The following is a 59,650-nucleotide window of genomic DNA, read 5'->3' on the forward strand; positions in this document are numbered from 1 at the left end:
AAAACAAAAAACCAACAACTTCTCAGGAAACATGACATCATTTGTATTTCTTCCTGAAGGAAGGAAATTTGTAGATATCTGTGATCATAAGACAGTTTTGGTTCTTTGTTTTTGCTTTAATAGTAAGAAATAGCCGATTCTTTTTCATAGCTGGGGTTTTACTCGGAGATGATTCAAATTTTAAGTTTGGTTTTTGAGACAGGGTCTCACTATGCAAGCCCAGCGCTCCAAGCTGGGCTCAAACTCTCTACGTAGCCCAGGTTAGCCTGGGGCTTATTGTAATTCTCCTGCCTCAGCTCCCTGAGTGCTAAGCTACCACACCCGGCTTCAAATGATCATGTGTTTTCCTGAAGGGCTGGAGGCTGCTCCAATTAGTTCAATCCTCCTGCTTTCCCTTCGCATGATTACGTAAGGGTTAAAGAAATCTTACAAGCTATGTACAGCAGTTTACACCTCGGGGTTTTCACTTGATAGATGAATGGGGGGGGGGGGGGGGGGCAGAAATGAAGTCATGACATCTATCCGTCACAGAAGCCTGCGTAGGCACAGGGAAGGTCACTGGAGGGGCGAGGTCTTGAGCGGGATCATGATCCTGGACTCCATTTCCTGAATGAGTGGGACTGAAAAAGAAGATGGACGTTACTGCCCTGGCCTTTCCAGACACAGCGGGCTTGCGAAGACGCACTAACAAGGCGCCTGCGCAGATCACAAATGCTTGCTGTTAGAAAGTGCCCGTAAAGGGACTAGTCGCCGCAGCAGAAATAGGCGACGCCACCAACTAGGATGTTAACTGAAGCGGAAAGAAGAGAGAGTCGACCAGGAGAGCTGCTGCTTGGTGGGAAAGCAGAAAAGTCTTGGTTGTGAAGAGCAGCACTTTCTCAAAAGGTTCTTTAAACTAAGACAAACAGGCAAGAACCCAAATGACGCGGGGTCGAAGTGTGTGCATAGACAGGAAAAGGGGGTGGCTCGGTGGGTCAAGACGCCTGTCACCTGTCACCAAGTCTGAAACCAGCATGGTGGAAGGAGGGACCAGACTGGCACGAACTGCCCACTGACATTCGCATGCGTACTCCGTGGTGGGTCCCTTCCCCCAGCCTAACAGCAGCACACATGAAAATGAATATAAAAAAAGGGTTTTGAGGTTTTTGTTTGTTTTCATTTTTAAATTTGTACAAACTACTTCTGTGGACTGAAACGCATGCCCGAAACTGATGAGAAATTTAAGAGGTGATCACAAGTGGGCATGGTGGCTCCCACCTGTAATCCAGTGGGTGGGAAGGCTCAGGCGCCTGCGCTATATGAGAGAGACCTTGTATCAAAACAACAGAGGACTAAAACACAAAGGACACAAAATTACATACAGTCACAGGACTCTGTTTACTCTGTGACTGGCCTCCACTCTCTATTTAACCAAGGAAGACAGACACTGAACTGTGACCCTCCTACCTGCACTGTCCCAGTGCTGAGATAGATGGTGCCTGCTTTTTTTTTCTTTTTAACTAAAAGACAAGCTATTTCTACTTTGTAGTCTGCTCTTTTCTAAGTAAGTATGCAGCTTAAATACCCACCACACTTAGCTTTATGCCAATCTCTGTGAGTTTGAGGCCAGCATGGTCTACATAGTGAGTTCCAGGATAGCCAGGGCTACACAGTGAGGCCCTGTCTAGGAAAACCAAACAAAAATTAGCTTTATTATTACTTTTTTTAGTGCTACGGATGAAGGCCAGGGTTAAGCCATATCCTCAGCCCTAATATCATTGTCATTATTATTATTGCTGATATTTGTTACTGGGAAGCCCAGTTTATCTTGGAGCATTCTTTTAGGCATAGTCTTTTAAACATGTATGCCATCATACCCACTTACAAAAATATTCTTTTAAATTCATGCATTAAGCTATTTTGGGGAATTGATGGTTTTAATGAAGAAAATTTTAGAAAAAATTTAATAATTTTTTAACAGAACAAAGAAACTTTTTTAAAAAAGTAATATTAAAAAAATTAAGGAGGTGCACACTTTTTTTTTTTTTTTAAGTGCACACCTTTGATCCAGCACTTAGGAAGCAGAAACAGGTAGGTCTCTCTGAGTTCGAGGCCAAGCTGGTCTAAATAGTTGAGTTCCAGGACAGCCAGGAAATAAAGTAATTAAATTAAAAAAATAAGCTATCCACATGTCTGAAAATTTTACCAGGCAATACTCCTATCTGTCTTCTTCTTTAAAAATAACTTTATTTATTAATGATATGCAATGAGTGTTTTGTCTGTTTTGTGCCCATGGAGGCCAGAAAAAGGCATTGGATTCCCTAGACCTGGAGTTACAGTGGTTGTGAGGCTCTGTGGGGTGCTCTGGAAGAGCAGCCAAGGCTCTTATCTGTTGGGCCAGGTTTCCAGCCCCTTTTTCTGCCTTTTTGCCAGCCTACACTGGCCCTCTGCTTGCCATCCTCCTGCCTCAGCTTCCCAAAGTGCTTGAGCCACCACACTGGGTTAAAGAATCAAGAATCTTTTTTACTTTTTGGGCTTTTGTTCTTTTTTTTTTTTTTTTTTTTTTTCCTGAGACAAGGTTTCTTTGTGTAATAGTCCTGGCTGTCCTGGACTCACTTTGTAGACCAGGCTGGCCTCGAACTCACATTGATCTGCCTGTCTTTGTCTCCTGAGTGCTGGGATTAAAGCATGCCCCACCACGCCCGGCTCAGAATCAAGATTATTAATTTAAAACAGTACTTAAACCGGGCGTGGTGGCGCATGTCTTTAATCCCAGCACTTGGGAGGCAGAGGCAGGCGGATCTCTGTGAGTTCGAGGCCAGCCTGGTCTACAAAGGGGATCCAGGACAGCCAAGGCTATACATAGAAACCCTGTCTCAAAAACAAAACAAAAGAAAAAAGTTAGTACTTAGGAAAAAAACATTGGTCCGTTTCATGTCTTGTTAACCTTATCATCACATCCTATACTGTCACACCTGCAATTTTAAAATGCACACTCAAAGCCGGAAGCTGGAAAGAGTCGGTAAAGCTTACCCGTATAGTACACCAGCTCCTCCCAGCCGTGCTTGTGCCAGGCTGCATTCCGTATGTCTTCCCTGGTCTGAAGGTCTTTATAAGCTTAAACATAAGCACGAGAAGATGTGAGTCACGCACGAAGCCCACATCCCAGGAGCACAGGCATTCAGCGTTCAGCTAGCCATTTCGTTTTCTCTGACACTATTTTGGCCACTCAGTGACTGACGTGGAAAATCGCAAGCAGAGACTGAGAAAACCAGGGTTAGGCCTCTGGGAGGGGGGACGCCATCTGCTCTCAGGGTTTATACTCCAGGGAGCAGGAGATGTCTTTACAAAGTGAGGAAGTTTCTTCAATAACACACTGCGTTCATGACTAGGAACTCTCAGCTAAGCACTGGCCTTTGCCCCCCAAGGGCTGGGATTACAGGCACATACAACACGATCCTGGTAAACCACCGTTTTTTGTTTTTTTGTTTTTGTTTTTGTTTTTTTACCAAATACTGCATTTGTTTGGTTTTTAAATTTAAATTTTTGCCTTATGTGTATGGATGTTTCGTCTGTATTTATGCATGCACGCATGTAGGTATGTATGTATGTGCATGGTGAGATGATGCCACGGGGGCCAGAAGACAGCCAAGGTCCTCTGGAACTGGAGTCACAGGTGGCCGAGGAACCACGTGAGTGCTGGTAGGTGAACAGGTCCTACACAAGCACAGGCAGCATTCTTAACCAGTGAGTCATCTCACCAGCTCTAGAGCACACACTACTTTCTGTTATTGGTTTTTGATGTTTGTCTGTAACTCTGTGCCTTTGAGAACTCTGATCTCTGTGGAGCTAAATCTGTGCTCAACAGGCAGTGCACCACTCAGGACAAGGCTGCCCGTGGGGGCTGTGAAGATGAAGGATCACTGGCATAATCTAGCATTAGGACAGGGTTTTGGTTTCTTAAATGCTAGGTAAACTCAGCTGAGCAGAAGAGTGCTGGCTGCCGCAGGGGGTTCTGGGAGCAATGAAGAATAAAGGAGAAGGTTTTTTTTTTTTTTTTTTTTTTTTTTTTGCCCTTTTTGGCCTTTTTTTTGCCTCAGTGTATCCACTGAGGCTTAACTTCACCACGGCTATGCTACTATGTAACCAGTGTGCACTCTTTGTGAGGATTTTTCTTCTTTTTTCCTGATGAAGACTGAATGTAGGGCCTTGCACATGCTAGGCAATTGTCCTACCACCGGGCCATACTCTTGCTTATTCTTCATTTATTTATGTGTAGGTATATATATGTGACTTATGCCCTGTGAGTGCAGGTGCCTGTAGAGCCCAGAAGAGTTCTGGCCTTACTGACCTCGGGTTCTCTGGAAGAATAGAGTACTTAATTGCTGTGCCGTCTCTCCAGACCCTGGTAGTTTAGTTGTTTTCTTGTTTTAATTTTCGTTTATATACATGTTTGCAATGAGATATAATTATTTCCACTCTCCCCGTGATGCTCCCTACCTCTTCAGTCGCCTGTTTTGTTGCTTGCTTGCTTGCTTGTTTGTTTTGACCCTGTCTTGCTCTGACACCTGCCATGTAGTCCATGCTGGCAGGGGACTCTCAATCGTCCCCCTATCTCAGCGTCCTGAGTGCAGGGACTATAGCCCTGTGCCACCTTACCTAACTTTAGTTGGTGACTTGTTACCCATCCACTGACCTGATGCTATTGGCCTTGTTGTTTTAGACAGCCCAGCATTTACCACCCACCCGTGACATTTGCATTTGCTGTAGTGTTTGAGGCTACCCCACTGTTGATTACAACTTAATTACTAACGAATTCTTCAGTCCCAGCAGCAAGTCACAAAAGGAGGAGAAGTACACATACCCCAAAGATGATGCACCATATAGAGCTGCCCAATCTGAGAGAAGAAGCCCCCGACTGCCTCGTGGTTGTCCTGTCTGAAGCGAATGGCACGGGCCCTGGGAGAGAAAAGCAGTGTTCCCATGGTTAAGGAAGAGTCGGTGGGCGCCCGGGTGTGCTCACGCACGCTGGAAATCCCAGCACTTAGAAGGCAAAGGCAGGAGGTTCTGCAGTAAGTTAGAGGCCAGCCTGGGCTATACAGTGAGTCCAGGCTAGAGTGGGCTATGCAGTGAGACCCTTTATAGCAAAGCAAAGAATCAGACTACTTTTTCTACTCAGAGCCAACTGTTAGAAATGAAGACTGATTTCTTTTAATGCATATCAAATTATTAAATACAATCAAGTTTTTATTTTATTTTGGGGGGAAGTTAGGACCTCATTCTGTATCCCAGGCAAGCCTAGAACTTATATATAACCCAATGATCTCAAACTTATGTTGATTTTCTTGCCTTAGTTTCCCAGTATTTGAAAGGCTAATTATTTTTGTGAGAAGTAGAACATATTTAATGATGACTTTTCATTTTTTATTTTTTTAAAAAAGATTTATTTATTTATTTATTATGTATATAGTGCTCTGGCTGCATGTACACTTGCATGCCAGAAGAGGGTGCATTATAGATGGTTGTAAGCCACCATGTGGTTGCTGGGAATTGAATTCAGGACCTTTGGAAGAGCAGGCAGTGCTCTTAACCTCTGAGCCATCTCTCCAGCCCTATTTTTTAATTTTTTAAAAGATTTATTTATTATTTACTTATACAGTATTCTGCCCACATGTGCGTCTGCAGGCCAGAAGAGGGCATCAGATCTCATTATAGATGGTTGTGAGGCACCACGTGGTTGTTGGGAATTGAAGTCAGGACCTCTGGAAGAGCAGACAGGGCTCTTATCTGCTGAGCCATCTGTCCAGGGCCAAGTCACTTTTAAAAAATGGGTGACACCTGCTGTTATGGGCTACACTCCAGGGTGGGCCTTCTCTGGGACTAGTCAGCCAGCACAAATTGGAATCCATGGGTTTATTAGGCGAGAGACAAGAGAAAGACCATGAAGGTGGGTGAAGAGGGGCAGTGACAGGGGAAGTTGGGGAAGGTGAATGAATGTGGTCAAAATGCATTATAAAGCCGGGTGTGGTGGCGCACGCCTTTAATCCCAGCACTCGGGAGGCAGAGGCAGGGGGAATCACTGTGAGTTCGAGGCCAGCCTGGTCTACAAAGTGAGTCCAGGATGGCCAAGGTTACACAGAGAAACCCTATCTCGAAAAACCAAACAAAAAAAGTTGTATAAAACTTTCAAAGAGAAGGCTGGAGAGATGGCTCAGAGGTTAAGAGCACTGTCTGCTCTTCCAGAGGTCCTGAGTTCAATTCTCAGCACCCACATGGTGACTCACAACCATCTATAATGTGATCTAATGCCCTCTTCTGGAGTGCAGGACTACATGCACTGTACAGGCAGAGCACAGTATACAAAATAAATAAATAAATACATAAATACCCTCCAAAACAACTAACCAAACACAAAACCCCTCTTCCTTTTCAAGATTTAACACTACCAAAAAAAAAAAAAAAAAAAAAAAAAAAAAAAAAAAAAAAAGGTGCATCAGTTTTGTTTTGTTTTTTTGGAGACAGGGTCTCTCTGTGTAGCCTTAGCTGTCCTGGACTCACTTTGTAGACCAGGCTGGCTTTGAACTCACAGAGATCTGCCTGCCTCTGCCTCCTGAGTGCTAGGGTTAAAGGCGTGCGCCAGTTTTGTTGTTGTTTTGTTTTGTTTTTTAACTTAAACATCATCTTCCACTGGTACCAGGTACTCTGTTTTCACATTCAGTGAGATCATTTGAAATCTTGACAATGCTTAAAAATGTATTTCCTACAAATCAACTTTCTATCATTCCTGATAAATACGAAGACAGGGGCTTCAAATGATGTAGGGATCCCACCCCACCAGGAGAGCAAAGCTGGAGTCTATCAAGGGTGTCTTCACCATGAACCACCCAGAAAACCCATATTAATACTTCCCATGGCTGTGGCCTGGTCTCAGACACACAAAGGGCTTAGCATCCTCATTTATTTAAATGACCGAAATGAAAAATACTAGCTTCTACAATGAGAGGATACTTTTTTTTTTTTCAAGACAAGGTTTCTCTTTGTAGCCTTGGTTGTCCTGGACTCACTTTGTAGACCAGGCTGGCCTTGAACTCACAAAGATCCACCTGCTTCTGCCTCCCCAAGTTCTGGGATTACAGGTATGTGCCACTGCACCCGGCTGAGATAGAGTCTTACTATGTTAGCCCAGGCTGGCCTTGAAAGCACGATCTTGCCTCAGTTTGCCAAATGCTAGGACTACAAGATTATACCAGCATGGCCAGGAAGAAATGAAAGTCTCCAGCTGGCCTGAGGGGTGCGTTCTCTTACTGGTAGAAAACTATAGACTGAATTCTAACACCTTAACAGGGCTCAGAAACAGAGGTATAACCTGTCGTATTAGTGACGAAGCTAGCCAGATGAAGTCCACTGCGCGCGCGCGCGCACACACACACACACACACACACACACACACACACACACACACACACACACACACACACACACACACACACACCCCTGCTCTCATGCATGTGCACTGAGCATTGCAAACATGGCTGCACTGAAGCTTCCAGGTGCCTGCTGTGCAGTCTCCATAGATTATCCATAAATTATACAGTTATCATCAGGAAAATTACAAATGCAATCAATTATCTCAAATTAAGGAAATCAACTGAACTGTGCACTGTAAATGCTCAGGAGGAGGAGGAAGGGAGTCTTTCATTGACAGTAATAAAATATCTGGATTATTCATTTCATTCTGAGGTTTTCCAATTTGGTTATGGAAGGCAAAGAAAATATACTTGCCGTAGCCTGGTAATAATGACAAGTGTGTGCTGCGGAGGAGACCACCATCTTAATAGTTACCTACGTGCCAAATAAAAATCAAATGCTGAACTGGCTACACAGGGTTTAACAGAACTGAGTAACCTCAATGTAGCCCCTGGATTCCCTGTGAAAAAAGAGTAATTAGTAGCATCCTAGTTGTGTGGACATCTAAACTTAGGTTACAGGCTAAAACAGTGGTTCTCAACCTATGGGCTGCAACCCCCTTGTTGGGGTGGAACAACCCTTTCACAGGGTCACCTAAGACCATCAGAAAACACAGATAGTTACATTATGATTCAGAACAGTAGCAAAATCACAGTTATGAAATAGAGATGAAAATAATTTCATGGCTGGGGGTCACCACAACACGAGGAACGGCATTAAAGGGACAGAGCGTTAGGAAGGTTAAGATGCACTGGGTTAAAGTGAACAGCTCAAAAACATGAGCAGAACCCCTTGGTAAAGTGGTACCTGCCCATCACAGTATATAACCAACTATGTGCTTCTTTTTTGCTTGTTTCGGGCAGGGTCCCAGCACCCCAGGCTGGTCTCAGACTTGCTATGTGGCTGAGGATAGCCTTGATCTCCTGACCTTCCTGCCTCTACCTCCTGAGTGCTGGGAGCGCAGTATGCACTGCCGCACCTAGCTTGACTGAGCTTTTGTGGTGAGCCTAAGAACCTGTGCCTAGTTCACACTCAGAGACTTTCCCTAAGCCTTTTTCTTTTCTTTTTTTTTTTTTTTGGTTTTTCGAGACCTGGTTTCTCTGTGTAGCCTTGGCCATCCTGGACTCACTTTGTAGACCAGGCTGGCCTCGAACTCACAGCGATCCGCCTGCCTCTGCCTCCCGAGTGCTGGGATTAAAGGCATGCGCCACCACACCCGGACTCCTAAGCCTTTTTCTAATGGCTTCATGCTTTACCTCTTACATTTAGAGGAAATGTGTATTTTTATTTTACATGTATGAGTGCTTACCTGCATGTATGCCCAGGCACTGTGTGTGTGTGCAGTGCCCTCAGAGGGGAGTAGAGGGCATCAGACCCCCGGAACTGGAGCTACAGATGGTCGTGAGCTGCCATGGGTGCTAAGAGGCATAGGTACCCTACAAGAGCAGCAATGCTCTTACCTACTGAGCCATCTCTCCAAACTCTTAAGTTTCTTCATTTTTTTTTTCATAATGTTTTCTTCATATACCATCCCCCTCACCCAGCACCTTTTGATGAAATAACCATCTTCTCTCACCAAAGGAAGATTTACTTTGGCGCATTTGTCAAAAAGAACCTATGAAAGCAATCAAGTGCTAATTTCTAGTCCTTCTCTCCTGTGACACTGTCCTATATACTTGTCCATGTGCCAAGACTACACTTTAAAAAATTATTTTAATTTTATGTGCATTGGTGTTTGCCTGTATGTATGTCTGTGTGACGGTGTCAGATCGTAAAGTTATACATAGTTGTAAGCTGCTATGTGGGGGGCTGGGGATAGAACCTGGGTCCTGTGGAAGAACAGTCAATACTCTTGACCACTGAGCTGTTTGTTGGTTGGTTGGTTGGTTGGTTGGCTGTTTTTTTTTCAAGACAGGGTCTCTCTGTCTTGCCTTGGCTGTCCTGGACTCATTTTGTAGACCAGGCTGGCCTTGAACTCACATCCACCCGCCTGCCTCTGCCTCCCAAGTGCTGGGATTAAAGGCGTGCGCCACCATACCCGGCCTTTGTTTTGTTTTGTTTTAAAAGACAATATCTCCCACTGTATCACAGGCTCGCATCTAACCTGTGGAAATCTTCCTGCTAGCATTGCAGGCATAAGCCACAACAGAAGGCTTAAGATACCAGCTTTCAGAGAGAACCATCAATTTTCCTACTTGGTTCATTTAAGCTTGTGTTGGTACTTTGCTACTCAAATTACAAAAAGGAAAACAACTGCATCATCAACCCCAACTGCTCTGTTGATGGAAAACCCAGATTCCTGAAGAGTGAGCCCTGAGGAGTGCATAGAACAGTCTCACAGAGTGCTGTGCCTGTGTCTGCAGGGCCTTCTTTTGGGGAGCTATATGCTAAAGTGGCTACGGACTGGATCAAGAGTCTGGACTGGAGGCTGAAACCTAAACAGAACTGGCCATGGCTTAGTCAGTTATTTATTTATTTGCTTATTTATTTATTTATTTTTGGTTTTTTGAAACAGGGTTTCTCTGTGTAGCCTTGGCTGTCCTAGACTTACTTTGTAGACCAGGTTGGCCTCGAACTCACAGTGATCCGCCTGCCTCTGCCTCCCGAGTGCTGGGATTAAAGGCGTGCGCCACCACACCTGGCCCAGTCATTTATTTTTGCGTATGTGTTGTTTTTTTTTCTTTTTGTTTTTTATTGGGACAGGGTCTTGTTATGTCTTGTGACTGTCCCACTTTAGCCTCTTAAATGGTTGGATTGTATGTGATGTTAATATGTTTGTGTTAATAATTATGGAAGCTTAGGATCAGGTATACAATGGGGATCCATTATATTGTTCTCTCTAGTTTTGTACATGCTTGAAATTTTTCATAAAAACATAAAGCAGTAATCTGAATAAATTACTTAAATAAAAATTAGAGAAGAAACAAAGTGGACAGAATTCACTGGAATTATAACAACATAGTTTGTTAAATCATCATGTATTCTTTTAAAATTTATTCTATAAGTAAAAGAACATTTTTGGCTATAAAAGAAAAAAAAGAAAGAAAGAAACATAAAACAAAGCCATATAAACCAGGAGCCAGCAAGACCCTCAGGGGTGAGAGGCCATGCTGCCAGCCCTGATGACCTGAGTGTCACCCTTGGGACCCGTATGGCAGAAGGAGAGAGGCAACCCTGGAAGCTGTCCTCTGAGCTCCACAGCATGCCCTACCAACAGGAGATTAAAGAGGACAAATGAGGTAGGGGCTGGAGAGACAGCTCTGTAGTTAAGAGGCCTGGCTGCTCTCCTAGAGGACCCAGGTTTGGTTCCCAGCACCCACATGGTGGGTAGCAAACATCTGTACCTCCACTTCCAGAGGATCCAACACAATCTTTGGGACTTTGTGGCTACTGCATGCATGTAGTGCAAAGACATACATGCAGACAGGATACTTAGACATACAAAACAAAAATAAATCCTAAAGGAGGAAGGAGAGAGTGTATCTGCAATCTGGTTACTTTGAAGGTGGAGCAGGAGGAACATTTGAGCCCAGGCCGCTTTTTAAAAAAGATTTATTTATTTATTTAATCTATAAGTGCTCTATCTGCATGTCAGATAGATGCCCTGCATATCAGAAGAGGGCATCAGATTACATTATAGATGGTTGTGAGCCACCATGTGGTTGCTGGGAATTGAACTCAGGACCTCTTGGAAGAGCTGACAGTGCTCTTAACCCCTGAGCCATCTCTCCAGCCCCGAGCCCAGGCTCTCTAGTCTAGCCTAGCAGCATAGTGAGAAACTGTATGAAAGGGCAGCATCAAGGCAAGGCATTTACGGTTTTTAATTAATTAATTTATTTATTATGTATACAGTGCTCTGTCTGCATGTACACCTGCACAGCAGAAGAGGGCATCAGATCACATTATGGATGGTTGTGAGCCACCATGTGCTTGCTGGGAATTGAACTCAGGACCTCTGGACCAGTGCTCTTAACCTCTGAGCTAATCTCCAGCCCCGAAGTTTGGTTGGTTGGTTTGTTTAAGCTAAGGATTTACAGTATGAGCCAGGTGTCGGGGCACACACCTGAAGGTCCAGGGAGCTGCGAGGTAGAAGCACAAGGATCAGGGTTCAAGGCCGGCCTTGGCCACATGGTGAGCTGGGATAGGACATGATTTCAAAAAAGCAAAACAAACGAATTCACGGCGGCGTGGCTAAAAAGAATCTGATAATGAGACTTACAGACTCAGCATAATCATATACTTACCAGTAATTGCCCCATTCAATCATTGTTCCCGGCTGAAAGAGAATTTAGATTTTGGTCAGTAGTGTGAAAAAACAGAGTAGGAGCAAAGCCGTGAGTATCTGCTGTGCTCCTATGCCATCACTTAGTATTCTTTGGTGCCACATGAGAAGATAACCCACATACAGTGTAGGAGCAAGCCATCCACAAATGAGAAAACCGCTGCCAGTCCATCCTTTGATGTGCTGACGGACCTCTTTCCATTTTCCCAGCACAAAGGTGATGGTTAGATGACATTTAATGCTGGGAAGGATGAAGGACGCACACAGAGTGAATCTGGCTAACGGGTACCATTACCCATGTTTCCTAGTGTAAGTAATTGTAAGTAATTAGAGGGTATCAGTAAGAACAGGGCTATATCCAGGATGTTCTTTTTAGTATACAAAAGGGACATATCTAGAAAGTTGTAAAGAACTCACTCTCATTTAAAAAACATTATTTTTCAAGACAGGGTTTCTCAAAACCCGTGGCTGTCCTGGACTAACTCTGTAGACTAGGCTGGCCTCGAACTCCCAGTGATCTGCCTGCCTCTGCCTCCCTGAGTGCTGGGATTACAGGTGTGTGCCACCGTGCTTGGCTTCATTTTTAATTTTTTTTTTTTTTTTTTTTTTTTTTTTGGTTTTTTGAGACAGGGTTTCTCTGTGTAGCCTTGGCCGTCCTGGACTCACTTTGTAGACCAGGCTGCCCTTGAACTCACAGCGATCCGCCTGCCTCTGCCTCCCGAGTGCTGGGATTAAAGGCATGTGCCACCATGCCCGGCCCATTTTTAATTTTTTTATTCAGTTCTTTTTGCTGTTGTCTTTTGAGACATGATTTCTCTATGTAGCCATGGCTTTCCTGAAATTTGCAGTAGGAGAGATAAGCATTTTTGTGTGTGTGTTGATTCCAAGAGTGGGACAAGGAACAGACTTGTGAGAGAGCAGGATGTTTTTCCACTTAGAAGTCGAACCACTTCGTGGGGAAGCTTGGATGTTGCCAGCTGAAAACATCCTAGCAGAGACTCTAAGAGGAGATAAATACATATATGGCCAAAACAAGAGGCTTTAGAGAGGACTTGGGATTGTTTTGGCTGTTCAGCAAAACTTCGAGAGATGCAAGGCTTTGGCTCTGGGCTTTGGGCTCTGGCTGAGGCTCTGAGCCTCAGCTGCTGTTCCAGGTTCCAGCAGCAACCTTGGTTGAATTGCAGGTTTGTTGAAGGCCTGCTTACTATGCTGGGAGAATCATTCCTCGGAACTGATACCCTTAAGGTTTCATTATTGTGTTCTTTAATCCCCTTTTCCTATTATTTGGCTTAGTTGGGCTGTAAGTGAGGTACGCTCTGTTAGTGGGTTCATAATAAAGTATAATTGTTAAGAAAACTGAGCCTACAACTTGCTATATAGACCAGGGTGGCTTTGAACAGAGATTTGCCTGCCTTTGCATCCCAATCGCCAGCACGCCTGGCTCACTTTCCTTCTCACTCATACAGTGCTGTACAGCTTGTGTTTGTTAGGCCCTCATGGCTCAACATGTGTGATTGCTATTTTGTGCCTGGTTCTGCACTCGAGGTCGTTCCTCGAAAAAACAAGATGCTTTTGGGGGCTGGGGATGGAATGTAGCCGGGTTAACAAAATGCTTGCCTGGCATGTACCAAGCTCTGGGTCTGAGCCAGCACTGTATACACTGGGTGTGGCAGCGCACACCTGTGATCCCAGGGTTCAGGAGGAGGAAGCAGGAGGACCAAGAGTTTAGGGCTATCCCCGGCTACGTACAGTTTGAAGGCAGCCTCAAAAAAGACATTCGGAAAAACATCAAGCAATAAGCATTATACATAATGCCATAAATACAAAAGAACTTAGCAGAAGAGAAGGGATGAAAAAGAGGGGGAAAAAGTAAAACAAGAAAGAATAGATGGGGGCAGAGGGGGCGGGCACACAAGTCAAATCAAAATATAAGCTGATATGGTGGTGGATGTCGGTAACCCCAGCACTCAGGCGACGCAGCAGAAGGTGCTCAAGTTCGAGGCCAGCTTGGGGTGTGGGAGAACCCCGTTTCCAATCACTGCCACCACCTCTGAAAAATAAACGCTAAAATGCACGAGATAAGACACTAAATACACAAAACAAGACCTTGCTTCTGTTTCACTGCCTGCGTCAGGACGCAATATAAGGAGAGCGGGCCTGCGTTTGCTACTTACTCGGAGTTGGTAGGACCTGAGTTCGTATATATTGGGTCCTGATCTTGGCACTGGCTCGTTCCAAAAACTGAACTCCAACAGCAGCTGGTTCTTCCGTGAGAGAAGCATGTCACTTCTGGCCTTACGGAAATTTATAAATTCCTTTGGGTGAAAAAAAATGCTCAATGAAATCTTTGGATACTTACATAGACTTTAGTAACAACGACACCCACAAGATACGGTTATAAATAAGATCATCTTCAGTGCCCCATGTCCCCCAAATCCCAGACAGGGTTTCTCTATGTAGCATTTGCTGTCCTGGGACTCACTCTGTACACCAGGCTGGCCTCTGACTCAGATATCCACCTGCCCCTGCCTCCTGAGTGCTGGCACTAAAGGTGTGTGCTGCTATGCCCAGCATCCATCTTAGCTTTTATCTCTTGCATTGAAACAATGAATACAGCATGCCCCCTCACTTCCTAGGATACCTAGGTTTCTTGTTTGTTTTTAAAGATTTATTCATTTTAGTTAATGTGTATGAATGTGTGTGTGTGTGTGTGTGTGTATACACACATGCATGTGCCTGGCACCCATGGAGGTCAGAAGAGGGCACAAGATCCCCCGGAAGTGGAGTCACAGATGGTTGTGAGCTGCCATGTGGGTGTGAGAATCAAACCTTGGTCTTCAACAAGAGCAACACGTCTTTTAAACCATGAGCCAGCACCACATAACCCCGCTGTAGGGGTGAATGCCTATGACCCCAGGATTTGGGAAGGCGGGGGAATCAGGACCTCAAAGCCATTCCCGGGTATATAAGGAGTTTGAGGCTAGCCTGGGCTATATGAGACCTTGTCTCATACAAACAAACAAACAAAAATTCAAAAAGAAAGAAACAAACAATAAGTACACGGCAGAGTTTCTAACTGTAATCCTGGGCTGTGTTTACCGTGCAGCCTAGCCAGTGTTAAAATGCTGTCTTGTGAATTTCAGTGTGCTATTGTGCGCACACCTTTAATCCCAGCACTCGAAAGGCAGAGGCAGGAAGATGTTTGTGAGTTCAAGGCCAGCCTGGTCTACAGAGTGAGGCCAAGACAGCCAGGGCTACACAGAGAAACCATGTCTCAAAAAACCATACACATACAAAAAAAGAGTTTATATGATGCAATTTCCACTATGAAGACTGAGTGGTTTACTAACAAAAGCTGATGTCATCATGTCATCATGAAGTTCTGTTGGAATACACCCTGTATCATTAGACTGCACAAGCATATATACATATATTTTTTTCTATCAAATTCATTACCTGGTTTTCTCTGAGTTTATTCATAACCTCCGTGAGGGCTGGATAGCCTCCTTCATACCTCCAGAGGTGGACTGGAATGCATTTGAAGAGACAGTTAGCATCAAGGCACTCTTACCTTGACAATATCGATGCATGGCATGTGAACACAGTGCAGCATGGCGGTGCATCATGTATGTACCACTCAAACACAGGCAGCATGGTAGCGTGTCTTGTATACACCATTTGAACATAGTGCAGTATTGTATTGAGCCTCGCATCCACCATGTGAACATGGTACAACATTGTAGTTACATTACAAGGTTTCCATAACAGATTCAAACATTTTTAAAGTAATTTTACCACTTAACCCCTGAAACCAGAATGAGACTTGAAAAGGATTGTAAAAGCAAGCACTAAATGACGAAATAATTTAAATGACCTCAAAGCAGCCCCAGGAAAAGGTATTTATCCCAAAAACTTCTGCTCCCTACCAGCTTGATCCTGCTCGCCATACCACGTGTTCCACGTCCCCACCAAGGTACAAGGGTAGTGCTTGTCTTCATGAATCTTTGGTAGCACTTCTTGACTTAAAGAGAAGAGACAGCAATGCTGGTTAAACAGGGCAGAGAGTTCCCCAAGGACAGCACGGGAGCATCAGCTGGAATGTAACCACTTACTGTGCGTTCTAGCCACAGCTTCCACAGCATGCATATTTTGTTTTATATTTACTAATTTTACGCATATGTGTCTTATCTACATGTATGGCTGTGTACCATGTGTGTGCATGGTACTCACAGAAGCCAGAAGAGAGCATCAGATCCTGTGGAACTAGAAATATGGATGTTGTAAGCCACACGTGGGTGCTAGCACTCGAACCCAAGTCTTGTGCCAGAGCGACAGTCCTCTAAACCTCTGGGCCATCTCTCCAGCCCTGCACAGCATATTTGTGAGATGGTGTCTGGAAATGAAGTGTTGGTCGCACACCGCTATATATCAGCACCCAACTTATCAACGGCTCAGGTTTTAACCTCAGGTTATCTATGAGGGTTCAAGCAACTCCTGCTCACTGATAAAGGGATTTACAAAGGACCAAAGGTCCCCGAGTCCAGGAGCTAGGGCTCTATTATCTGCTATTGCAGGAGACAGAAGGAAAAAGCTACTTAGGGCTGTGATGTTTACAAGAGTTCTCTTGGTCCCCCAAAAGAACGAGAGACAGGAATTACATACAAGACCATGGAAGAAATCAGAAAGTGAGGAGAAGCAATCAAGACAGCTGAGCAATAGGCAGCTCAGAGGAGGGAGGCAGTGGGAGTAGGCCAAAGCGGAGTGGAGAATAATCCAGACACAGTGGTGTGGAGCAAGCCAGTCTTCAGTCCCTAAGGTTACCAGTGAGGTACAACAGTGAGGAAAAATCAAAATGAGATACACACTTGAGGTATCAATAGGTCCCACAAACTCATCCAGCTAGAGGGGTCTCTGGGGTATCAGGGTGAATGCACCAAGTTAGGATCACCACAACCAGGACTGGTGCCTGAGCCTCGGCAAGTCATGGCCATGTGTGCCTCTTAGCAGGTGGCATGCCTGAGCGTAACTCCACAGAAATGTTCCTACGGTGTAGAGACACTCTCATGTAGCTGATAATGACCTTAAAGTTGGGACTGCTTCTTCAACAGAACACAGAACAAATGAACAAATGATGCCTGTGTTTTCAAGATTCTCTGAAGTTATGAAGATTAAAAATATCAAGCCAGGTGTGGTGGCGCACGCCTTTAATCCCAGCACTGGGAGGCAGAGGCAGGCGGATCTCTGTGAGTTCAAGGCCAGCCTGGCCTACATAGAAACCTGTCTTGGAAAAAAAAAAAAAAACAACTCAAAACCAAACCAAACCAAACAATCAAAACAAAACCAAAAACCAAACCAAACTAAAGGAACAACCACCACTTCCCCCCCCCAAAAAACAACAACAACAACAACAAACCCAACCAACCAACCAATCAAAAAATCCAAAAGAAAAAAAGAAATGCTTCTTGTTCAATTTAGCTGCTGACTACACATTATGATTACTATAGGCTGGTGACAAGTACTGCATGTTGTTTGTTTAGCTTTTCTTTTGTTTTCACATAGGATTTTGCTGTATAGCCCTAGCCAGCCTGGAACTTGCTATGTAAACCACACAGGCTTCTAACACAGTGATCTTCCTGCCTCTGCCTGCCAGTGTCGGGATTATAGTCGCGTGCTGCCACATCCACTTAATTCTGTCTTTTTTTAAATTTTTTTATTTTTTTTCTGTCTTTTTTTTTTTTTGAGACAAAGTTTTATTACTACACATTCCTGGCTGGCCTTGAACTCGCAATTCTGCCTCAGGTTCTGGAATTCTGGAATCATAGGTGTGCACCACCAAGGATAGCCCGTGTGCGTTTCTTGAGAAGTGGTATTTAATTTTGTGTGTATACTGATTTTGTGTTTAAACTTAAGATCTGCTATTTAATGTGCCTGATCTATAACCTAGGGCTGCTCAGAAATAATGCAAATCTGGGGTGGGGAAGGATGGATTCAGGGTGAGGTTCTTTTTGTGCCCGGATGTGAGCAGGAAGTAAACAAACGTGCAGTGGCACTGCTAGGAGGAGTGACATCAGTATGGATGACCAAGGTGGGGTCCAGAAATGTCCTGGGGACTGGGAGGGGTACGATGGTGGGCTATGGAGGGGACTGGTGACTGGGGGGCGATGGTGGGCTCTGGAGGGGACTGGGGACTGGGGGGCGATGGCAGGCTCTGGAGGGGACTGGGGACTGGGGGGCGATGGTGGGCTCTGGAGGGGACTGGGGACTGGGGGGCGATGGTGGGCTCTGGAGGGGACTGGGGACTGGGGGGTGATGGTGGGCTCTGGAGGGGACTGGGGACTGGGGTGGGGTGAGGTGGGCTATGGAGGGTACAGGTCTGGCAGCGGGCCCTAGGCCTCTCATCTACACAGACTCACAGATAGAATCAGTTGGTTCTTAGTGTGGGGCCCTAAACTTGCTCTGACAAGCCTTATCTAAGTGGAGGCTGTGAGGCAGGTGGTGGTCACACACTGAGAGCTGGGTGCGTGGGCGGAGGCTCCTAATGGGGCCTCTAAAGGCAGTTAAGTTATGTCAACAGGCACTGCTGAAAGTTTTAAAGAAAAAAAGAACAAAATGAAAAAAATTCAAAATGAGGGGAAAAAAACCAGAACTCAAGCAGATGGTTCTGACATATTTTGGGGTAACAGGTTGCTAGGGAGATGAGGGACATGTCGCTCCAGCCCAGGAGGGCAGCCAGAGAGAAAGTTAACTTAGGGATGGGGTAGACTGAGAAAGAGATGGGGGAGAAAAGTACAGGGAAGCCTAAAATAAGGCAGGTGAAGAACGCCAACCCGCAGTGCCTGATCTCCAAGAAGGGTTAAATATAACATGGCAGGGACAGAAGGGGAGCGGATGTTTTGGGGTGTTGAGTCTAAAGTGAGTGCAAGCTGCCCAAACACATATAAGACATACAGCCAGGAGTCCTTGATAGGAAACAAACAGGATAAGAAAGCTGGCCAGGAAAGCGTAAGCACAGAGAAAATGGCTTCTTGTGAGGGAAAAAAATAAGAGATAAACCATCTTTGGTTTTGGCCATGTTTGTTTATTTACGTTAAAGATTTATTACTGTTTTGAGACAGGGTTTTGCTGGCTGTCCTGTAACTTTCTCTGTAGACAAAGCTAGCCTCAAACTTAAGTGATCTGCCTGCCTCTGTCTCCCAAGTGCTGGGGTTAAAGCCACGTGCCGCCACATGTAGTGTGGTGTGTGTGCGTGCAGTGCTCGTGGGGGTCAGAGAGGGTGCTGCACTGGTGGAGGTTTGCCTGAGAATGTCCCCCACAGGCTCAGATATTTGAATGCTCGGTGCCCAGTTGGTGGAACTGTTTGGGAAGGATGAGGAGGCGGGGCCTTGTTGGAGGAAGTGTATCATGGGGGTGGACTTTGAAGCTTCAAAAGCCCATGCCATTCCCAGTTAGCTCCTGCTTGTAGAGCAGGATGTGAGCTAGTGGCTACTGCTCTACCAGCTACCTGCCTGCCTGCCCGCCTGCTATCCTCCCAACCATGACGGCCACAGATTCACCCTCTGAAACGGTAAGCCCCCCAATAAAATGCTGCTTCTATAAGTTACGCTGGTCAGGGCATCAAAGCACAGCAATAGAAAAGTAACTAAAACAGTTGTTATCCCTCATGTGGGTGCTGGGAACTGAACCTGGGACCTCTGCAAGAGCAACACGCACTCTTAACCCCTGAGCCACCCCTCTTGCTCCTTTATTTTTAATTTATTGGAAAAAATAATAGCCAGACAGGTGTTACTATGTAGCCTTGGTTGGCCTAGAACTCACTACGTAGACCTAGCTGGCCTTTTCTTCACAGAGCCCTGCCTACCTCTGCCTTCGGAGTGCTGGCATTAAAGGTGTGCACCACCATATCTAGCTGGATTTTTTTTTTTTTTTTGAAGGTTTAGAAAGAGTTTACCATTGCAGCCCAAGCTGCCCTCCAGCCTGGAACTCACTGTGTAGTCAGGGATGATTCTGCACGCCTACACTGTCTCTGTCTTCACCTTCCATGAGGTGGCGTCACAAGCCTTCTCACCAAGCCCACCCCAGTTCCTCACACAGGACTTCAATGTGGTAGTTTTTAGGGAAAGCCAATGGAGGTCATGCTTCTGAAACTTCTAAATGCTAACACCCCAAGCCGGCCACAGAGGGGAGGTCTTTATGTGCAGGCAGCCAGGCAGGCTAAGGTCACAGGTGGATCAAACGGTCTTCCAGGGTCCTGGTGAGTATGCTCTACGAATACTTAAAACCAAAGTGCCGCCGGCTCTGGTGGCTCAGGCCGGAAGGATTTGCTGAAGGAGGCAGAGGCAGGTGGATTTGGAGTTCGAGGCCAGCCTGGGATACACATTAAAAAAAAAACAAAAAACCAAAGTGCCATTGGCAGTACTGTCCTGTCCTCCCCCACCCCATCCCTGTCCTTTCAACATTCAGCTTTCAGGGAGATCAAGGATTTCTCCTCTGCTATTAAGTGTTAGCTGAGCCAACACGTATGAGAACCATTACATACATCAGGCCCCCCTCCCAAAGGAGATGATAGTTTGAGATACACACCAAATTTTGTTGTATGCATCCAGGCATTCCGGCTTAACGTTGTGAACTGAAACGGAAGAAAATGCAGTGATAAACTTATAGACAGACAGACGGATGGGAGCCAACTGAGAGGACAGCGGGCCGCTACTCACACTGTAACTTGTACAGACTGCTTGTCTCCTTCTTGGCTAGGAGGTTAGAGTGGGCGTCTTTTCTTGGATCAACCTTTCTGACAAATAAGGACTTTAGCCAGCTGTCTTCCCGAGCTCTGTGACCTGAGGATGTTACTCTCCTATGGAAGAATAAAAACAGTGTTCTGAGCCGGGCAGTGGCACACGCCTTTAATTCTAGCACTTGGGAATTCGAAGCCAGCCTGGTCTACAAAGTGAGTTCAGGACAGTCAGGGCTGTTACATAGAGAAACCCTGTCTCAAAAAAAAACCAACCAACCAAACAAACAAAAACAAAAACCAGTGTTCTGAATCTCTTCTTCAGTGTAGAGACCTCTGTGTTCTTAAATTCTGTCATACTTCTGGAAGCCTGTTGATTTACATAAATCCCTATGTGCCCCCCCCCCCGTGGGGGCGGGGTGGGGGAGGTAACATGACAAGGCACAAACATAAATACATGAAATCCACTATCAGAGCAATATAAAAAAAAAAAAATGAAACTCACTTTGTACACAACTTTAAAAAAACCCAACTGGTTAGAAAACGGTTCTGGGGCCTTTGGTTCAGCAGGTAGGGGGCCAGCCATAGGCCTGGTGAGCACCTCGAACCAGGTGGCAGCAGAGAGCTGACTGGTGGCTGTCCCCTAACCTCCATTCATACACAAAAAGAAATAAAGTTGGTTTGAAGCTGGGGACAGTGTAGCACGCCTGTAATTACACACTCAGGAGACAGAGGCAGGGAGATCAGGAGTGTAAATTGAGCCCTGGTGTTTATTAAGTTGAAGGTCGATCTGGGCTGCAAAAGACCAAGAGACCCAAAAGAAAAAAGAAAAACCCAAAAAGAAGCCGGGCAGTGGTGGCCCACACCTTTATCCCAGCCCTTTGGAGGCAGAGGCTGGCGTGGTCTACAGAGTGAGTTCCAGGACAGCCAAAGCTACACAGAGAAACCCTGTCTTGAGAAACCAACCAACCAACCAAACAAACAAACAACAAAAAAAACCAAAATAAATTTAAAACATAATTTGAAAGATGGGCAATTCTCTGGCACCAATGACATACTAACATGCTGAATTTCTGAGATACATTCAGAGAGAAATGTAGTGTACCATATATACAAAATCTGAGAATGTGGGTTGGGTGGGCAATCTTTTTCCCATTTGATAAATGTGTGTATGTGTGTGTGTGTGTGTGTGTGTGTGTGTGTGTGTGTGTGTGTGTTCACATGTCCACATTCACATGCAGAAGTCAAAAGACAACCTTGGGTGCCATTCCTGAGGTTCTGTCCATCCCCACACCTTTTTTTTGTTGTTGTTCTTTTCGGTACTGGGACTGGATTTAGGGCCTCAAAAATATTAGGCAACTGGTCTTGACCCACGGCCTGCTTAAAATTTCCTTTCTTTCTTTCTTTCTTTCTTTCTTTCTTTCTTTCTTTCTTTCTTTCTTCTTTCTTTCCCCCCTTGAGATAGGGTCTCACTGTGTAGCCCTGGCTGCCCTTGAACTCAGAGAGATCCTCCTGCCTCTGCCTCTCAGGTACTGGGTTTAAAGGTGTGAGCCGCCACTCCCAGGTATGCAGCTGGCCTTTTTATGTGAATTTTAGTGATTTAATTCAAGTCTCCAGGACTGGGTAGCAAGTGCTTTTACCCACCGAGTCATTTTGCTGGCCCCCATTCTTGTACTTTAAAATTTATTTATTTATTTATTTACTTATTTATTATGCACATAGTGTACACCTGCAGGCCAGAAGAGGGCTCCAGATCTCATTCTAGATGGTTGTGAGCCATCATATGGCTGATGAGAATTGAACTCAGGACCTCTGGAAGAGCAGATAGTGCTCTTAACCTCTGAGCCATCTCTCCAGCCACTCTTGTACATTTTTAAGTGCAAAAATGTACATGCTCCCAGGAAGCATACTCCAAGTGCTTAGAATAGCACCTGAAGTGTGGTAAAGGCGTAACAAACGGCCACTCCACGGTTCAGAGCATGAACTGCTCCTGCAGAGGATCTGAGTTCAGCTCCCGGCAGCTACATGAGGCAGCTCTCACCCACCTGGAACTCAGCTCTGGCCTCTGTTGGACACTGCACTCACATATACATACCCACACAAGGCACCGAACTAAAAATAGTAAACAAAAAATATTGACACTCTCAGCCCTCCGTAGGCCAAGGCTTGGAGATGGAAAGTTCGAGGCCAGCATGGTCTACAAAGTGAGTTCTAGAACAGCCAGGGCTATGCAAAGAATTCCTATCTCAAACAAACAAAATCATAAAAGAAAAAAGAAAAAAACCCGATGACAACAACAACAACAAAATAGAACACCCCCTGAAAAAAAACACCCCCCCCTCAAACCAGACTGGCCTTTCTAGGTGCTTCCCGAAGCCTTATCCCCACTAGACCTCCCAGCTCCAGTCTTGGTTTGAGTACTTTCTCCAGGCTCTAGAGATGGAGGGAGGTGCCCTCGTTTTGACCCCTGGCCACTTGGTCAGGGTCCACTTGCAGGGACACTGTCTAGTAGTTATATGTCACACTTTGCCTTTAAGGCTTGTGCTTCCTGCCCTGTAGCACGAAACTAGGAGTACCCAGCGCTTGGCTGCCCAGGCCTCTCAGCCCCACGATCAGCAGGGGCCTGCATGCCCTTGAAAACGGCAGGTCACAGATCTCTCTACCCAGCTTCTTTTGTCCACAGAGCTTGTTTTTGTTTGTTTGTTTGCTTTTGAGCGGGAGAGAGGACAGGCATCATGGTATACATCTAGTAAGTAGTCCAGCACTTGGGAGGCTGAGGCAGGAGGATTACCAATTTTGAAGCACCTCCTAGTCCATATAGCAAGTTTCAGGCCAGCCTGATCAATGCAGTAAGAACCTATCTTTAAAAAAAAAAAAAAAAAGGTTTACAGACAGGGTCTTACTGTGCACCTCAGGTTGGTGACAAGCTCTCAATCCTCCTGCCTCAGTATGCTAAGTGCTAAGATTACAGGTGTCCACCACCGCATACTGCTTCTTCAACATACCACCCTTTGGATATTTTTTTTTTTTTTTTTTGACACTATGATGAAGCAAATGGCGAACAGATGAGTGATAGAGCTGGAGAGATGGCTCGGTGGTCAAGAGGACTCGCTCTGCAATCCTGAGGCCTGGAGTTTGCATCCCAGAATCCAAATGAGGTGGGCACTCCCTACATATACCTGTGACCACCGCTCCCGGAGAAGTGGGGGACAGGCCTGGCCTGTTAGGGCTTTCTAGAGAGGACACTGGGCACCCTATTCTGGGTTTCTGGAGACAGGGTTTCTACGTGTAGTCCTGGCTGGCCTCGAACTCAGAGACCCACCTGTCTTTGCCTTCCAAGGTCTGGGATTAAAGGTGTGCGACACTACACCCGGCTGAGTTTTTTATTTTTATTTATCTATTTACTGATTTAATGCTTTTAAGATTAAAATTTGTTTCATGGGTATAAGTGTTTTGCCCATATGTGTGTATGTGTCCCATATATGTGGCTGGTGCCTGAAAGGGCTCGAAAGGGTTCAGGTGCCAGGAAGTAGAGTTATGGATGGCTGTGAGCACCATGTGGGTGCCGGGAAGCAGTCCCGGGTCCTCTGCAAGAGCCACAAATGGTTCTCACTGCTGAGCCATCCCTCCGGTCCGTTTTCTCCATCAGTGTGACTCCTGGCAGAAGTCGCTCATGCTCTGGGGGTGATCCACAGCCATGTGCACACAGGCAGCGTTAACTGGACACATGGACTGGTGAAATGAGAGAAGACGTGCTGGTGGGAGGAGGATGTGACCACAGGGCCTCGGACCAGTGGGAAGGGTGGATACATAATCAAAGTACACTGTATCCAAGTACCAAATTCTCAGCATCCACATGGCAGTTCACAACTGTCTGTAACTCTAGTCTCTGGGAGCACTGTCTCCCTGGCCTCCCTGGGCAGCAGGCACAGACACACATGCATACAAAATCCACCCATAATTTAAGAATACTTTAGGAATTGTGTTAATTTTGTTTGTTTAAATAAGTTGTAAGAGTTGTAGTAAGAATTATGGGCTGGGCCATGGTGGCGCACGCCTTTAATCCCAGCACTTGGGAGGCAGAGGCAGGCAGATCTCTGAGTTTGAGGTCAGCCTGGACTATAGAGTGAGTTCCAGGACAGCCAGGGCTACACAGAGAAACCCTGTCTCAAAACAAACAAAGAAAGCAACAACAACAAAAAGCTCAAAAAGACCAACCAACCAACCAACAACAACAATAAAAATCATGACCACTTAAGAACACAGTGCCTAGAGCTTAGTTGAGGCTGAGCCAGGAAAACTGCCTTACATTTGAGACCAGCCTGGTCTATATGATGAGTTCTACACCAGGCTTGCCTACAGTGTGAGTCTTCCACCCCTTCCTCCTCCTCCTCCTCACCACCACCATCAGCACCATAACTAACCAAAGTACAAAGAATGTTTAAAAAAAACCCCAAAACCCCAAAACTACTCTCCTAGAAATTTCACTTAAAACCAAAGCAATTACTATGCATTTGTTTTCTCTCCCATAATCCATGTTTATTGAGCACTTTATAGTGTATGTGGTTTTCTATTTTTAGCTCTAGTCTCATAGAGCCAAAAATGACCTGAAATTCACTCTGTAGCTGAGACTAGATTTGAACTCTTGATCTTTTGGTCTCTGCCTCCTCGGTTCTCAGAATCCAGGCGCATGCCGCCATGTGCTACTCTAATTGTTTTTAATGTGTCCTTCAGAAATGCAGACAAGCATGCATGTTACATGAACAGATATGACTATTTACTTTTTATTGCATTTAATACTTTATATATGTGAATCTAATAAAGGATTGTTTGCAGGCTAAATATAGAGTGGAAAAACCCAGTGATGCCTCTCTCCTTTTCCTTAGTGCTTAAGGGTATTAAAAGTTCATAAACACACAGTACTTTCCATGAGCTAATTGATGTCATTTCCTACATCACCTCATTAGGGCCTTGAAACGGCAGTGAGGTAGGTCTTGCGAAAGACTGGCCCAGAGAGACTAAATGCTGAGCTCAGAAGTGACAAAAACCAAACAACCTTCATCCCCATGGATGGGGATGGCTTCCAAACTTATATCTCTGGCTAAACGTGTGAGCCTGGCTTTGCATGTCAAACACTGAAATCCTGCTTGAGTGTCAGGTATCCGCTGACCAAAGCTGATATGATGTGCCTAGCCCTGGGCACAGGATGCGTGATCTAGCTCACTGTCTAAGCCAAATATGGAGAGAGCTGTGCTAACGGCTGCCAGACGGATAGGATCCAGGCAAGGCCTGGGCTCTTACTGACAACCACAGACACATAGACACTCACATTCGCTCACACACACACACACACACACACACACACACACGCACAGGCACAGGCACAGACATGCACACACACGCACACAGAGGTTGGAGGGCTCCCACTTCCTATCAAACACTGCACATGAGAATAAGTATTGTGTGCTATGCTCTGTTGATATCAAGTTCACCCAGCTGCTAAGTCAGTCCAATCTCCTGTGGAAAAACAGCCAGAATGGCCGCAGATACCAAAGCGGACACACACTGCCAGCGCTCAGGGGAATGAATCATCGGCTTGGACTCAAGAAGAGCAAGAGATTCCAGGGGCGATACTGCAGCTTTGCCCTGGAGGCCAAGCAGGACAGATGGACAAGGCAGGTGGTAAATCTAGCTGGAGAGAACAAGGTGTCCAAGGACACAGGGTCATGGAAGTGGACGGCACGGCACACTTCTGCAAGGTGGACACCTCAGTAAGGGAGGAGACCGGAGCGAGAAGACAGGGGCAGGGAACTGTAACAGAGATCAATGTGGGCAGGTGGCCACACCCTTCCCAGACAAGGATGAACAACAGCACTGAGGGCAGAGAGCGCAGTTCTGGATTCCCTATTGCTGTGCCCAGCAGAACCTTTTTTGAAGGAAGCATAAAAAAAAAAAAAAAAAAAAAAAAAAAAAAACTGGGCGTGGTGGCACACACCTTTAATCCCAGCACCCAGAGGCAGAGGCAGGCAGATCTCTGTGAGTTTGAGGCCAGCCTGGTCTACAAAGCCAGTCCGGGACAGCCAAGGCTACAGAGAAACCCTGTCTCAAAAAACCAAAAACAAACCAAACAAACAAAACCCGCTCAGTATATGGGCCAAAGACGGCCTACAGTTCAGTTGCTGCATGTAGAGATGAAAAGAAAGAATACTTTCAAGGGCTCAGGAGGTGGCTCAGTGGTTAAGAGCACTGGCTGCTCCTCCAGAGGTCCTGAGTTCAATTCCCAGTACCTACATGGTAGCTCACAACCATCTCTAAGGGGATCTGATGCCCTCTTCTGTCACATAGGCATGCATGCAAATAGAACACTCATATGTATAAATCTTAAAAAAAATAAAAAATAAAAGGCGGGGCATGGTAGTGCACGCCTTTAATCCCAGTACTCTGAAGGCAGAGGCAGGTGGATCACTGTGAGCTCGAGGCCAGCCTGGTCTACAAAGCGAGTCCAGGACAGCCAAGGCTACACAGAGAAACCTTGTCTTGAAAAAAAAAGAAAGAAAGAAAGAAAAGAAAAAAAATATACCTCTGGGGCTGGTGGGTATAGCTTAACGGTTAGTATGAGTGAGGCCCTGGGTTCTAGAGAAGAAGTCTGGCAGATCTCTGAGTTTGAGGCTACATTATCAAGTTCCTGGCCAGCCAGGGCTATACTGGGAAACCCTGCCTCAAAACAAAACAAAACACAACCCCCCCCAAAATCCTCAAAACCCCCCAAACTGGAGGTGGAAACAGTCCTGACCAAGAGAGAGGCAGCACTAAGGTTTAGTTGGTGCGAAATGAGGAAGGAAAGTGTATTTACCATTCAGACCATGGCAGCAGAAGCACAGGGGGCCTCACCCACTTGACCCTTAAATATTTGCTAAGGGCATGGCATGTGTTAGAGGTTGGGACAGCGTGGAAGGACAGACGTAGGGAACAGGCGGGAGCAGGGAAACGAGATCACAGACAATGGTGAGATAAGCGCTCTGGGGCAGAGGCCTGGGTCTCTGTTGCCCTGGAGACAAGGCACCCGAGGCTGAACAGTGCCTGTTGAGCTAAGGGTCTAGACCAGGGGTCCTCAACTTCCCTAATGCTTACAACCCTGTCATACAGGTCCTCATTCGTGTTGCTACTTTCATAACGGTAATTTTGCTGCTTTTATGAACGGTAATGTAAAATATCTGAAATGTGACAAAGGTGTGAGGGGGTCGAGACCCACAGGTTGAGAACCACTTGTACTAGGGCGTCCCGCATGTCCCCAAAAGACCTCCTCCTGATTTGTTTCTGAAACTCATGTTGCAAGGTCATCCCAACACCCTTGTAGGCAAATCTTGTTTTTCTTTTTTCTTTTTCTTCTTTCTGTCATCTTTCTTAACCTTTTAGCCAGTACCAGGCCAGCTGACCAGTCTGATAAATATCCCCTCTGAGATAAGGATGGTGTTGGCTTCTCTAGACTTCCGTGCTGGTCCAGCCTTCTCTCCTAGACATCGGCCTGTCCCTGCCGGCACATACTAGGGCTTGCTTCTCAGCTTCTGCGCTAGCTACATTCTCACCTCAAAAAACGATTTCATCCATCACTGTGCCTTTAAAGCAAAACAAACAAAACAGCAAGCCAGGCGGTGGTGGCGTACACCTTTAATGCCAGTACTCAGGAGTTTGAGGCCAGCCTGATCTACAGAGCAAGCTCCAGCAGAGCCTGGGCTACACAGAGACATCCTGTCTCAAAAAACAAAAACAAAAAAAACAAAAACACCACATCCCCAAAACAAACAAACAAAACCCCAACAACAACAAAGAAAACTCAGTAAAACCACAAACAGTAAAATGAAATCCAGGTGTCTATCGACAGTCCTACTGGTTGACAATCCCCACCTGCTGCCTGTAGCCCAGATATTTGGTTTTTCCATTTGAACAGCCCTTACCTCACCAGTTTCAAGGTTCTAACCGGCTCTGGAGCCCCTCCTCCTCTCTGAATTGCTCTCAGAGAGGATTGGCAGCAAGGGAGAGAGGAGGGTGAGAGTGTCTTCAAGGAATCACAGGGTAGGGGGGCTGTTGCCTCCAGCAGGAAATAAGGGTACCTGACAGGTCCAAATCTCCAATTTACCAGCTTTGCAACTTTGAGCATTAGGTCTTGAGTGAGCACCTTGGGCTTTGGCTGCCCGTTTCTCAAGGAACAAAATACAAAGTTTAGGGGCTCCGGAATGCTTGCTCAGTAACAGCAGGCGTGAAAGTAAGCTATTTCTTCATTCAACTTGGAAACATATTGCAGGCGATTTAAATAATTTCTACCTACAAGTTGCATCTGTCCTAGAAAAGGCGCTAATTAGGCTTGACATACAAGGGTTCACACTTTCCCTAGAGATACGTCTCTTGCCCATTCCATCTTCTGAAATACACACCCCACGACTTAAGATTGCTACTAAAATAAACAAGCCATATTACACAACATTTCCACAGGACTGGAGAGATGGCTCAGTGGTTAAGACCACTTGCTTCCCTCTTAGAGGACCGGAGTTCCATTCCCAACATCCATGGTAGCTCACAACCATTTCTGTAACTACAGTTCCAGAGGATTGGATGCCTTCTTCTGACACCTGTAGGCACCAGGCATGTAAAGTGGTGCACATACATATATGCAGGTTAAAAACACTGATATCCATACATAGCCCCCCACACCCCCTGAAATCTTTTTGTTTGTTTGTTTGTTTTTGTTTTTCCAGACAGGGTCTCTCTGTGTTAGCCTTGGCTGTCCTGGAGTCGCTTTGTAGACCAGGCTGGTCTCAGACTCACAAAGATCCGCCTGCCTCTACCTCTCCCGTGCTGGGATTAAAGGTGTGCGCCACCACGCCCGGCCTGTACCCCGAAATCTTTAAAAAAAATTGGTGAGATGGCCTAAAGGGTTAAAGAGTAAAGGAACTAGCTACTAAGTCTGATGAACTACATTCAAGTTCCCAGACCCATATGGTGGACGAAAACCAATTACACGCATGTGTGCACAGGTGCGAGAGAATTTAAAAAAAAAAAACCAAAAACTAAGTTTTTAAAAAGGCAACATTTCAATTAGCCAAGGATGGGCTTGGTAGTGCACATCTGCCATGGAATACTCAGGAGACTGAGGTAGGAGGTTTGCAGAAAGTTCAAGGCCAGCCTGGGATACATGTAGCGATACTTTGTCTCAAAAAATAAATAGGGGTTGGAGAGACGGCTCAAGGGTGAAGAGCACTTGCTGCTCTTGTAGAGGACTCAGGTTCAATTTCCAGGCCCCACACGGCGGCTCACAACCTTCTGTTAACTCCAGTTCCGGAGAATCCAAAACCTTCAAGGCGCCACAGGCACCAGCCACTTATGTGGCACGCATGCATGCATGCAGGCAAACACTTAAGACACATAAACTAAACCCTAAAAGCTGTTCAAAAGCAACACATCATACAAAGGAAGGGGAAAAACCAACCTGTGGGTAAATTAGGAATGGCCTTTGGTTACTTAAATATGGAAATGTCAAGGTGACAGATTCACACAGCTGGACACAGAATCCACGGCGGTTTAGGAAAAGAAAAAAGTTTGGGCAGCGAACTCCTGCATCTACTCCAGCTGGCCACCGTCGATGACTGTTTATTATTTTTTATTTTTTTCGATCCACTCCGCTTTCAAATGTTATAAGTCAAGGACCTCGGGGTGCAGCTTCACGGGGGGAAGGGAGGGAGGAGTGGGGGTTATGTGTGTTGGGGGGGGGAAACCTGCCATCATGTCACTTCTTCACAACCCGGGACGAGGCAATCGCTACTGCGGAGGGCGCAGTGCGCGGAGGCTGCGGGCCGGGCCCCGGGCGTCCCTGGCAAGGGCGGCGGGCAGGACCGTGACCTTGAGCCCCACGAGTCCCCGGAAGGCGCTCCAGCCATGCCAAGCCCTCGCTCGCAGGGACTCCGAGGCCGGCCTCCCCCGACGTCCCACAGCCCGCCCCGGGGACCCTGCGCCCTTCGCCCCACGACGGCCCCTCCCCGGCCGGCCGGGCCCCGGAAAGGGCGGCGCTGCTCACCGGAGCCCGGGCAGGAAGCTGCCGGGGGCGGCTGGCCGCAGCAGGCCTCCTCGGGCGAGCAGCACTCGCGCCGCCATCTTGCTCCGGAGCCTGAAGCTCCGACCGCCTGGGTGTTGCTGACGCCGCCGCCGCCGCCGCCGCCGCCGCCGCCGCGACCCCTCCCCCGGCCCGGCCGACCAGGCTGGGGCGGGGCAGGGCGCTAGGCCGCTGTAGTGCGGGGGCGCGGCCGCTAGGGGGAGGCAGCGTGCTACCGCGGCAGCGCGCGGTGCTGCCGCCAGGGGGCGCGCCGACCTGCTGCTTGAAGACAAACTGTTAAAATGAGCGACGGGGGAGCTCCGTGCCCAGAAATGGATGTGTGGAAGGAACCTGGCCAGCGTCTGAATGTACACGGGGAGATCCACGAGAAAAGAGTAGATTTGTGGGTGGGAGAATCCAGAGACTAATTTTATGATTGAGGGTCACCACAACACGAGGGACGGTATTAAGGGGGTAGCAGCATTAGGAAGGTTGAGAACCACTGGCATTGGGGAAAATATACTCTGTAAGGATTATAAAAGAGTTTACAGAGCCGGGTGTGATGGTGCACACCTTTAATCCCAGCGCTCGAGAGGCAGAGGCAGGTAGATCTCTGAGTTCGAGGCCAGCCTGGTCTACAAAGCGAGTCCAGGACAGCCAAGGCTACACAGAGAAACTCTGTCTCGAAAAAACAAAACAAACAAACAAACAAAAATGGGTGTGGTGGCACACGCTTTTAATCCCAGCACTTGGGAGGCAGCGGCAGGGGGATCCCTGTGAGTTCGAGGCCAATCTGGTCTACAAAGCGAGTCCAGGACTGCCAAAATAACATAGAGAAACCCTATCTCGAAAAAAACAAAAACAAAAACAAAAACAAAAACAAAAAAAAAAGGGGGGGGGCGCTGGAGAGATAGCTCGGTGGTTAAGAGCACTGTCTGTTCCTCCAGAGGCCCTGAGTTCAATTCCGAGCAACCACATGGTGGCTCACAACCATCTATAATGTCATCTGATGTATACTGTATACATAATAAATAAAATCTTTAAAAACAAAACCAAAAACAGACAAACAAAAAAGAGTTACAAATAGAACCACGAACACTTCAGCGAGACAATAGAGGCCAGGGCAGGCAGTGGAGGCCAAGAGGAAAGCACTCTCCAGCTTCTGTTGCTGCCTGCGTGGTTCCGGTAAGGGGTGGGGTGGAAATTGATTCTCTTCCACCTGTAATCTTAAAGATCAAAAGGTACGGCCCTCTTTTCTTCTTCTTCTTCTTCTTCTTCTTCTTCTTCTTCTTCTTCTTCTTCTTCTTCTTCTTCTTCTTCTTCTTCTTCTTCTTCTTCGGTTTTTCTGAGACAGGATTTCTCCATGTAACAGCCTTGGCTGCCCTAGACTCATTTTTTTGTAGACCAGGATAGCCTCAAACACACAGAGATCCGCCTGTCTCTGCCTCCTGAGTGCTGGAGTTAAAGATGTGTGCCACCACGCACGCCCAGCTTGCGGCTTTCTTAATTTTCCCTTTTTCTTTTATGTGATTTGGTGTTTTGCCTGCAGGGACGTCTGTGTGAGGATGTGGGACCCCTGGAAGTAGAGTTATTGACAGTTGTGAGCTGCCGCGTAAAGTGCTGAGAATTGAGCCAGTGCTCTTAACCGCTGAGCCATCTCTCTAGCCTCGTGGGTGCAGGTTTCTAACAAGCCGAGTTTGAACAAGACCGGGGGCTGGTCTTAAGGAGGAGAGGTGGTTCAGATAGGGAGAGGCTCTTGCTCCTTTGACTGTGGAGGAGGCTAAGGGAGTTTGATACAGCTGAAACCCCAACTGTGGAGGGCAGATGTGAGGCTCACTGCGGCAGGGCCTCTTCAAGTGCGGGCGGGCGAGCCCCGGCTTTCTTACACAAATCCTCCGTTTTCTCAACTTACTTGAGACGTGGTCTTTCTGTGAGTCCCGGTTTGGGATCAAACTTGTGGTGATCTCTTTATCGCTCTTGATGGGGCGTTGAGCCTGGGAGGATGAAGCCTAAAAAATGAAGCGGACCAAAGTCTCACGCCCTAGTTAGTCTTTTATTCAGAGCGTCAGACAATTTATCCTCCAAGGGTTGAGAATCACACGAGAAAGGTGTTCTACGGGAAGGACAAGCCGCACGCGGCAAAGAGAGGTTTCCCCACAGAGGCATATGATAACAACAGCAAGCAATAACGAGTACTCTCAAGTATACCCGTAGCCATCCACTCCAGCTGGGAGGAGAAAGTGCGTTCCAGTGTGTTTTGAAGAAACTGAGATCACGTGACTTGTTTTCTTGGAGTTTTCTAACATTCAGAATTCCTCTGGCGCCACTCCATTCTTGGACTGTGTTCAATAGTAACTCTCTTGCCTTACGCTTCTGGGTGCTGAGATGACATACAGGAGCCATCAGACCCAGTTTATTTATTTGTATTTACTTAAACATGGCTATGCAGACCAGGATGGCCTCAAACTCTCAATTCTCCTGCCTCCAGCGCCAGAGTGCTGGGATCACAGGTATGCCTTGGCCCGTGACTCAATTTTACGTTAAGAGTTTCAAATATTGCCAGGTGTGGAGACATTATGCCTATAATCGCAGCACTCGGGGAGGCAGAGGCAGGTGGTTCGCTGTGAGTTCGAGGCTTGCCTTGTCTATAAAGCAAGCCAGGACAGCCAAGGCTATCATAGAGAAACCCTGTCTTGAAAAACAAAAACAAAAACCAACCAAACAAAAAAAAGAGTTTCAAATCTGTTTTTTGGAATGCAAGCTTGGTATTTATGCGTTTCATTGCCTTGTCTGTTTTTTGTGTTACTTAGCATTAGGCCCCGTGTGCTGTATTTTTGCTCTCTTCATCACCATTTTGTCTTGGAGTTTCATTAGTTTATTAGTCCGGTGTTCACCTCCCCACTCCCCCACTCCCCAATTATTGGTGACTGTATTTAGGACCTTGTATATGCTAGGCAAGTGCTCTACCAATGAGCTGTGTATCTTCAATCTGTTTTTGAAACAGGTCCTACCAAGTTGCCTAGGCTTGTCTTGACCTTGTAATTCTCTACCTCAGTCAGCTGAATGCTGGATTACAAGTGTATATAACACCACCCAAGGGGTGGGGGTGGGGGTGGGGGTAGGGTGCTGAGCCCTGGTGGTTCTCAACCTGTGGGTCACGGCCCCTCTGCACTCCAAGGACTCTTTCTCAGAATTCCCTAAAGACCATTGAAAACCACCTATGTCTGGTGTGTTCTGGCTTTAGGAACTGAGGCACCAGTGCCCTAGCCTTCCCAAGCAGGTCTGTCCACATGCAGACATGCCCACATGTGAGTATCTGGAACTGTATTAAAGGGTCACAGCATGAGGAGGGTTGAGAACCACTGGTAGGGGTTCCGTTCTGTTCCTTTTTCTTTTCTTTTTTCTTCCCTTCCTTTTTTCTTTTTCTTTTATTTTTTTAAAAAATATTTTATTTAAGTATTTATCATGTATGAGTGCTTTGCTTGCAGGTACACCTGTATGCCAGAAAAGGGGATTAGATCACATTATAGATGGTTGTGAATCACCATGTGGTTGCTGGGAATTGAACTCAGGACCTCTGGAAGAGCAGACAGTGCTTTTAACTGCTGAGCCATCTCTCCAGCCCCCTTTTTTCTTTTGAGACAGTGTTCCTCCTCCGTGTACTCTTGGCTGTCCTGGACTCCTTTTGTTGACCAGGTGACCTCAAACTCACAGAGATCTGCCTGCATTTGCCACTGCACCCAGTGTTTTTTTTTTTTTTTTTTTTTTTTTAGACAAGGTCTCCCTATGTAGCCTTGATTGGCCTGGAACTCAACTATGTAGACCAGGCTAGCCTCTGTCTCTGCCTGAGTGCTGAGATTAAAGGTGTGCACGACCAGGTACCCATATTCCTCATTACAAGAGTCTTTCAGAGCCAGGCATGGTGGCACATGCCTGCAATCCCAGCACTCGGGAGGCAGAGAACTCTGTGAGTTCAAGGCCAGCTTGTCTACAAAGCGAGTCCAGGATAGCTAAGGCTCCACAGAGAAACTCTGTCTCAAAAAACAAATTGAATCAAGACAAAGAGTCTTCCAGAAGCCTAATTTAAAAAATTTAAATTACATTTATTTTATTTTTAAAAAATATTTACTTATTATTATGTATGCACTGCTCTGCCTGCATGTACTCTTGCAAGCCAGAAGAGGGCGCCATAATCACATTACAGATGGTTGTGAGCCACCATGTGGTTGCTGGGAATTGAACTCTGGACCTTTAGGAAGAGCAGGCGGCGTTCTTAACCACTGAGCCATCTCCCCATCCCTAAATTACGTTTAATTTACTTGTGCATGTAGGTGGGCACTAGGACTGTGTGAAGGCTGAAAAACAAAAACAAAACAAAAAAACTTCCAAGAGTGAATTCTTTCCTTTTATCATGTGGGGCCCAGGACTCAAACTCAGGTTGTCAGGCTTGGTGACAAGGGTGCTAGATTACCAGGCCATTCTTCTTTGTAGTCTTGTGCTTGCCAGGCAAGTGCTCTACCACTGAGCTACATCAATGCTCAAAAACTTTAATGCAAACGATACATCCGAGTACAGATCAATCTCAAAAGTCTCTCCCAGATGGTCGGAGTTGGAGACCTGAGTGGTCCAACAGGTGTCAGTCACATGTTGAAAGGACCACACAACTTCACTTACCAGAGAGGCTGACACTAGAACAGTGGTTCTCAACCTGGGGGGGGGGTCACGACCCCCAGGGGGTTTGCCTGAAACCATTGGAAAGCACCCCTTTGCGACTGTCTTAAGAACCGAGACACCCTTTTCTATCAGGCTCCAGGCCGGTCTGCCCACACGCAGATATACTCAAATATAAGTGCTCGGAAATGTATTCGAAGCATTGAGAACCGCTACTCCAAAAGGCCTCGTCTTCCATGCCCTATCCTGGCACCAAGCCAAGAGTTTTCCCTAGGCGCACACGCTATCCCACATCTTTGTACGAGGTTTAGTTTTTAGGCTCACTTTTTCTTCCTCTCAAGACAAGGCTTCTCTTTGGCTGTTCTGAAACTTGTTCTGTTGACCAGGGCGGCCTGGGCTACAAGACACAGAGCAAGTTCCAGGACAGCCAGAGCTGTTACCCAGAGAAACCCTGTCTCAAAAAACCAAAAACCAAACCAAAACACAACTGTTATTTTGACAACCTTAAGTAATCCGTTACTCTAGTTCCCTGATGTCTACCTATATTCAAAATGTCTCAGCAATTCTCTCCTGCTTTGAATACTCCTGGCTATGCTTTGTTAAAAAAGAAAACAAAAGACTAAATTTTTATTTTATGCATGAGAGCTTTGCCTGCATGTATGTCTGTGCACATACATGCAGTGCTCCTGGAGGCCAGAAGAGGGCGCCAAATCCTCTGGGATTGGGAGTTAACAGGTTTGAGCAGCCACGTGATGTGGGTGTTGGGAATTGAACCGTGGATCCTTTATAAACAGCCAGCGTTCCTAACCACTGGGCCATCTTTCTAGCCTCACTGGCCATGTTTATACTTCAGTCTTTACACTTCTTCCTCAGCATGAAATGCCCTTCCCATACCCTTTATTTACTAGTCTGTAGACTTTAAAAGTTCTAGCACTCTCTTTTGGGAAGTTATCTGGTCTCTGGCCACTTGTCCTCCGTGGGTCCTATTTGTCATAAGAGCACCCATATATTCCCTACCACCTTGTAAGCCCAGTGACCAGGGGCCTGTGCAGGCCAATTGAACTAGGCGGCTGCATACACCTATTAACCGGAGGGCTTGAGGTAGGACTGCAAGTTCAAGGCCCAGCGGGGCTGTGTGCTGAGACGCTATCTCAAAACAAACCAAAATCCAACACACACAACACACGTAACATACATATTAGCTGAAGCTGAAATATACCCCAAGTCTCTTTCTAGGTGTTAGAAAACACACACACAGCCGGGCGGTGGGGGCGCACGCCTTTAATCCCAGCACTCGGGAGGCAGAGGCAGGCGGATCGCTGTGAGTTTGAGGCCAGCCTGGTCTACAAAGCGAGTCCAGGACAGCCAAGGCTACACAGAAAGACCCTGTCTTGAAAAACAAAAAAAAAAAAAAAAAAACCCAACCAAACAAAAAACCAACAACACATACACAGGCCAAAGTTTCTGCAGTTTTAGCACTTTGTGTGCATATGTATGTGTGGTTGTCGGTTATCACACAATAAAAAGCAACTCGAAAACCTCCACCTCAAATGCATGTAGTCTTACAACTTCCTGGGCTCACGTCTGTAATTCCGGCACTCCGAAGTGATGGAGATTGTTGTGAGTTCAAGGCCAACCTGGGTTAAATGTGAGAACCAGTCTCAAAACAAATCACCACCCCAAACTAATTCAAAGTGCTTCAACTAGTTGTCAGCTCTGAAGAGCTCATAAAAGCTGGGCATGGTGGCACACACCTTTAATCCCAGCACTCAGGGAGGCAGAGGCAGGCAGATCGCTGTGAGTTCGAGGCCAGCCTGGTCTACAAAGGGAATCCAGGACAGCCAAGGCTACACAGAGAAACCCTGTTTTGAAAAACAAAAAACAAAAACAAACCTCATAAAACATAGGGTGTAATCGGCATAAATCTTTAAAAAAAAATTTAAATATTTTTTTGGTATTTTCGAGACAGGGCTTCTCTGTGTTACAGCCCTGGCTGTCCTGGACTCACTTTGTAGACCAGGCTGGCCTTGAACTCAGAGATCCGCCTGCCTCTGCCTCCCGAGTGCTGGGATTAAAGGCATGCGCCACCACTGCCCGGCTCGTAAAGTCTTAAAATTTTATTCCCACCTCACACTATTATAAATACTGCTAAATGTGACAAAGTTTCTTCTTGGGGGTTGGTGAAACCAGAGGAAAAAAATTTACTTTGAATATAAACCATCAGAACTTGGTGCAGCAAGGTGGGTCAGTGGTTAGGGTGCTAGCCCTGCAAACCTGGCAATTTGAGCGTGACACCTGGAAGCCATGCAAAAGTGGAAAGCGAGCACCGACTCCACAAAGCTGTCCTGTGACTGACACAAGTGTGCTGTGGCACATGTGTACTCACACACATCATGGACACACACACACACACACCACATTAAAAACACTATCAACACCTTAAATGTTATTATCAAAATGTTTTCTTTCAAAATAAAGGTACACAGCTAAGTCCGAGATTTCTTTGAAGAAAGCCAAAGCAGAACAAAAGAACGCACGTGATCTGGGGTAGTGAGCCTATGAAATGATGCTGTGGCGCACTTAGGTGTGCAGTGATCTGAAACTATGTTCTGTGCAGGGAATCTGAGGCGTGACGTAAGCCGGTATGGAACAGTGTCACTATTTCGTTTGCTACTTTTAATGTCACAATACAAACTGGACAGTTAGTGACGGAAACCGCAGGACAAACACGGAAGTCCCTTTGGCTCCTTCCTCCCTAGGATGAGGAGACCTTGAGTCCTTCCAGAGTCTGGCTGAGGCGAGCGGTTTCTGAGTCCAGTGGACTCTCTAGGTAGGCGGTTCCTGCACAGGGCTTTCCTGTGACCGGGTCGATGACCCGGCCGACCTTGAAGATGATCTCGGCCAGCTCATGTTTCACGTGCTTTGATCGCGGGACGGGCAAGGCTCTGAGGAGCACGATGTCCCCAGCGCTGCACTGCTGGAGGGCATCGTGAGCGAAGTAGGTTTTCCGCTTATTAAAGTACTGTTGGGAGAAGGACAGGAGCAAATTAATAACTCCCATCTGTGACCTGGTGGTGCAAAAAGAACATGAAAAATAAAAACAACAACCACAACAACCAGTGCACAGACACTGGCCAGGGCTTGGCAATGCAAGATGAAACACCTTGGGAAGCATCTAGTAAGACAATTATGGCTTAAGTTTTGGTACTAGCAATGGTATTCCCAGAGCGGTCCCTGACGTCACTCCTTTAAATACCCTGGCTCTACCAGTGACCGTCTCTCTCTATGAGCCCCTTCCCTCTGAGGCTCCCTCTCCAGCCTCTACACACAGCTCTCCCCACTAGCTGTGTGAGTCCTGGCACCATCAGTTTCCTTCCACCACAGAAGGAGGCTCTAAACTTCAAATAACTAAAGTTATTAAGACAATGAAGCATAATAAGGCTGGGTGGTGGAGGCAGCGACCTCCGTCTCCTGAGAGCTGGGCTTAGAAGTGTGGACCACCACAGCCCGGCAGTCCTTCCTTTATTTAAAGGATGAAATCAATACACAGTCGATTGCTGGGTATAGTAGTGAGCAGCTCTGGAAAGAGGTAGGTGGATCTCTGTGAGTTCGAGGCCAGCCTGGTCTACAGAGTGAGTTCCAGGACAGCCAAGGCTACACAGAGAAACCCTGTCTCAAGATAAAACAGAACGACAAAGCACAAAGGATCCTGCACCTCTACCTTCACCTGCCCTTAATTCCTTAAACTAGAATACCAATCCTGGCCTCAATGTGTGGACCCCCTTGCTGTCTCTGCAGGAGACCACCCACTATCACAGCTCAAAGAATCACCACCACAGAGCGTTCCTCAATACAGGAGTCACCGGAATGACCTCTCGCCACCTGCACCAGGGTGAACTCATACCGTACTGGAGGGTCAGCTCAAACACCTCTTTCCCGAGATGTTCTCTGACGGCAATCTGGGAGGAAGTGCCTTGCCCTCTGCTCCTATACTGTTCTGCCCAGCACATGACTGTGGCATGAGAATTAACTTAAATGACCTGTGTGTTCCTGAAACCCTCCCAGGAACCAGGTTACACCCACGGGCCAGTGGTAGCTAGACTGCTGAAGATGTGCAACTTACCTTTTATCAACAGGGAAATGCTTTTCTGCTCAGACCCAAAAGCAGTGGTTCTCAACCTTACTAACGCTGGGACCCTTTAATGTAGTTCCTCACGTTGGGGTGACCCCCAAATGATAAAATTATTTTGTTGCTACTTAATAACTATAATTTTAAAAATTTGCCTATGTACTATGTATACAGTGTTCTGTTTGCATGCTAGAAGGCGGCACCAGATCTCATAATAGATTGTTATGAACCAGCATGCGATTATCGGAAATTGAACTCAGGACCTTTGGGAGAGCAACCAGGACTCTTAACCTCTGAGCCATCTCTCCACCCCCCCCCCATGACTGTAATTTTGATACTGTTATCAATCGTAATGTAATTATACGCTGGATATCTGCCATGTAACACCTGAAGAGGCTGTGACCCACAGGCTGAGAACTGCTGTCTCAGAACATGGTGGTAACTTGTCACCGCCACTGTAAAATAGGTGTTGATCCTCACCTTTAATAAGTAGGGGTCCAATACGAGTCTGGTCGCTCTTACTTTAGCAGTTTTTATCATTGCTGTACTAATCACCTTCCCCACAACCCATCTGGCATGGACGGAGGAACGGACTACTGACATTATGTGTCTCTGAGCACCTAAAATAAAGAAAAAAAAAATTAAAAACCTCCAAGCTTAACATTTTTAAGACAGTCTTACCCCCTTTCCCTGTCCATCTAACAAACCAATAATGGCTGCGCCTTTTCTTCCTGAGGTCTATCTCTCTCCACTGTAGCCCAGGATGGTCTTGAACTGGGTGATTCTTCTACATTAGCTTCCGGTGAACTGGGATGGAGGGATAGCTAAGCAGCTGAGCACTGGCTGCTCCTCCAGAGGCCTTGGGTTAAGCTCCCAGCACCCGCATGGTGGCTAAAAACCTCTAGCACCAGCCCCAGGGGATGCTCCGACGTTACACACAGGCTTGTGTCACAACGCCTCATTTAACTACGAGCATTCTCATGGCTAGGGCTTGCCCAGGGAATTTTGTCAGGGCCAATGTCTGGGTTCAGAAGTTATTTTTGCTACCTTTCTGGAATGGCCCGGTCTGAGGAGCTTACGGCTCTTATCTTTACAGTGTTTACAAAGTAGTAAATGAATCTCACTAACTCCCAGATTGACCATTCGGGAAGTTAGGAACAACATGGCCTGCTCACAGATGTTTTGAAAAACTACTGGAGTGTGCACACACACAGACTGGTCACATTGGAGTCTCTCTCCAAGTGAGGCAGGAGACTGAGGGAAAATAACTAGTTGAGGGACCAGCCCCGGGGCGTCTCTAACCTAATCGTCTGGAAAACTCCCCTGCTGCCGATCACAGATGCTCCACAGATCAAAGCTCCTCTACTTACAGGTGCCTCACACATCAGCAGATGACAAGTCACCTTATTTACCCTTTAAGCACTATTCTTTGTGCTGTACCCATTTAGAAACCCCTCGTCCTTGACACTTGAACAGACTCTTGAAACAGTCCCCGCTTAGGGAGTTTTTCTAAGAGCCAGTGTTGTTTGAGGCGCTCAACTCCCGAGTCTGCGGGGTTTCTTCCTCGTCGTTAGCGGGGCACAGCCTCGAGGTCTCAGCACTTACTGCAGCTCGCTGTCTGCCTTAAATACCGCCCTTACAGCCTGCTCCCATACACACAGGGCTCACAGCTCGGCTAAGCCTGCGAGATCTCGGCCGGCCAGCCAGCTTCCTGTACAGGAACGAGGAGACTCCGACTCGGAGACACTTTGAGTCGTTCCTCAGGGAGCAATTGACAGTAGATGCAGCCCTGCTGACCCGCAATACCCAGACCTGGAGCCCTCGCTCACCTCCACGGTCTCCCACTTGGACTAAGTCGGGCAGAGCACGGGCGCCGCGTGATGACGTCGCAGCACGCGCCGAGCTCCGCCCCTCCTTTTTCACAGGGCGCCAGTTCTCTAAGCCTTGGGCGGGACTAAAGGTAAGTACAGCCGCGTCTATTTGAAACCCGGACTTCGGGCCTAAGTCTTAGTTAGGGGTTAAGAGTGGCCAGCTCATACTTTCCCCATAGGCCCTGCGACCTGTGAGCAGGAAGTTCCTACCTTTTCCTATTTTATTTCCTGCTTTTTTTTTTGTTTTTCCAGAAATAGATGGGACATGCCTTCAGACGAAAGGTCTTTTCATTCGTCACAGAATCCGTTTGTCTTTTTTCTTTTCTTTCTTTCCTTTCTTTTCTTTTCTTTCTTTTCTTTCTTTCTTTCCTTCCTTCTTTCTTTTCCAAGTCAGAGTTTCTCTGTGCAGCCCTGGCTGTCCTGGACTTCCTTTGTAGACCAGGCTGGCCTCGAACTCACAGGGATCCACCTGCCTCTGCCTCCTGAGTGCTGGGATTAAAGGCATGCCCACCACCGCCTGGCTGAGACAAGTCTTAACTATGTATTGTAAGCTGCCCTCAAACTCACAGCAATCTCACTATCTCCACCGCCTCACTGCTTGGCTTACAAGCATGAGCCCCCGTGCCCAGCTGAGGTTTTTTTTTTTTAATTTATTTACCTTTATTTTATGTGCATTGGTGTTTTGCTTGCATGTATATTTATATGAGAATGTCAGATCTTGGAGGTACGGACAGTTGCCTTACCCACTGTAAGCTGCCACGTGGGTGCTAGGATTTGAACCTGGGTCCTTTGGAAGAGTGGTTAAGAGTGTCCTTAACCACTGAGCCATATCTCTATCCCCAGCCCAGCTGAGTTATTAAAATGTATTTTTATTCTGCTATAAAGCAGAACAAACTCTAATTAGTATAGCAAATTATTAAGGTCCATAGATAATATTTATTAGGCCAAGCTAAAAATCTTATTGTCCTTTTCAAAAGACCAAGGATAAAAAACAGTAAATAAACCACAAAATGACTAAAATTTGAGAAATATTACTCTTTCTGTTTATTCTATTTTCTATAACTGGCTATATTGCATCATTACCATGTTTAATCAATATTAATATAATTAAACTGTATTATAGAAAAATTTACAGTTTAGTAATTATAGGTTATTGACTTAAAAAAGTTTTTTTTACCCATTTCCTTTCCCCCCTTCTTTAGAACATGGTCTCAACTAGTCCATATTTGTGGAACAAAATTTATTTTTTCTAAATTAACTAATGTAGTAAATTATTATGACAGCAGTTTTCTTTAAATGGCTCATTTCCCAATGACTGACACAGAGAGACTATAATTTATTATTAAGCTGCAGGCCCTATGCTGGGTAGATTATGAAAATACTATATATCCTATGTTGGTGAGTTTAAAGTTTTGTACCTAAATTATTTTTATATATTAGTGTAAAAACATCTATCTAGACCTTAAAACATCTTTTTCACTCTCTCAGCAACCAAGCTTAATTGCCAAACTATTAACTAGTCTTTTACCCCATTAGAGACTTGACCAGACATTATATATATAAGTCTTACCTACTGGTTTTTATGGTTGTTTCATAATTAGTCTTCCTGTATATAGTTTTAAAATGGTCTTTTAATTAGTCAGAAAGTGGGTGATGTTGGAGGAAGGTTCAACTGTGTTTTTTTTAAATAAATCTTTTTTTGTTTATTTATTATGTATACAGTGCACATCAGATCATATTATACATGGTTGTGAGCCACCATGTGGTTGCTGGGAATTGAACTCAGGACCTTTGGAGGAGCACTCGGTGCTCTTAACCACTGAGCTATCTCTCCAGCCCTCAACTGTGTTTTCAAATGCTCATTTCAGTGCCTTGAGATCTGGTTACTGCTCTGCCATGGGCATTGTTATGAATGTTGAACCATGTGATGGTAAGGAATGTTCCTCAATTATCCCCAATTGGCTAAATAAAGATACTAAAGCCTATGACTGGGCAGGAAAGAGGTAGGTGGAATTTTAGGTTCTCTGGCTTGGGATTGAGAGTGAGAAGAGCGAGAGAAAAAAGGCTGAAGTAGCAGGAGAGGAAGCTGGAGGGAGAGAGGAGTCACCATAGGCAAGATGGTAGCAAGCAGGTGGCAGTAAGGACAGACAGAATGAAACAGAAGCCGCCTGGAAGTCATCAGATGGGCAAGTGATTAGCTTTTATGTGTCTTTTAACCTCATCAGAGACTTGAGAAGGAATAAAATTAATTACCTGACCAAACAGGAAGTGCAGACTAGCAGCTTCCAAAATTGAAAAATGACAGAGACAGTCGCTGCCTCAACAGCCATTCAAAAATTCTATAACATTGGAGCATCATCTTCAGCTTTCTAGCCCAGTAGATCTGACAGAACCAATGAAGGGCCAGCTTACCTTGTCATGGCAGAGCTCGGCAGTCGACTTGACCTGCACCCAAGCTTGCCCACTTTAGGCAGAATTCTGTCTGTCTGTCTGTCTGTAGCAGAAACTAGGACATTTTCTTTGTCCTGTTGGCTAACTTGCCACATTTGAAGCCATCTCCATGTGGAGGTTCTTCAATGCTCATCATCTTTGAAGTAGGCTGGGTGCTGCCAGTATAAGTGACTTGTCTTGTTAAAGAATCCTTAAAATAATAAGAAAGCATCTTTAAATGCCATATTCTGTAGGTCTCTGAGGTTTTTGAAGATCTTATCTATCTATTCAATTTAATCTATATCTATCTATCTATAGAATCATATCTATCTGTTAAACTCAGGATATATATCCCTGTGATAAATTAGACTAGTGTCTGACATGGCCATGAGTTGATCAACTAACAATTAACTTGGAATATTTAATTATCTTAGACAGTTTGTAATAGGAGCTTTAAAAGTACTGGAAGCACACCTTGTATTACAAATGAGTTGTATGGGCCGAGCATGGTGGCGCACAGCTTTAATCCCAAGACTCGGGAGGCAGAGGCAGGTGGATCTCTGTGAGTTCGAGGCCAGCCTTGTCTACAAAGCAAATCCAGGACAGCCAAGGCTACACAGGGAAACTCTGTCTCAAAAAAGCAAACCAAACTAAACCAAACCAACCAAACAAAAACAAAACAACAACCAAATGAGTTGTATGGGCACAATACCACAAACCAGAGTGGAGAACTACACACACACACACACACACACACGCACGCACGCACGCATGCACGCACGCACGCACGCACACACACGATCTGCTTCCCTCTCTTCTACCCAGTCATAGGCTATAGCATCTTTATTTAGCCAACTGGGGACAATTGGGGAGCATTCCTTACCATCACAATGTTACAGGAGAGATAGTTCGACATTTTTTTGGGGGCTGGTTCAACATTCTTAACAGTGCCCATTGCAGGGGGAGACCAGATCTCAAGGCACTGAAATCGGCATTTGAAAACACAGTAGGACCGTCCTCCAACACATTACCTTTTTTTTTAATAAAAGATGTATTTATTTATTATTATGTATACAGTACTCTGCCTGCTTGTACACCTGCAGGCCAGAAGAGGGCATCAGATCACATTATAGATGGTTGTGAGCCACCATGTGGTTGCTGGGAATTGAACTCAGGACCTCTGGAGCAGCAGTTAGTGCCCTCAACCTCTGGGCCATCTCTCCAGCCCCACATTACCTTTTAAAATCAACATTATTTAAACTTCTTTCTACCTTTAGTGTTTAAGCACACCCTAGGCATCTTGTACCGGGGTTTCTACATTTGTTGAGGCTATTTTCCTCCTGCCCCTTCTTCCGTATGGCAGTGTTTGCCTTGACTGTCAAACTTTATATGAATCCCTTTCTACCTTTAGTGTCCAAGCACGCTCTAGCTATCCTGTGTCTGTGTTCTAACATCTTCCCCTTTTCCATATGCAATGGGCAGTTATGCTTCATAGCCAAACTTTATAGAAATTCCTTTCAACCTTTAGAGTTTAAGCATTCCCTAGGCACATTGTACCTGGGTTTTTACATTTGTTGTGGCTTTCTTTGCCCTGCCCCTCTTTCCATATGTAATTGGCAGTTATGCCTTGATAGTCTTTGTGTTTTGGGACCTAGCTTAGGTTGTCATGTACTTTGACTCCTGTGTAGTCCCCCTGTGTCTCTCTGTGCCAGGCTGAATGGCCACTTGTCCACTGTGAGAGCGCCTCAAATCTATGGGGATAAGTCAACTGCCCAGCAGCATTCAATAGCCTTTGGCTGTGGGAGGCAGCCAGCTTGCATGTTTGTCTCCGAGACTAATTTGGATCCTTATGTTGATAAACAGAATACCCCTTTTAGGCCAAATGCCTTTGGCACCAATTTACCCTGTGGGAGCCTCCCTTTCTATGGAGACTGACTAGCTTTTTAGGGTGGTGTGACATCATCCTCTCCTTCTATAAACCTAAGATTTATGTGTATCTATGCACTAGATCAACAAGGAAATTATTATCCATTAGTAAGAAAAAAATTACATAGTAACTTTAAGGAAAAATGTCATTTTGAATCCTAGACTGCCTTTATAAGTGGCCTTATCAGCAGGGGGTCCTGCCCTGACTTACTGTATAGATCAGGCTGCTCTAGAGTTCTCCTCTGTGTTGGGACTAAGGGCGTGTCCCACCACCACCCTGCTCAAATATTTTATCTCAATTCTGTATCACTGAGACTCAAAACTGTTAAAAAAAAAATACAGTAAAGAAACAAGAAAGCTCTAAGTTTTGGGCCAGTTGTGCCATCTCCTACTGCAACGGTGAAGCCCTTTCCATCATTCCTGGGAATTTAGTTGTTAAAATGTATCCAAGGGCCCTTTCTAGAAAGAGCTGAGAAACAGCTTACAGCCAGAGAGCTGTGAGCTCAAGCTGCCATCAACCTCCCATTCTCTATTGGGAAGAGTCCTTTTCTTTCCTCCATTTCTACTGCCCTCTGCTTTCTCCCCACTTTCTCCTTGAACTTTCCCAGAGATGGTACAGAAAACCGTGATTACCACTGAACACATTGTAACCAGTTCCATGGCAACAACCACCAAAACAAAGCCACAAAAGATCCAAATACTCACGGCCAAGGCCCTTTCCATTTTAGACATAGCCCTAGGCCTAGTTCTTTTCTGTGCTTTCCACACTGTAGTTGCACCTTTAGGCCTTGGTCCAAGAGAGACCATAGCAGCCTCCGTTTTATTGCAGGAGGCTAACTCCATTCCCCAGCCCAGTCTAGAAGGATTCGGGCCTCCCAGTTCCACCTCTCTAACCCGCCATGTTTTGGCGGCTAGCTCTTGTGTGCAGGGGAAGCCTAGAGTCATTCAGATCTTAGGTGTCTCCTCTCCTCACCAAACTATGATGAAACAGAATTTTAAAGAATGTGGATTCATGAAATTAGTTGGGTGCCATTTGTAGAAAGAACAATTATTCTTTCTGATGCAATTAATACAGTAAACTATTATGGCAGCAATTTTCTTCAACCAGCTCATTTTCCAATGGCTGACACAGACAGACTATGATTTATTGTTAGCCTGCAAACACCATTCTGGACAGATTATGAGCTATTCTAATTCTTGTACTCTTTATACCTATATAAAAGCCAATCATTGCCAATCTAAGGACTCCCAGGTGGCCTGTTTCACCCAGTCTGTCATTACTGACATGGGCTTATCACCACCTTTCCTTATGTCCACCCCCCCCCACCTGCGCCCAGCTTCCTCTTTTCCTGCTACCTCTTCTGCCTTTGTTATCTCCTCTCCTTCTGGAAGCCAAGTCTGGGAGCCTCAAACCTCTTTACCGCAGTCATAGGCGTCAGCATCTTTATTTAGCCATTTGGGGATAATTGGGGAACATTCCTTATCATCACTTGGTTACAGGAGATAGTTCAACATTCATAACAACGCCTATAGCAGGGCAGTAACTGGATCTCAAGGCACTTAAGTCAGCATTTGAAAGTATACTTGGACCTTCCTCCAACACATATTGGCCTGAACTCCATCCATACTGGATGGTAGCCTTAAATTCCTAATCCTCCCCACAACCAAAGAAAACATCATCAACAACAGCATAGCAGGAGTGCTAGAATTACAGGCATGTCATCCTCCACCCCTTTTTAGGTTTCATACTGGAATCAGAACATGGCCCAATATACTTCTGTTTATAAAAGTAATAATGCTAACTAATTATAAGACCTCCTAGGAATGTTATAAAGTACTAAATTCAGTTATACATATGGTTTCTATGTAGTAAAAGCTCAACGGTAGGCAAACCTTCCTTCCAATACGAATAATTTGATTCCGAATAAAAAAATAATTAAATTTTTTTCCCAGCTCTATACATTCATGTTTTCCCCCTGAGTTATGTGCCGCTAAGGGAAGAACTTCAGTTTGAGGTTCTCTCACATTTGTAGTCACATAATTTGTCACGGTTGTGGGTTTTCCTATGTTGGTTAAGGTGTGCACTTCGGCTGAAGGCTTTCCCACATTCTTGACACTTATGGGGCTTCTCTCCTGTATGTGTCATTTTATGGCGACTAAGATGCGATCTCTGGCTGAAGGATTTCCCACAAAAACTACATGCATAAGGTCTCTCCCCGGTGTGAAGTCTACGGTGCTCAGTGAGGGCTGTGATGCGGCTAAAAGCTTTACCACAGTGGGTACATTTGTGGGGCTTCTCTCCTGTGTGGGTTCTCAGGTGCTGCTTAAAGGATGAATGCTGCCTGAAGGCTTTCCCACATTCATTACACATGAAAGGTTTTTCCCCTGTATGGATTCTCTGGTGTTCAATGAGATGCATTCTATGGCGGAATCTCCTCCCACATTCATCACACTTGTAGGGTTTTTTTCCTGTGAGGACTATCTGAGGTTGGTTAGGAGTTGAATTTTGGTTGAAGGTCGCTCCACGTTCACCTTGTCTGTCTCCCAGAAGAATACAATTAGTAGGAAGAGCATTCTGACTGAAGATCTTCCCACACCCGTTATAGTCACGGGGACTCTCTTGTACATAGTTTACCTGATAATAAATCCAATCTGAATGCTGTCTGATGGAATTTCCTTGTGTGTCATAACGGAGACGCTTTTTAATGGGAGGGATTGGCTGATGCATAGAGTTTAAATTCAGACTACAGTTTCCCTCAAACTTATTGCACTCTATGCTTCTCTGTGTAATTTCTTGGTGGGTGAAAGAAACCCGTTCCAAATGCTTCTGCTGCTTTTCTTGGTGCAGTGCTGACTGGTGCTCAACACCGCAGAGTCCTCCTAAGATGGAGCAGCAGACAGTGGCCCCTGTTAGTCTTTCCACTATAACCTCATGGGGCTGAGTTCCATCGGGTGGGCTCTGCTTAAGTGATGACTTTTTCATTTCAGGTCTGTCCACCCCATCTAAAAAGGATTCAGAACATACAAAACCATCACGTACAGAATTACCAGATAATCCTCATGGTGATATAATGAACTTTTAAAATATGGGCATATAACAAGGAGGAAGACAGAAAACAGTCAGCATGGGTCATTTAAAACACACGTGGTAGTCATAGCAACAAAATAGTCACCCAGAAGTACCATGTGTGAAGAATATGATTGAAAGAAAAAGAAATGTCAGACAAAGGATTATGGGAGACGCTGGAGGAGCACCAGTGCTTTGAGAAGGCACATGTGGTCCAGGCTCTGTTTGCTTATTTGCAGAGTATCCTACTGTAACACCAACTTCTTTTTTGAAAATTACTTCTTCCTATTCTTGTGCTTTGATTAAAGGGATACAAGTAAACATAGGGTAACAGTAAAATAATGTAGAAATGCGCAAAGGAACGAGTCCTTGGGGCTGCAGAGATGGCTCAGCAGTTAAGAGCAGTGGATGCTCTTGCAGAAGACCTGGCTTCCATCCCAGCACCCACATGCTGACTCACAACTGTCTGTAACTCCTGTCCAAGGGGATCTGACGCCCTCTTCTGGCACCCACAGATACTGCATACATGTGCACTGACATACATGAGCACAAACATACACATAAAATAAATACAAGTAAAAACAAAATCTTTAAAAAGAGTCACATCCCCGAAAAGAATCTTGGTTAATAGTTTAGAGGTTACCCTGCCTGATTTTATATGAGATCCATATTTTAAACAGAAATTATTTGTAAGTATGTTAAACAATTTCATTTTGGTTTTGACTTACTTTTTGTTAGTTTGTTTTATTTCTTTGAGATAGTCTCACTGTGTAGTCCGGGCTGGCCTTAAAACTGATGATCCTCCTGTCTCAGGTTCCTGAGTGCTAGAATTGCAGACATGTGCTACCACCCCCAGCCTCTGATGTGTTAGGGCACTTGCATAGCTACCAGCTTTCTTGGGATGACCCACATGGCTCTGACACATGTCCCCAGTGGTTATAAGTACAAGAGTATACATGGCTCACATGTGAGAAAGCTATGGTAGACTCTCACTCCAAAAGTCCAATGCCCCAAATAACCAAAGACTAGCTTCAGTGCGTGAGCCTGGGGAAGCTGCAGAGACAGGAGGGGCTGCACTAGCCGTGCTTTGCTGGGATGGATTATCCCGAGTGTTTCTAAGAGCTCAACCAGTATAAATCTAAGTGTTGACATAGACACCGCTGCACCATTCCTGCCCCAGGGAGAAACGGAAGTGTAGCTGTGTTTTGTTCACTCAAAGAGTCTGTAACACTACGCAAGCTATCCAGGCAGGAAGCCCCTGATGAGGCTTCATGTGTGCTCACAGCCCCTTTTGCCTCCACTCTTCTTAGACAGGGTCTCCCCGCGTAGCCAAGGTTGGTCACCAACTCCTGATTCTTCTTCCCCTGCCTCCTGAGAGCTGGGGTCACAGCTGTGCCCCTCCATGCCTGGCACTCTGTTTTTGTTCATTTGGAGACAGGTTCTTACTGTACCCCGGCTGGCCTCCGAGTCTTTGTGTTGTCCAGGCCGTCTAGGTGCATGCGCTCCTCTCACTGCAGCCTCCTGAGTGCTGGGGTCACAGGTGTGCACCCCCACGCCCACCTGCTCCATGTCTGACAGCTTTGCCTTTTTCATTGTAACATAAGCGGGGCACAGGCCACTGCACATGTGTGAAGTCAGGAGTCATCCTCTGCTTCTACCAGCTTCATGGTGTCACCTTGACCCACTGATGCTTCCTGCTGGCTCTGGGTCTGTTTTGTTTCTAGTCTCCAGCTTACACTTAGAAACAGACCGCTGTCCTCATCACTCCCTATCATTGTGCTCATTGACAGAACCATCACCCTCCTGCTGCTAAACCCACGGGATGCAGTTCAGGGCCCTTCTTAGCTGTTAGCACATTGCAGATAAACAGGTACTAGGCAAGGCCAGTAACAATGAAGCCTGTGATATCCCAGAGGGCATGGCAGAGTTGAGTCACACAAGGGATAGGCCTTCTCAGTCCCTTAAGAGGAACCATTAGAGCCCCGGGAGCGAGCTCACGGTAGAGGGCTTGCTGTCACTCTTGAGGAGTAAGGTGGACCCCAGCATCTATGGAAAAGCTGGGTCGCTGTGGTGGCTCACCTGTAACCCTAGTGCTCAGGAGGCAGAGACAGGGGATCCCCACAGGAACCTGGCCAACCACACTAGCCCAACCTGCGAGCTCTGGGTTCAGTGTGAGTCCTTGCAGTTAAGGCAGACACACGGTGATAGTTAACCTCATATGGCACTGCAGGTACTTGGTGCACAGACAAATGCAGGCCAACCTCCTCACACATAATATAAAATGAGAAAAAAGGAATACTAAAAGGATATATGAAGAAAATACAGAGCAAACGCTAGAGATGCTCTGTAACAGGGTTTATCATCCAGATTATTGTTTTTCATAATAAATGTATAGTTTCTATTCAGTCTGGGATGGGGCTTGGGGAGTAGAAAGGCAGCCATTTCCACTTTGCATAAACGATGCGATGTGAATGGAAAGCTGGGTTTACATGTCCTCTCCATCCCACAGCGCACAGACTACGGAACACTTGAAAAGGACCCGTTCCCATCGGTCTTGCTGCTCACCTGTCACAGTGTCCAGCCGGCTGCTGCTTTCTGGTGTCCACTGGCCCTCCTGTTCCAACTGTGTGATCACTTCCGGCTTATAGAGCTGGTGCCCTGTCATGGGGGAAATGTAAGTTATACATGTTTAGAGGGAACAAAAGTCATTTCTGGGACCACCTCCTAATCAGGCACACTGGCTCATTCATTACCCATCATCCCAGCACTCGGGAGGCACAAGGGTTTCCATGAGTTTGAGGCCAGGCTAGGAAGTGTAGTGAGACCTTGTGTCTCAGAAAAGAAAAAGCAAAAAGTCAGTCTCAACAAAGTCAGTCTTTTACCTGAGGGAAAAGAACAGCAGACCAATGTCTGTCTTCCACACTGGCCGGCATTTAGCTGGGTAGTGTTGGTGCTCACCTTTAACCCCAGCACTGGGAAGGCAGAGGTAGGTGGATCTCTGTGTATTGGAGGCCAGCCTGCTCTACAAAGGAGTTCTAGCACAGTCAGGCTACACAGAAACCTTATCTCCAAACAAACACAGAACCAAGTAGATAAAGAAAAAAGTGGCCATCATTCTTCTGTATGGCTTCCATTGTATTCACAAAGGTTTGATGGCTCCTCTGTTCTGAGGAAATAAACTCATGTGAATGGTGTCTTGTGCCGACAACTCCCAGCTCACCCAGGGACACCAGATTGCTGTAGTTCTCCAGCATCACACTTCGGTAGAGGGTCTTCTGAGCCGGGGTCAGCAGTGGCCACTCCTCTCTGGTGAAGTCCACGGCCACATCCTGGAACGTCAGCCACTCCTGGAACACCAAGCACAGTCCTCCTGGCTCACACCTAACTTGACAGCCATATATTTTTTAAGTGAAGGGCATGTATCGAGTTTTTCCAAAACAATTTCTTGGGGCACTTACATCTCATTAGCTGACACAATACTTAACTAATTCTAGAATTGTAACATAGGCTCAAACAGGTTTTGGAAGATTGCTTTGTGTGTGTGTGTGTGTGTGTGTGTGTGTGTGTGTGTGTGTATGTGTGTATGTGTGTGTGTGTGCACATGCATATGTTCATGTGTGTAAAGGCCTATGCCCATAGTTCATGCCATTGTATGGCAGTTTGCTACCAACTGACACCTTCTCTGCAGGAGGGAGGGAGAGGCCCCTGAGACTCAGGAGATAAGGAAACCGTTACATAGCTAGGAGAGCAGGAACCTGGGACATTCTCTAGGCCCTTCCCCACTGTACACAGCAGCAGATATCTGTGGGGAGAAGACTCTGACTACCAAAGCACAGAGACAGGCAGAGGTAGCCAGATCTGAGTTTGAGGCAGCTACGTCTACAGAGTGAGTTCCAGGAGAATAGGACTACACATAAAAATGCTGTCTCAAAAAAACAAAAACAAAACAGAACAACAACAAAACCCCAAAATAAACAAAAAATTCACATAGAAACAAAAAAGTGAGCCTTCATGTATACACCTATTAGTAACCCCAATAAAAACATTGGTTCACCAAGGTGGACATCAGTACAATTGTTAGCTTGGGCTGTCATGGCTTCCCTTTAGATGTGCGTGTGTTACCTCTCTCCAGGAAGTTTGTCACATAATAGCGTAAAGCTGAGACGACAACTTTTTTTTTTTTTTTTGGGACAGAGTTTCTCTGTCATCCTGTCGGTCCTGGACTTGCTTTATAGACCACTGATGTCTGCCTCTGCCTCCCTGAGTTCTGGGATTACAGGCATGCACCACCACCTCCTATTTTTTTCTCAGGCACCATGACTCTTTCTTCTTATGACAGGCTCCCTCACTGGTTCTGTAAGTTCCTAGTAGACTGGATTGGCTGTCTAGTGAGCTCCAAGGGTCGTCTTGTCTGTCTGCTTAGCACTGGGTCACCATTCCTGGCATGTGTGTGTATGCATGTGTATGTCTGTGCATGCATATGCATGTGTGCACAGGGAAACATACATGCGCTGGTGCACAGCACAACTTCCGGTTGTGTCGGTCCTCCCAGGGCCTCCTGTTTGCTGCTGTATACACCAGGCTAGCTGGGCAGTGAGCTCCAGCTTCCTGTGTCTCTGCTTCCCTTCTTGCCATAGAGACACTGGGGTTACAGATGTGTGTGCAGCTGGCTGTCACATGGCTCCTAGGGATCTGACCTCAGGTCTTCAAACTCAGACACATGTGCTATATCTATCGGGCCCACCTCTCAGTCTGAGGCCTGGAAGGTTTTTTGCTTTTGTTTTTGTTTTTAAGATTTATTTATTTTTGTATGCAGTGTTTTGCCTGCATGTACACATGCATGCCAGAAGAGGGCACCAGATCTCTCCAGTCGGCCTGGAAGGTTTTTTAAACCAAGGTTCCAGATTCAAACTCAGTCCTCATGCTTGTAAGGCAGGCAGGTTATGGACTGACCTATCATCTTAGCCATTATGGAACAGATCTTTACCCCAACACTGGGAATTGAACACAGGGCCTTGGGCATGATAGGCAAACACTCTTTCCCAGCTTTACAATAGATTTTAACATTTGTTTTTATGTGTATGGGTGTTTTGTCTGTATGTCTGTGCACCATGTGTGTCCAGTGCCCACAGAGGCCAGAAGATGGCCCCTGTGGATCCCTGTGGACTGGAGTCACAGACATTAGCTGCCATGTAGGTACTGGGAATTGAACCCTGGTCCTCGGCAAGAAACAAGAGTTCTTAATGCCTGAGCAATTTCTCCCCACACCAGTAGCATTTTAGAGGAGAGGAAAGTAAATTTACCTGGCAGCCTGCTATCTGGGATCCATCAGTCACTTCTTTCTCTTTCATCTTCTCCTCCTGGGAGAGTAAAGCATCCTGAGAGGGTGTAATGGGGAGAAAGAGGAGAGCAACGCATGGTTAGTGCATGGCATGAGAGCTGCATGTAACCCTGGGGCATTCTGCTATAGGAGACGGCACACAGAGAAGCCCCAAAGATACAGCCTTAAAAGCTGGACAACTACAGCATCAGGTTTTCTTTTACTTTTTTTTTTTTTTTTTTTTTTTTTTTTTTTAGGTTTTTCAAGACGGGGTTTCTCTGTGTATCCTTGGCTGTCCAGGAGTTGTTTTGTAGACCAGGCTGGCCTCGAACTCACAGTGATCTGCCTGCCTCTGCCTCCCGAGTGCTGGGATGAAAGGCGTGTGCCACTACACCCAGCTACCTTTTTTTTTTTTTTTAATCTTAAAACAATATTCATTTTGCTGGGTGCTAGTGGGACATGCATTTAATCCCAGCACTGGGAAATAAAGCTTTGAGTTCCAGGCCAGCCTGGTCTACAGAGTGAGTTCCAAGACATCCAGGGCTACATAGAGAAACCCTGTCTTCAAAAACAAACAAAAAACCAAGTAAGATTATTTTATTTGTGAGTGTTTTGCCTGCCTGTATGTAAGTACACCATGTATGTTCTTGATGATCATATATCCACGGAAACTATAGCTATAGATAGATCATTGTGATCTGCCATGTGAGAGCTGGGGACCAAGCCCAAGGTCCTCTGCAAGAGCATCAAGTGTTCTTAACTGCAGAGCCTTCTCTCCAGCCCTGTGTTATCTATATAAGGCTGGGCCCTGTGAAGCACAGTCTGGCTTCAGGCTTACTCAGGGATAACCCTGGCCTCTTGATTCTCCTGTCACCACCCACCGAATCCCGAGGTTACACCATGGCAGCTCACCCTTGCTTTTTCAGGACATTGGGTAACTGTATGGAGGACATTCTGCTGCTCTCCAAATGTTTACATTGTCTCCTGGGAAGTTTTCAGCCGGTCTACACGCTTGGGAAACTGGAAAGAATAGAATATAAGGTTCTGGTCCTGATTTCAGAGGTTTTTAATTGGTGTGTGCTGGGCTTGGGCAACACTGTCCTATCTTATTTTTATTTATTTATTTTATTTAAAATGTTTTGCCAGGCGGTGGTGGCGCACACCTTTAATCCCAGCACTCAGGAGGCAGAGGCAGGTGGATCTCTGTGAGTTGGAGGCCAGCCTGGTCTACAGAGCAAGTTCCAGAACAGCCAGAGCTGTTACACAGAGAAACAAAACAAAACAAACAAACAAAACAAAAAGAAAGAAAGAAAAAGTCTTAATTTTTATTTCATTTTATTATTTTTGGTTTTTCGAGACAGGGTTTCTCCGTTTAGCCTTGGCTGTCCTGGACTCACTGTGTAGACCAGGGTGGCCTCAAACTCACAGTGATCCGCCTGCCTCTGCCTCCCGAGTGCTGGGATTATAGGCGTGCGCCACCCGGCAATTTTTGATTTTTTGATACAGGGTTTCTTTGTGTAGTCTTGGCTGTCCTGGAACTCGCTCTATAAACTAAGCTGGCCTTAAACTCACAGAGATCAGCCTCCTGAGTGCCGGGATTATGGGTGGGCATCATGGTACCTAGCTTTTAGATTCCCCATTCAGAAAGTTAGGAACAACCTGGACTGCTCACAAATGTTCTGAAAAACTATTGGAGTGTGCACACACACAGACTGGTCACATTGGAGTCTCTCTCTCCAAGTGAGGCAGGAGACAGAGGGAAAATAAGCACTTAAGGGACCAAGGGGAGTCTGGAAAACTCCCCTGCTGCCGATCACAGATGCTCCACAGATCAAAGCTCCTCTACTTACAGGTGCCTCACACATCAGCAGATGACAAGTCACCTTATTTACCCTTTAAGCACTATTCTTTGTGCTGTACCCATTCAGAAACCCCTCGTCCTTGCCACTTGAATGGTGTCCTCTCTTGGAACAGTCCCCGCTTAGGGAGTTTTTCTAAGAAACAGTGTTTTTTGAGGCGCTCAACTCCCGAGTCTGCGGGGTTTCTTCCTCGTCGTTAGCGGGGCACAGCCTCGAGGTCTCAGCACTTACTGCAGCTCGCTGTCTGCCTTAAATACCGCCCTTACAGCCTGCTCCCATACACACAGGGCTCACAGCTCGGCTAAGCCTGCGAGATCTCGGCCGGACAGCCAGCTTCCTGTACAGGAACGAGGAGACTCCGACTCGGAGACACTTTGGGAAACAGTTGCTGCCGAAACTTTCGCGCCTCACTGAGATTAACAGTAGACGCAGCCCTGCTGACCTGCAATACCCAGACCTGGAGCCCTTGCTCACCTCTGGAGTCTCCCACTTGGACCAACACAGGCAGAGCACGGGCGCCGCGTGATGACGTCGCAGTGCTTGCTAACCCCGCCCCTCCTCTTCAGGGGCCCCCAGTTCTGTCATTCTTGGGCGGGAGTAAAGGTAAGTCCAGCCATGTCTATTTGAAACCCGTACCTGAGGCCTAAGTGTGGCCAGCTCATACTTTCCCCACAGGCACTGTGTCCTGCGAGCAGGACGTTCCTATCTTGCTATTTCATTTTATTTCCTGCTTTTTTGTTTTACCAGAAATAGTTGGGATATACATTCAAATCAAAGAACTTTTCATATGCCAGGAAAAAAAATCGTTTTTTCTTTTCCTTTTAACAGTCTCACACTGTCCCCCTAACTAGCCCCCGCCTCTCCAGTGTTGGAATTATAGGCATGACCCACAGTAATTTTTAATGTCCAGGAGCACTGTGCATTATTTGCACACACCAAGGTAGCAGATACGGGGGATTTTGAAAGCTTTTAAGGCAAAGATGTGACAAGTGGATGGACATGTCAGTTTCCCTGTTGACTGTATGTGTGTACTGCATTGTCACACTATGTCTCATAAATATGTATAGTGTGCATGCCAAAAAACCTCGAGTTGCGCACGCCTTTAATCCCAGCACTCGGGAGGCAGGGAGGCCACCGTGGTCTACAAAGCGAGTCCAGGACAGCCAAAGCTACGCAGAGAAACTTTGTCTCGGAAAAAACCAACCGACCAACCAACCAAACCCAAGTTTATATTAAAAGGTAGACATGTTGGCACATGCCTGTAATCAAAGACCGATAAGGATTGTGGTAAATTTGAGGACAGTGTAGGCTAAACAGCGACAGTTTGCCTCAAATAAACACAAGCATATATTCATGCATATATACACTGGGCTAAGGATATAGTTCAATTGTTCAAGTCCTACCTTAGGTCCCAGCATTGTATAAACTTTGTGTGGTGTCACACTCAGGAAGTGAGGACAGGAGGATCACGTGACACGATCATGCTTGAGTACATGGTGAATTTGAGACCAACCTGGCCTACCAGACCGTCTTTAAAAAAAAAAAGAATCTGGAAAATGAAAAGGAGCCTGCTGTGTGAATATATATTTTTGTTTGAGTCTTAAAGGTTCAGATGATTTGTTGCAGGCTTCCTGATAAAGCTCCCTCAGAGGGAAGACTGGGAATATTTTAGGCAAATTGTGAAGAGGACCAGCCTGTTGGAACAGACTGTTTGCGGATCAAATACACACAATCTTGACTGCTGAGCTATCTTACCAACTGCTGTTAGAGACTTGACAATTAAAAATTCATCCAAAGCAGAAAGTCAGAAAAATGGGCTTTCTTTTCATTTATTGTGTCCTGAAACCAATCCCTAGTTTTATAACAACAACAATAGAACAAGACAGCAATCTGTCCATTTTTTTTTTTTTTGTTAAAGCAAACATTTATGGAACACATATTCTTATATTCTGTGCTAGGTTTTGTAGGGGAAAGAAAAAAAAAAGTGATGTCTTATCTATAAAAGGTCCAATGTCTAATAGAGGCAAGTGAAAAAGTTTTGTTCTGGTCAGTCCTGAATTGGAATTGGCCTCAAAATAGTAGCAAGGCAGTTCCCACAAGAGGTGTCCCAAACTGACCTGAAATAGCTCTGGTTGGGACTCCAAAGAAAGAAACAGAAAATTCTGGGCAATTAGTACAAAGCACTTATGAGAACTTCCACCTCATCAGTGCAAAGGATATGAAAGGGGGGTGTTCTATTTAGTTCTGTCCAGTTAACATGTGTGTGTGTGTGTGTGTGTGTGTGTGTTTGGGCTTAGAACAGGACTCACTTTCTTTTGGTTTTGCAAAGTGATCTTATCCTATTTTGTTGCTTGGGAATGTTCTATGCTGTGGTTGGCTTCAAGGTAACCATGGAAACATTGATGCTCACTGTTAGTGGTCAAGGCACACCATGATGCGTCTGTGTGTCAGCATACAGAAGAAAGTAGGAGGACCTGGAAGACCATACAGAGGACTTGGGATGTGGGGAGGAAGCAGAAAGGAGACCGCGTGGAGGGGCAATGGCGTGTGAGAGAATGTAAAATGGCAAACAAGCATCTGACACCGGCCAGAACGAAAGGGATGCATGGCTGGGCCTCTCCTCAGATGGCGTTTCTTGTTAAAGACCTGACATTGTGCTCTGCATAATGGGGAGCCTTTGAACATGTGAGGTTGTGAGGTATTTCAGGTGTGTGTGTGTACGTGTGTGTGAGATAAGGTTAACTATGTATCCTAAGCTGCCATCAGTCTCACAGCAACCTTAAGGCCTCTACTTTCTTAATGCCTGGGTTACAGGTATGAGGCACCATGCACAGTTGGATATTTTAAAATTTAAAATCGAATTTTATTCTGCTATAAAGCAGAACAAATTTTAATTAGTATAGTGGATTATTATTATTTTCTTTTTTGGTTTTTTTCCTGAGATAGGGTTTCTCTGTGTAGCAGCCTGGCTGTCCTGGACTCGCTTTGTAGACCAGACTGGCCTCGAACTCAGAGATCTGTCTACCTCTGCCTCCCGAGTGCTGGGATTAAAGGCATGCGCCACCATGCCTGGCTGATTATTATTATTTGTAAATTTTTATTATCATGTATACAGTGCTCTGCCTGCATGTATACCTGCACAGCAAAAGAGGGTATCAGATGATATTACAGATGGTTGTGAGCCACCATGTGGTTGCTGGGAATTGAACTAAGGACCTCTGGAAGAGCAGTTAGTGCTCCTAATCTCTGAGCCATCTCTCCAGCCCAGTATAGCAGATTACTAAGGTCCATAGATAATAATACTAGGCTAAGCTAAAAATCCTATTGTCCTTATAAAAGAATTAAGACCAAGTGTAGAAAAAAACAGCAAATAAAGCACAAAATGACTAGAGTTTGAGAAATATTACTTTCTGTTTATTCTATTTTATATAACTGGCTATATAGCAACATTGCATTGTTTAATCAAATTTATATAATTAAACAGTATTACAGAATAAACTGAGTTTATTAATTATAGGTTATTACCTTTTATATTTTTGTGTTTTTTCCCCATTTTCCCCCATATTTTAACATGGAGTCTTAACCAGCCCCTATTTGTAGAAAGAATAGTTTTTCTTTCTAAAGTAATTAATATAGCAAATTATTACAGCAGCAGTATTTTTTAACCACAGAGTCCCCCAATGACTGACACAGCGTGACTATGATTTATTATTAAGCTGAAAGCACTATTTTGGGCAGATTTTGAGCTAATCTAATCCGGGTACCTTTAAAACCCACATAAAAGCCCATCACTTGCCAACCCGATGACTCCTGGGCAGCTTGTTTCATCCAGTCTGT

The 59,650-nt window shown here is 45.8% G+C and overlaps 3 protein-coding genes across 4 annotated transcripts; all 3 read right to left on the reverse strand.

Annotated features, from left to right (window-relative positions):
* Positions 1–490: 490 nt before the first annotated feature.
* Nipsnap2 (nipsnap homolog 2) lies at positions 491–30,666 on the reverse strand. Of its 2 annotated transcripts, XM_051161394.1 has the most exons (10): positions 30,526–30,666; positions 20,440–20,579; positions 20,309–20,354; positions 15,655–15,749; positions 15,185–15,255; positions 13,903–14,043; positions 11,691–11,722; positions 4,844–4,938; positions 3,013–3,096; positions 491–620 (listed from the first exon to the last, which is right to left on the reverse strand). In XM_051161394.1, the coding sequence occupies exons 1-10, from the start codon at positions 30,600–30,602 to the stop codon at positions 556–558; spliced, it is 846 nt and encodes a 281-aa protein (XP_051017351.1). In that variant the 5' UTR covers positions 30,603–30,666; the 3' UTR covers positions 491–555. The 2 variants fall into 2 exon arrangements, with proteins under 2 accessions (XP_051017351.1, XP_051017352.1); XM_051161395.1 differs by lacking the exons at positions 15,185–15,255; positions 20,309–20,354.
* A 7,182-nt stretch (positions 30,667–37,848) lies between these two features.
* Mrps17 (mitochondrial ribosomal protein S17) lies at positions 37,849–41,271 on the reverse strand. Its single transcript, XM_051161397.1, has 3 exons — positions 41,170–41,271; positions 39,821–39,960; positions 37,849–38,233 (listed from the first exon to the last, which is right to left on the reverse strand). Exons 2-3 carry the CDS (start codon positions 39,941–39,943, stop codon positions 37,967–37,969), a joined length of 390 nt encoding a protein of 129 aa, XP_051017354.1. The 5' UTR covers positions 39,944–39,960; positions 41,170–41,271; the 3' UTR covers positions 37,849–37,966.
* A 9,848-nt stretch (positions 41,272–51,119) lies between these two features.
* Positions 51,120–54,131, reverse strand: LOC127203372 (zinc finger protein 713-like). Its single transcript, XM_051162143.1, has 3 exons — positions 53,938–54,131; positions 51,855–51,981; positions 51,120–51,292 (listed from the first exon to the last, which is right to left on the reverse strand). The coding sequence occupies exons 1-3, from the start codon at positions 53,983–53,985 to the stop codon at positions 51,120–51,122; spliced, it is 348 nt and encodes a 115-aa protein (XP_051018100.1). The 5' UTR covers positions 53,986–54,131.
* Positions 54,132–59,650: the final 5,519 nt, after the last annotated feature.

Source organism: Acomys russatus, chromosome 19 (assembly GCF_903995435.1).
Source record: "Acomys russatus chromosome 19, mAcoRus1.1, whole genome shotgun sequence".
NCBI classification, from domain to species: Eukaryota; Metazoa; Chordata; class Mammalia; order Rodentia; family Muridae; genus Acomys; species Acomys russatus.

What these genes read in the sequence shown, in the direction of transcription:
- Mrps17 (XM_051161397.1), bottom strand. Translation starts at nt 39,943, where the DNA reads ATGTCAGTAGTCCGTTCCTCCGTCCATGCCAGATGGGTTGTGGGGAAG. An exon ending in TGGACCCCTACTTATTAAAG is followed by an intron (nt 38,234 to 39,820) that starts GTGAGGATCAAC and finishes TTCTCCCAACAG; the next exon opens with TACTTTAATAAGCGGAAAAC.
- Nipsnap2 (XM_051161394.1), bottom strand. Translation starts at nt 30,602, where the DNA reads ATGGCGGCGCGAGTGCTGCTCGCCCGAGGAGGCCTGCTGCGGCCAGCC. An exon ending in TATGGTGCATCATCTTTGGG is followed by an intron (nt 3,097 to 4,843) that starts GTATGTGTACTT and finishes CTTATGTTTAAG; the next exon opens with CTTATAAAGACCTTCAGACC. An exon ending in GGAGCTGGTGTACTATACGG is followed by an intron (nt 621 to 3,012) that starts GTAAGCTTTACC and finishes CTTCTTTTTCAG; the next exon opens with TCCCACTCATTCAGGAAATG.
- LOC127203372 (XM_051162143.1), bottom strand. Translation starts at nt 53,985, where the DNA reads ATGAAAGAGAAAGAAGTGACTGATGGATCCCAGATAGCAGGCTGCCAG. An exon ending in CCCAGATAGCAGGCTGCCAG is followed by an intron (nt 51,982 to 53,937) that starts GTAAATTTACTT and finishes TTGGTGTTCCAG; the next exon opens with GAGTGGCTGACGTTCCAGGA. An exon ending in CAGCAATCTGGTGTCCCTGG is followed by an intron (nt 51,293 to 51,854) that starts GTGAGCTGGGAG and finishes CCCCCATGACAG; the next exon opens with GGCACCAGCTCTATAAGCCG.